This window comes from Gastrolobium bilobum, unplaced genomic scaffold (genome assembly GCF_033153095.1).
Source record: "Gastrolobium bilobum isolate Gb01-03AN ecotype WA unplaced genomic scaffold, APGP_CSIRO_Gbil_v1 utg23824, whole genome shotgun sequence".
Lineage (NCBI taxonomy): Eukaryota > Viridiplantae > Streptophyta > Magnoliopsida > Fabales > Fabaceae > Gastrolobium > Gastrolobium bilobum.
In genome coordinates this window covers 284,038-356,126 of record NW_026897584.1, presented here as the reverse complement: position 1 = coordinate 356,126, position 72,089 = coordinate 284,038, and the positions used below count along the sequence as shown (strand labels likewise).

General features: G+C 34.2%; 4 protein-coding genes across 4 annotated transcripts; 3 read left to right on the top strand and 1 right to left on the bottom strand.

Moving 5' to 3' along the window:
- The first annotated feature begins 13,944 nt into the window (after positions 1-13,944).
- On the top strand, positions 13,945-16,037 carry LOC133308312 (dynamin-related protein 4C-like). Its single transcript, XM_061508923.1, has one exon. It carries the CDS (start codon positions 13,945-13,947, stop codon positions 15,967-15,969), a length of 2,025 nt encoding a protein of 674 aa, XP_061364907.1. The 3' UTR covers positions 15,970-16,037.
- Positions 16,038-18,848: 2,811 nt separating this feature from the next.
- On the bottom strand, positions 18,849-36,936 carry LOC133308297 (probable LRR receptor-like serine/threonine-protein kinase RFK1). Its single transcript, XM_061508910.1, has 24 exons — positions 36,839-36,936; positions 36,356-36,530; positions 36,039-36,110; positions 35,819-35,887; positions 35,673-35,744; positions 35,300-35,371; positions 35,111-35,182; positions 34,961-35,032; positions 34,748-34,819; positions 34,555-34,626; positions 34,355-34,426; positions 31,799-31,867; positions 31,313-31,378; positions 30,885-30,947; positions 30,572-30,619; positions 30,425-30,468; positions 24,549-24,937; positions 24,280-24,478; positions 23,083-23,232; positions 21,121-21,239; positions 20,820-21,030; positions 19,642-19,876; positions 19,408-19,558; positions 18,849-19,282 (listed from the first exon to the last, which is right to left on the bottom strand). The coding sequence occupies exons 1-24, from the start codon at positions 36,930-36,932 to the stop codon at positions 18,911-18,913; spliced, it is 3,030 nt and encodes a 1,009-aa protein (XP_061364894.1). The 5' UTR covers positions 36,933-36,936; the 3' UTR covers positions 18,849-18,910.
- Positions 36,937-48,192: 11,256 nt separating this feature from the next.
- On the top strand, positions 48,193-60,235 carry LOC133308311 (ankyrin repeat-containing protein ITN1-like). Its single transcript, XM_061508922.1, has 3 exons — positions 48,193-48,691; positions 51,017-51,426; positions 59,417-60,235. The coding sequence occupies exons 1-3, from the start codon at positions 48,193-48,195 to the stop codon at positions 60,233-60,235; spliced, it is 1,728 nt and encodes a 575-aa protein (XP_061364906.1).
- A 3,254-nt stretch (positions 60,236-63,489) lies between these two features.
- Positions 63,490-66,174, top strand: LOC133308322 (seipin-2-like). Its single transcript, XM_061508931.1, has 2 exons — positions 63,490-64,589; positions 65,521-66,174. The coding sequence occupies exons 1-2, from the start codon at positions 63,534-63,536 to the stop codon at positions 66,004-66,006; spliced, it is 1,542 nt and encodes a 513-aa protein (XP_061364915.1). The 5' UTR covers positions 63,490-63,533; the 3' UTR covers positions 66,007-66,174.
- The last annotated feature ends 5,915 nt before the right edge of the window (positions 66,175-72,089 follow it).

The following is a 72,089-nucleotide window of genomic DNA, read 5'->3' as shown; positions in this document are numbered from 1 at the left end:
AGGAATTCATGAAAGAATAAAACCAGAGATAGAAGAAGATAAGGAAGAAATCTTGAATCTTCAACTTTTATGAGTATTGATCTTTAGCCTTTCAAATCCCAGAGCTCTCTCTCAAATTGTCTTTTTGTAATCTCCTACCTCGCAAAAGATCTCCCTTTTAGGGTTTTTGCTTCCTCTTTATATCCCGCTGCCCAATCAGGTCATAATCTTCTGAATTATTTGAATTAATTTTTGTTTTTAGCAAAATCCAAAAAATCAGAATTGCACACGCAAGGCCCGCGCGATCAGCGCCAGTTTCGCGCGATCCGCGCTGGCAATCAGTGAAGGATCTCTGTGTTTGGCGCGATCAGCGTGGCATCAACGCCAGTTGCGTGAAAAGGCAGTGGGTTTGGCCATTTCATCCTCATTCTTGGCGCGATCAGCGCCACTATGATGTGATTCGCGTGAAAAGGCCGTGATCATGACGTGATCCGCACCATTCTCACGTTGTTCATGTGCCGTGATCATGACGTGATCCGTGTTAAGGGACACGAACCCTTAAACGATCTCTCAGTTAACATAACAGAGAAAACAGAGAGAAGAACAAGGAAAAAGAACGAAAACAAACTTGTATATTTCTGAATTCGGTAGCTCTTTCTCTAAAACTGAATTCTTTTCCTTTGATTCAGCCATTTTTTTCTTGGCTTTTTCATTTTCTTTCGCCTTACTTTCTCCTCCCTTTGCATCCACCGTCAGCACCGCGAACGCCGAAACGCCCTCGCCGAAAGTCAACCACGGCAGATCCACCAAATTTAGAGAGTCCACAACATCAATCGACACCTTCTTAGGAGTATGGTGGATTTTCTTGAAGCAACTTTGCAGCACCACATTTTCCCTCGAACAATTTTCTCTACCCAATATTGCAGAGTTGTTGGGAGCATGGTGCATGGTTCTTTGATTCAACGAAGATTGTGTTGCTCTTGCTGTCAAGGCATCAGTACCCAGAAGTGCAGCGTGAATTTGATGCAATAAATTCTTGATATTGAAGAACAAAGCTTGATCTTCAACGAGACCTTGCTCCATTCGCGTTAGCATCTTGAACAAAGAGATTGGTGTGTTCAAAAATGAAAAGATTTAGGGATTGTGGAGATGCAGACTCCTACGGATCCATGATGTAGAATGAAAACACCAATGTTAAGGGACGCGAACCCTTAAACGATCTCTCAGTTAACAGAACAGAGAAAACAGAGAGAAGAACAAGGAAAAGAAACGAAAACAAACTTGTATATTTCTGAATGAATTGTATCAGTTACAATAGTTGTCATTTTATTATAAAGACAGAAAACTATGAATGTCCTAACCTCTGCCACGTCACATTTACAATAGCTATATCAGTGACTACAATATTAGTCTATTAACCTTCTATTCTTACTCTAATACACTCACTGTAAGTAACCCTTAGGCTTGACGTACAATTAATATCATGTACAATTAATAGCTACTTACACGTAACAATCCGCGCCATTCTCAAGTTGTTCACGTGAGGTGATTGTTTGCAACAATGACTTTTTCATGCTTTCTTCTTACAAAAACATAGAATCAAAGTGAGAACATGCCTGAAGATGGATTATCAATAATTCCTTTAAATTATCCACTTTTATTACTGAATTACGATCAAATCCTTGTTCTTTTTACTCTGAAATATCTATATGCTGAAGACATATCCTATACTACTGTATTTTTTGCTTTACTGATGTAAATATGTAATACAATGAAAACATAGTTATATTTTCTTTCTCTCTCTCTCTGTTTTCATGTCAGACACCTTCTGCATCTTATATAATATACTTATAATAATTGATTAATATAAAATAAAACGAATTAATTAAAGGGAAAACAATTTTTCCTTTTAAAGGAATTTTTTTTTTCATGTTAGTAACTTATAATATAAGTGAGGCCCACAAAATAGTGGAGGGAGAAAAAATTTCAAGGTGAGACCTACTTATGCTATGAGTCATTAACTTAAGAAAAAAATTTTACTTTAAAAAGAGAAAATGTTTTCCCTTAATTAAATATGTTTTTATTAAATGGGGAGGGATCTTTTGACTCTAGAGTAAGACTTACAACTCTTACTCCTCATTTCAACCGTTGATTTTCGTTCATCTATAACAATTAATTATTTATTTATTTCAACGGTTGAGACGGACGGAAATCAACGGTTGAAATGAGGAGTAAGAGTTGTAAGTCTTATTCTAGAGTCAAAAGATCCCTCCTCTTATTAAATATATATATGTGGGAGCAGGATCATTTTACACCGGTGTAAGAATAATAAATCTTACATCAAATCTTAACCATTGATTTTCTACATCTAACGGTTAAGATTTATTAGGTCTCACTCATTAATTAATTTTTAATTCTCAATAAATCTCAACCATTGGATGCACGAAAATCAACAGTTAAGATTTAATGTAAGATTTTTTATTATTACACCAGTGTAAGTTGATGTTATATGTGACTATCAAATGAGAATATCAGTTTCATAGGGACTCGCAAAAGTTTAACAGAGTGAGGCCTCAGCAGTGAGCTGCCCTCTGGGATTGTGTCATTGTTATCTTTTGTCATGACTCATGGTACGGCTTTGGCTTCCAAAGAGGAGGGAGCAATGGGTTGTGCTTAATTTTGGACGTGACTTAGCGACGAAGTCCCTTAACACGCCTCCTTTTAAGTGCGATCCAGTCTTATTTGCGCTTTTTTGTTGGGCGTGACTACTCCGTACAAAATGAGACAAAATTCTTCTTATTTTTTTTTTAATAAGAGTTAAAAATAAAATAAAAATCTTCTAACAACTTTTGACTTTTAACTTATTTTTCTCATTATAAAAACGAATTTTTTTTATTATAAGAATATTTTAAAAATTTATTTATCCTAATTTATTCTTATAAGTAATTTTTACTTAAAAAAATATCCAAATAGATACTTAATCGCACTTAAAAGAAAGCTTGTCTGTGTCATTTTGAGAAATAAATATTGGAAAAAACTATTCTAATATATGTGATAAGTTTTCTTTCCTACACACTTTTGAATAACTGTGTCATCTTTTTTTTTTTTTTTTCAAGTGATGGAGTCCACAAATTTGCCTATTTAAATTTAACATGAGATTAATAAAACAGATAAATCTTTAGTCCATTAGGTTAACCGAACTCAATGCAGTTACCTATTTATTTTATGACATATACATAAAAAACATTACATCATCTAAAAAAGAAAAGATAGATTATGTGATAATTTTTTATCTACATTTCGTAAAATAAATAAATAAATATATTGAATTTTTTATGTATTTAATACACTTAAAAATTTATTTCTTTTTAATAAATGATTTATTTATCTTATATTGCATGAAATAATTATTTTTTATTATGATATAACAGAGATAAAATAATAAGGTTCATTATTTTTTTTTAAATAATAATATAAATTTTATTACTTTATCTCTATTTCATAAGATAATTATATCATATAACATGATATGATTATTTTTTGACAATTGTTTGTGTTGATTTTGACGTCTACAAGCATAGCCTATACATGACCTACATAGCTAATCAAAAACACTCACCTTTCTCACTCCACAGGTGTCACACATACTCAGAACTTTATGTCACTCTTCATTCTTCTTCTTTCTACACACGTCTCCGCTTTGCTTTGTTCCTTTTTCCTAGGTTTTCTTGGAAAAAAAAAAAAAAGGTTGGTCTTTTTCCCGTACTGAGCACTGAGCAGCACTCTCCTCCAATTATGCTTTCAAATTATTGTTTACTTTAAGAGTTTTATTAATGTTGTTAAAGAAAATAGTTATCTCATATCATATAAATAAATTTGTGAATTCTACCACCAAAATAAAAATAAAAATAAATAATGACACGATTATTGAAGGGTATGTAGAAGAGAAAACTTATCTCATATAACATGAGAATAATTTTTCCCTATCTTTAATTGGTTGTCTTTAGTTAAAATGAGAGCATTCATATATTCAAAATAAAAAAAGAGCATAATTAATTTAAAAGAAGAAAAGTTAAAATTGATTTATATAATTTCTTTAAGAAAATAAACTAAAAAAGTAAATTACTCCGGAAAAAGTATAGTATAGTTTAAGGGAAATAATTATCTCATGTTGCATTAGATAATTATCTCATGCAACAAAGATAAAATAGTGGGGTTAACTATTTTTTTTCTTTTTTGAAAAAATAACGGACTCCACAATCTTATCTCTGTTGCATGAGATTAATAGATCCCATAGTTTAATTGAATATTTGAAATTTTGAATAAAAAACGAATTTCTTTAAAAATTGATCATTCATGTTAGTTATTCTTTAAAACACTATGAATTATTTCATGTACTTTACGGTTTTATTTTTTTTTCATTACCTTTTAAATTTTTTTGTTACCATTGTAAGGGTATTTTTTTTAACTGAGATCTAAAGATTAATCCCCTTCGAGAAATAATAATCGCCTAAATTTAGGTAAAATGTAATAAATATAAATTTTAAAAATAAGACATGAGATAACTTATCTCCTTTAACATGATATTAATAAAATCCTTTATAAATAGATTTCAAAATGCAAATTTTAAGGAAAAAGTTATAGTTACTACATCTTTTTTTTATTATATGTTATTATTAAATCGTAACTGTTGATTTTCGTCAATCTAACGGTTATAATTTATTGGGTCATACTTATTAATTAATTATTAATTTTCAATAAATTATAACCGATAGATTGACGGAAATCAACGGTTACCATTTCATAATAACAAGTAATAAGAAAAAGAAAGAGTAATTATAACCTTCTCCATAATTTAATATATTTTTTATTTAAAATATAATTTTTACATTTTTTTTGTCCGAAGAAATGACTTAATCGTGATGATTTATTAATTCGTGAATTTTCCGTTACTTTAGTTGTGATAATTTGGTTATTTGAACCAATATTTAAAAATTCAGTCCGGCTATCGACTCGGTCAAGGTCAAGAGTGAGGGGGTCACAGGTTTAACAGGGAGTCACACGATCACTTTGTTGATTCGGTTTTATACATTAAAAAATTAAATATATATTTTATATCGAAAATTCAAAAAAATCAAATTACCAATCATTAAAGATTCAAAATATCCTTAACATAATTTAATCAATTACATCTACAAATCAATTTTTACAAGCCAATCAAAGTATCAAATTATGAAAATATAAAACACATATTCCAATGGAGATAATAAAAAGTTATATTGTCAAACTCAGGTCCTTCTTATCCTTTTCATGTACCTACGACAATATATGAAAAGAGATCTCTTATCTAATAGAAAATAACAAAGGAGAGGCGACAACACGACAAATTAACGGTAGGGAAAGAAGAACCAGCACAGTGCAGGAGATCACCAGAACAGGGAGACTGAGTCTGAGTCTGGGAGAGAAGATCAAGAAGAACGATTTAGATCTTAAATCTAGTTCTAAATCTAGATAGCAACTATTTTTTTTTACACATCAAACACGTCATTTTCTGTATAATTTTTTATTAAAAAGAAAAAAGAAATACAGTGATCCCTTTGACCTGGGAGTCACGAGTTTAACCGAAAATTTCAGGAGTTAGAGGAGTCAACATGTGAAAAAGGTCTAACTACTAACTCAAATCCTCAAAGAGATGAGGTCAGTGACCCGGAGGGGTCAACCTCGAAATGGGTAGAGTTTTAAAACATTGATTTGAATTAGTTAAAACTTAGGGAAAATGTGTATCATTTTAAAAGATATAAAATTGTGTCACTTCAAGTAAGAGAAAGAGATAAATCATTGAATAGAGAATGAGTGTAAAAAGTTTTAAAAATATGAATTTAACCTCTTTATGATAATGAAAGAATATAAAATGTGTTATTTAAAATGACATTTCATTTTCCCTAACTCATCATGAACTTGACATTAATATGATAATATTAAATCTTTATTAAACAAGTGGTTTAGCCGTCACTTCCCTTAGAGTACTACATTAACTTGATGGTTTAAAATGGTTAAATTTATTAATTTTTCTGAACTATATCATTAAAAAAATACTAAACTAATAAATCCATGTATCATTTTCTGGCATCTATGATGCACGGATACGGACACGGGACACAAGATACGATATGACAGGCTGAAACGTTAATTCTAAAAAATGTCATATTTGGGGACACGTTGAGACACTTTTTGATATTAAATAATATTCTTAATATATATAATATAATTTATATTTAATACATATAAGAGTCCATAATAAGTCATATAACCAATTAAATATTTAAATTTCATAACAAATATAAATATAAATATTTTTTCGTACTTTGTTAATTTTTCATGTCAAATTTCATAACAGAAAAAAATTAATTTATAAATTATTTCTTTTTATATTTAGTTAACAAAATAAAATTAAGATTTAAAAAAAAAATTGTATCCTAGCGTTGACCGCGTGTCGGAAAAAATTGACCGCGTGTAGAAAAAATGTGTTGGAACGTGTCGAAGAGTTGACCGCGTGTCCGTGTCAGACACGTGTCCGACACACAAATTTTTCTTGGATAAGTGTGTCCGTGCTTTGAAGCCTAGCACCCTTCACTTTAACGGTGCGTTTAGAGGGGAAAAAAAAATTATTGAAAAAAATAATTTTTGGGAATACGGTAGGAAATTTTTTTTCTTGTATAAGTTACTAAAAGATATTTAGTAAGTCAAATATTTTCTGGGAATATTGAGTTAATTTTACAAATATTGTATGTTAATTTTTTCACCACATGAAATTTTTTTTTTTTTTTATCCCTTCAATGGTAATCAATGCTGTCAAACTCGAGTTTCTACGTAAAAATGAAAAGAGATGGTAGAAACGTAAAACGTAGAAACGACATGAAACGTAAAGTTTTTACTTTCTACTACTTAAGGTCAAGATACAAAATTATATATATATATATATATATATATATATATATATATATATATATATATATGCATGTAAAAAAAATATCACATAATGAACATGTGTGTTGAGCCACTTATCTATCGAAAAATGAAAGTTTTTTATAACCAAATATCAAAATTATAAACAGTGATAACTAACAAGTCACAAGTAATAAATAACCAATCTGCTCTTACTGCTTCATACACTCTGCAGATTTTGGATCATCACTCATCAGGATATAATTCCACTTCTTTCAATGCACACAATGATCCAAAAATAAAAAATGATTCTCATAGCATAACTTATAATAGAATTGCAGCTTTATAAGACATAATTATAAAAGACATATATCCAAACAAAAAAATATCAAGATATTGGGCATATGATTTGGGGAAAATGAAAAATTGAGTTTTTTTATTTTATTTTTTTAAATCGTTTTAAGTAAAAACGGTAAAAACGGTAAAAACGTAAGTTTTTGCCGTTTTTACACGACGTTTTTACCAAGAACGGTTTTTACTTTCGTTTTAATACGAACCACTCTAGTAAAAATGTAAGTTTTTACGTTTTTACACTAGTTTTTGACAACAATGATGGTAATCTTCCCAATCATTTTAGGATAAAACTAATTTTATGTTGCATAAGATAATATATCTCATATTGTGAAACAAAATCAAAGTGGGACCGACTAAAACAAAAAAAAAATAAAAAATAAAGATAGGACCCACCTTGATTTTTTTTTACAACATGAGATACACTATCATATGTAACATAAGATTAGTTTTACCCATCATTTTATATAGAAAAATGACGAGAATAAAAATTTCTCAACCATATTTTTACTTCACTTTCTATCAAATGTTGACAAATAATTTTTCTTCTCCCATTCTTTTAGTAATTATTTTTTTTTGTCTCTAACCAAATACTCCGTGAAGAACCGCATAACCTTGAATTTTTCATCATGCCTTAGACGTAACTGATTACATACTCGTAAATAAATTTCAGAGTACAATATTTTTGTATTTTTATTAAAAAAAAGTAATATTTAATTTCTTTTGGTCAGAGTTTGGAAGAGCTATGTTGTTATCGTGATTCTTTAGTTTTTTGAGTATAGTATGTTTGATTTTTTTATTTTTTGGTAAACATAATGAGGAAAGCCCCTAAGACCAACTCAAGTTAAAGCAATTTTACGAAAATTACAGACGAAAGAAAAATATGTCAAATACAGTGGCAAAATATTAGGGTGAGGGGAGCTAAAACTACACCGATTACCCTCTATTGCATGGTCCAGTGAATACTTAGATAGCCAATCTGCACATGTATTATTTTCTCTATAGATATGAAAAAGCTGAACATCCCAATCTTTTTTCTACCAAGCTTGAATGCGAGCTACCAATCTGGACTCTCGAGCTGCTCCCTCATTTTTTGTGAACAAAGTGATAACTGAACTAGAATCACTTTCTAATATTCAACGTCTCCAACCCCCAATCCAAGCAGTTTGAAGACCCTTGAGAACACCTCATAATTCAGCCACAAAAGCTGAATATTGGCCAATATGATATGTCAAACCATGAAGTCAGCGACCAGATTAATCTCTTAAAATAGCCCCACAAGCAGCCCCTCCACTATTACTTATAGCCGCCCCATCAGTATTTATTTTAATCCAATCAGACTCCGGAGGTTCCCATCTGACAGGAATAATCACCGTTGATTTTGTAGAACTCATACTGAAATGATTCCCCCAAGCTAAGGAGAACTATTTTAGCTTTGCTTCAATGAAATGAATTTTGTAAGCAAAAAAATTCAAGTATTTTCCATGAACAATTTCATCTCCACCAAGCATTTCAAATAGTAACAATAAAAATCATAGACCAGGAAGCATTAAATCTAACCTGGGAATCATTCTTCAAGTTCCTCATAAGCCAAAAATCGAGCTCTGCATCAAAAAATTCATTTGTTTCATCCTGCCCAAGCAACTCCACCCAAAGTTTTTTGATACTACTACAATCTCTAGCCGTATGCAAAATAGTTTAAAATATTTCGGAGCGTAATTTAATTTTTTACCAAAAAAAGTTAATTCATGGTTACTTTAAAATTTACAATAGATCCATATTAGTTTTTTTAAGGAATTAATATTAGTTTTTTTTTTTTAAATTTTAGAGGAATCACAATTTCTATTAACTGAATCTATTTTAAATTTTAGAAGTATCACAAGTTAATTTTTTTAAAATAAAAAATTAAAATGACTCCTTAAACTTTTATTAAGGAATCAAAAAATACTTTTCTCTAACTTTTTGAGTGCACTTTTTAAATATGACCATTTTGTCCTTTATCTAAAGATATGATTTTTTTTTTAGTATAATTTTTTTTTGTTTTTTTTGAATACAGAAGAGATATGATTTCTGTCATAGACTTTTTGCTTTTTAAGTATACTATTGGAATATGATACTTTGATTCTTTTACAGCTTTTGACGTCAAAAGGCGTGAAACTTGTTTGTTATTTTTTTTATTGGATTAATATTTCTTATAGGAAATTAATTTTATTTTTTATATTTATAAAAATATATATGGGATCTATGTAAATAGAAAAAAGATAAAAAGAAAATATTAATCCCATATATTTTTACGTTTGTATAAAAAATAAATTTATCTCCTATAATATAAGAAATATTAATATTTTTTTATTGTCATTAGTTTTATTTACATTGTCATATGAGCATTAAGAATGAGAGCACAGTGACCGAGTGTTTTTTTATGGTTACTAACATATTGCTTTATGAAATCAAAATTGGACCTAAATAAATCTGAAAGAGTAATTTAAAATTTAATTAACGGTTATTAGCAGGTATGGTTCCTTATAAGATAATTGACTTTGTTTAATTTAATAAGTCTTCATTATTTTTAGTCCTTGGGCGTGTGTTAATTGATAGGCCCATGACTTTTTTAGAATCATTTCGATTTTAACAGCCTGATAATTCTAAACCTTTTTGTTGATAGTAATTGAATAAACAAACAATTACGTTTTTATTTTAATTTATTGATTTTTAGTTAAGGCGTATAATGATTAGTTTAATATTATTTGGGAACATTTTAACTCTGATAGTTTAATGATTCAAAATTTATCTAAATTAATTGTAAAGCTTATAGAAAACGAAAGTAGTATATTTAAATGTTGTCCTCCTGTGGATTAGGTTAAGCTTAATGTTGATGGTGCATGTGATGCTAATGGTACTAGGACTGGGTGTGGAGGAGTTTTTCGCGATGCCTCAGGAACTTGGATCGTCGGATTCTGTAAAAATTTAGGCTCAGGTACAGTTTTACATGCTGAGTTATGGGCTTGCTTGGTTGGTTTGGAGCTAGCTTGGGATAGAGGTTTTAGGCAAGTATGGCTCGAAGGAGATTCTCTTTCAGCTCAACAGCTCATTACAAATGAGTGCCACCGTGATTACCCTGCGGCTAATTTGGTAAATCGTATTCGAAATTTGATGCAGCGAGATTGGCAGATTTATATGTCTCACATTCACCGTGAAGGAAATAGAGTAGCGGACTTTCTAGCCTCTTACTCTTATGGTTTCTCTTGGGTAATTCAGGAATTTGATTGTCCACCGTCAGGTTGTATTGATAGTCTGTATGGTGACACTATAGGTGTTCACTGGTCTAGGCTTTGTGCCTAGTTTCTTTTTGTTGTGTTTTTGTTTTAATTTCCTATTATTTTCAAAAAAAAATGTTACAGCTTGGTGATTTGAAGTTATTAAAACTTAGGATTATACATATATAATGTTATATGAAAAACACTATTTGATCCTACGTAAATATAAAAGAAGAGAGAGAAAATGAGTTGAGGAAAGAGAAAATAAAAAATTATGGATCCCGCATGTGTTTGTTTGAGTAGAAAAAAAAGCTTACATCATGTTACATAATAAATGTATTTTCCTAATACTTATCATAAATTTATATTAATATAATATTATTAAAATTATCTTTATTAAACGAGTGGTTTAGCTGTGATAACTTGCTAACTCGTGACTTCTACTAAAGTCATTTTAGCTGAAAGGGCTTGATAATTTAAAATAGTCAAATTTAATAAACCTTCTAAACTAAGATTATGAATATTTAAATTAATAAACCCATATACCTTTTAAGAACAATATTACTTTGAATTCCTTATAATATCAGGGAAAACGTTGGAGCGAGATTTTTCCGTCAAATTTATTTAAAATTTTAATAATTTATTTATATTTCTTTCCACATAAGTATATACCTCTTTTAAGAATAAAACAAATATTTTTAAAAATTATTAATAATTTGCACAACTAATATAAAATAATCGTTTTTAAATGAATGTATTAGAAATGTAGTGAGATTAAATTTCCATTATTCTCGGTATATAATTAGACTCCATATCTTTGATATACAAATTTAAAAACCAATTTATAAAATAAAAAGGATTTTTAAATTTTTATAATTTAAATAAATTTATAGCACTTTATATTTATTTATTTATTAAAATAATTTCGGATGGTTATATCTCACGGCCATTCATATATATATAATAGTGGACTGCGTTATAATCTTTTCAATGATAAGAAAACTTTAGTTTTTCGACAGATGATACTTTTTATGTAACATAATAAAAGAATTACTTCTTACACAAATAATAAATAGAAAAGAGAAAAGGATTGGAGGTAAGAAAAAAAAATTTTGTGGATCCATTTAAAATAAGGTTTTATATGAGTTATATTGTAGAAAAAGTAATTGTGTAATATTATAGAGATTCGTTTTGCTTGTCTTAATTTTTTATTTTTTTTGCTTTAAAAAATACGAGCCCCACAAAATATTTTGTGTGTAAAAAAAAATTCATGTGATTTTAAAGGATAAACTCCAACCCCTTTAAAATATATGAGCGTTGAACCGAAAAACACTCCTTTGGAATTGGGTTTTGTTGCTTGAATTAATTAGTGTAAGAATTTTGCTGAGATTTAGAGCAGTTACTTACTCTTACTTTGCATTTCACAAGGAACCGGGTGGGCCATGAAAACGCAAAAGGAATCAATCACTTTTAGCAAAGTTAGTGTTCTTAGTGCTAGCGAGACTTCGCTATGAAGATAGCAATAATGATACAAAATTGTGCCTTCAGTGGGTGACTTAGTTGGTAAAACAAAATAAAAAAAATACAGTTGCAAAGTGAACAAGTGACGAACACTTATCAAAATGTCACTATTTTCAATATTTTTTTAAATATTACGTCAACAATATTAATTTTTAATATGTCACGTGAGTAAGTTTGTTGAACACTGTAACGAATTTGGTTGCGATTAATGCACCTATATGTTAACATGCAATGAAGTTCGCTGCCCACCTTAGCAAACTTCGTTGCATGTTTGCCATGTGTCATCGTAGCCGTTACACGTAGTTCGTTACAGTGGGTAGCGAATTTCGTTGCATGTCTGCCACGTGGCGTGACAGGTGAAAACGTGCAGATGTATTAATTGCAACTAAGTTTGCTACCTGAAATAGCGAACTTGGTATCCACCAGGAACGTGACATATCAACAAATTGAGTTTGCTACAGTGCACAATAAATTTGCCCACGTGGCATATTGGGAATTAACATTGTTGGCATGATATTTAGGAAAAAAAAGTTAGGGAACAATGACATTTTTGTCACTGTTCCAATAAGTGAACCCTTCTAGTACCTAAACTTGGAAATTATGTAGCACCGATACCGACACATGACACGGGACACGAGACACGACACGACACTCCGACATTTTAATTTTAAAAAATGTTAAATTTTGACACGTTAGTATACCTTTTGATATTAAATATTATTTTTAATTTATGTAATGTAAATCATATTTAATACTCAATAATTTAACAAAAAAATGAAGTTAAACTTACAATATCTATTAATTTTGTAAAGAAACATAAGATATTCCAAATATTTATATTAAACTCACTAAAATGATAATCGTAATCAAACGAATCTAATAACTGAAACTAAAAACGTAACGCAATGCAACCTTTAAAACATTTTTTTGAATCTCTACAACATATGTTGATATGTCGAGAAATGTCAGAATGTCGAGGCTTTTTGACACTAGTAGTCTTATTTTTATAAGATTTGACCGGAATAATTTCTTGGTCAAATTTATTACCTATGTAATGCATAACAACATGGTACTATAGGGATCACTTTAAGACGTGACACCTAAACAACCGCGTCAATTGTATTTGTCACGGATCGATCAGTACACTGAGATGCGGTACGGTCAGAGCCGCGCCCTTTGCAAAAAAAATTACACGGCACGCGGTACAATACCAGCCGCTTAAGATGAGGTACCAAAAATGTGGTCTGACAGAGTTTTGTATTGCTTGATTTAATAACACAAATACCACTCAATTTTTAAGATGTGCTCAAATTTACGATTAATATGATAGTAAATCTTTTTAAGGAGAGAGAAAGCACAACAGTTTTTTTTTTTTTTAATTTGGGTCAACATATCATAGGTACAATAATATGGCTTTTTCTTCAAAAAAATGTATCGATTGATTTAAGGGTTTTATAATTCTCATTTAACATGAGAATTGAAATCTTTCTACACACCCTTCAATTTTTGTGCTGACGTGGATCCTACACATAATTTTTTCTAACATATAGGTCCCATATACTTTTTGTCTCTACAACATAAGATTTCAATTCTCATGTAACTTGAGAATTATAAAACCATTGATTTAATAGTTTAAAAGCCGAATTTCGAAGAATATCGAAAGATGTCACGATTTTTTTGAAAGCGTGGTGCTTCATAGTTTAAAAGACTCCAACTGTCAATGTGCCTTCTTTTCCTCTAGATACCAAACCACCCTATCTCTTCTTTTCATTTTCCGCTTTCTTTCTCTATAAGTATTCATTTAAGCTGAAGCTGAAGCTCCATTCATCAGAAGCGTACCAAAAGACTAAATATTCATTGTGCACCTTCTGAGTCTGATTGTTAAGTAAAAATGGTTGGAGGAAAGGCAACTATGGTTACTTCTAGTAACGGTGACAATTCACTTGCATTAGTTCATGCAGAACAGCCTCAGCCTCTTTCTGTTGCACCAATAGCTTTCTCCTATAATGAGAGAATACGTCCAATACTTGATGCTGTTGAGAATCTAAGGCGTCTTAACATTGCTAAAGAGGGAATACAGCTTCCAACCATTGTTGTTGTTGGTGACCAATCTTCTGGCAAGTCTAGTGTTCTTGAATCTCTTGCTGGTATTAGTTTACCACGTGGTCAGGGCATTTGCACCAGGGTGCCCTTGGTGATGAGGCTCCAAAACCACTTGCTTCCAAAGCCAGAGCTTGTGTTGGAGTTTAATGGTAAAAGCATTTCCACTGACGAGGAACATGTTTCTGATGCCATAAACATTGCCACAGAAGAGCTTGCAGGTCATGGGAAAGGGATTTCTAATGCCCCATTGACTTTGGTGGTGAAGAAGAATGGTGTTCCTGATCTAACAATGGTTGATCTTCCAGGTATAACTCGTGTGCCTGTTCATGGTCAACCTGAGAATATATATGACCAGATTAAGGATATCATCATGGAGTATATAAGGCCTGAAGAAAGCATTATCTTGAATGTTCTTTCTGCAACTGTTGATTTTACTACTTGTGAGTCCATCAGGATGTCACAGACTGTTGATAAAACTGGTTTGAGGACACTTGCTGTTGTTACAAAGGCTGATAAGTCTCCTGAAGGCTTGTTAGAGAAGGTCACTGCTGATGATGTGAACATTGGTCTTGGTTATGTTTGTGTTAGAAACCGAATTGGAGATGAATCTTATGAAGAAGCAAGAATGGAAGAAGAAAAGTTGTTTGAGTCTCATCCACTTCTTTCCAAAATAGACAAGTCTATTGTTGGTGTTCCTACTTTGGCTCAAAAGCTTGTCCAGGTGCAAGCTACTATTATATCTAAAACATTGCCAGAGATTGTCAAGAAAATCAATGAGAAGCTGACTCATAATTTGTCTGAGTTAGATAAATTGCCCGTTAACTTATCTTCAGTAGCTGATGCCATGACTGCTTTTATGCATGTTATTGGATTGTCAAAAGAGTCTCTCAGAAAAATTCTTCTAAGAGGAGAATTTGAAGAGTACCCTGAGGACAAGCACATGCATTGCACTGCTCGCTTGGTGGACATGCTTGATGCTTACTCAAGTGAATTTTGCAATTGTGATGAGAGTGATGCTACTGAGAATTTTCTAATGGAAGAGATACAGGTGCTGGAAGAAGCCAAATGGATTGGTCTTCCAAACTTCATGCCCCACACTGCTTTTGTTACTATACTGCAGAGGAAAGTGAATGGTATTGCAAAGATGCCAATATGTTTTGTTGATAAAGCATGGAACTATCTTGAAACTGTGGTGACTTCTGTTTTAATGCGTCATTGTGAACATTATTTTCAGCTTCAGGTGTCTGCTAGAAGAGCTGGGCAGATTCTTATTGCTAAGAAGAAGGAAAGTTCAATTAGGCATGTGATGGAAGCTGTTGAAATGGAAAAGCATACGGATTTCACTTGTAATCCTGAGTTTATGCAGGAATATAATAGGTTAATATCTCGTCAAGATGCTTTTTTGAATGATGTTTTGGATAACGAGGATGAGCCAGACAATGTAATGATTGAGGGTGTTGGGCAGGTTGATGTTTGTGATTTGAGGAAATACTCTCAAGTTGTCCTTAGTCAAGCATTTGATTTGAAGGTAAGGATGATTGCATACTGGAAGATTGTGCAGAGGAGGCTTATAGACAGCATGGCTTTGCATTTGATGTTAAGTATTAAAAACTTTGTTGACAAGGATTTTGAAAAGGAGATTGTTCATGATCTGTTATCTACAAGTGGAGGAGGAATTGAAAGGTTGTTAGAGGAATCTCCTTCTATTTCTGGGAAGCGAGAAAAGTTTAGTAGGAGCGTCAAAGTTCTGAGAGATAGTAAGGAAACGGTAGCTAATATAATGGACAGAATTGGAAGCTATGGTGATAATTAGAAGATTTGCTCTATGTTCCTCGCATTATCCAGTCTTATCAACAAGCTTTTTAATCTTTCTGGAACCTATCCCGTTAGTAGTATGAAGGTTTTCTTTTTTATTTTGATGAAATTAAGGAATGGTGTGGTTGTTTTGTTTTTTCTGATTGTGATTGTATTATGATCAACTTTTATATCAGTGGAATTAAGTTGGCTATTTTCAGTTTTGCAGGGTGTGGCATGTCTTACTAGTACTTAAGAATAAAAAAGTTTGCAACAAAAGTGTCTTATTAATCTATCCTTAAAATAAGTTAGATTCAAAATAAAAATGAGAATGCAATTTATGTTGGACTAGATGCTATCGTGAGAGTGAGCAGTGTCTGAACTATTCATTTAATCGTTGATGGTAAAAGACTAAGCAGGTGTAAAGGGTTTAACAATATCAAAAAGATATATTAACAAAGTTTTATTTTGTCATTGTTGGGTTGCGTAAATGCCAAGCTTTTCAAATAAGTAGAAGAAAAGTGATTCTTACACACTGTATACAAATGTAAAATAATTTTTTCTTTGAAAAATGGTTCTAAAATTATGTTGTATTCCTAAGAACATTGAGATGAGAAATTTTTTTCCTAGTTAAAATTTACCAAAGGCATATTTTCTAGTCAACATTCCAATGAAATCATTCCCAAGAACGGAGGTGGGTTGGTTGAGTTCCAAAGTTTATCTAGTTAAGCTAGAAGTTCACCATTGAAAACATATATGAATTTAACATAATTGTTATGAAGGTGTGCTAGGTCTCATATTCAAGCCTCACCAAACACCAAAGACAATTAATTCATTCCTTAAAGAAGATGATGTCTGGATGCTACATAGCTTAAGGAGAGAACTTTGTTTTGGCTGACGCAAAAATACTGTCACCTTAAAAACAGTTGCCTTAGAAGATTTTATTCTATAAGCTCTTTTTGAAGCTTTCATTCTCGAAGCTGCAACAAGAGGCATTTTGCTGCAACTCTTATCCTACACCTCCACCCCACACACGACACACAAGATAAAATTCATAAAATGACAAATCAAATTTTTAATAGTAAAGATGAATAACATATGCTTTACCCTAAAATTCACAAATTCAATCAACCTAAATTTCAAGGGAGGTGTTTACATTGTTTTCCCAAAACTATATGGTGGAAGGGAGTCCCCCCAGCCCCTCTCAAATACCCAAAGCAAAACAAAAAAACAAAAAACAAAAAACTAAAAACTAAAAACTAAAAACTAAAAACAAAAAAACAAAAACAAAAACAAAAAGGGACTCTTTTACTCACCCTCCTAGAACAGATACAGATTTACACAAGAGCATAGATTGTGAACTCACCATGTCATGTGAATTAAGTTGTCAAAAATGAAGCTAAAATCTGCTGTATGCTAAAATAATGATCATATTGGTTTGGTTTCTGATAACCTTTAGTTTATCTTATTTTATAGACAAAATTAATATAAAATATCAAGTTAAATAAGTCAAAAACTAGGGTTTAATATAATAATCATGAACATTATCTGAATTTTTGTTTAATGGAATCATCTTTGCTATTTTTTAGGGATTTGTTGACAAAAGGAGTCAAAGATGAAGATTGGATAAATAGAGATCACAACTAGAAAAGATGAGATCAAGAGATGATAGAAGAAGATCAAAAACAATAAGATTGAAGATCTTATCAAGTTGTTAGAAGTGGGAGCTTAAGCCCCCATTCAGAAGCTTAAGCTCCCTAAAAACGCAAATAGCTACTGCCTCTGGGCGCTTAAGCCCTCAACTCAGGGCTTAAGCGCGCCACAAGAAGAAAAAGTTGTCGCGAGGAGCGCGCTTAAGCGCCCTTCAAAGCGCTTCAGCGCGCAACGCGAATCAGAATTCACTGTCCTAGGGCGCTTAAGCGCGCTACAACAGGCTTAAGCGCCCAGACAGATCCAACTTAGGCCCATTCGAGTTTTCTACTAGGATACAAACTCTTGGCCAATAAAAACACCATTGGGGACCAGAAATACAGAACTTTTACATTGCTAAACAACTCTTGGGTGCTCGGAGGCTGAAGGAACGCGGAGAAACATCAGATTCATGTTCGTGAGCGGCGGAGACGGATCAACGTCAAGTGTTCACTGGAGATATTGAAGATCCACCAATCACTTATGGAGTTTGGGGGAGCTTTTATATTTTCTTTTGTTCTTGATTTTGCCATGTCCGGCTAGTTCTTTAAGTAGTTAGGGTTAGATGGATTTTAGTCGATTTATTATGCTTTGAATAATTCGTACGTTAATTTTCCTTTTTATCATGAATGAAGTTATCTGTTTTTAATGCTTTATATAGGCTTGAATCTTATATAATGATCATCGGTAAATGCATGACAATAGGGATGTTGGTGCGTGACCCATATCTGATAACTTCATCGTAAACGCTATGATTCTAGGGATAGACATAGAATTTGCGTAACCTTAAGATTCTTGAACTTAATGCTTGCATTCTTGGGGAATAACCGGGGAACTAGGGTTCTTTCAAGTTTGTAAAGGTTTTAGGGTAACAAGGGATTGAGCTCTAATAACACGCGAAAGAATAGTTAGATTGATATTAAGGACGGTTAACGTAAAGAAGGACTTCGAATCATAATAAGGAGATTAAAGGAAATCGAACCCCTAGCTACGTTTTTATTTTATTAGTTAAATCACATCTTTAATTTCTTGTCTTTAATTCTTGCAAGTAATTAGCTTAATATTTAATATTTTAATTTTGCAATTCAAATCCTGTTTCCAAATACACTTTCGATTGTCCAACTAAGTTTGCGATAGTGAATTAGTGCTTGAACCGTAATCCTCGTGGGAACGATCTCTTACTTAATCATATATTACTTGTACGATCGGTGCACTTGCCATGAGTAGCAACAAGTTTTTGCCCTAAAAGATTAAACCTCAGTTATGCTGAATTATGGTTCTGAGGATATCTCATTTATGTCATTGCCAAATATTGAGGGAGAGCTAAGTGTAGGGACTCCCGTTGAATTGTCTGTTCGGCTTGTGCTTAAACTGTGACTTTCCTTGTGTTGATGGATGTCCCTCATTGCTTTAAACCTTAAATCTTCACTGAAAACACTTGGTTCTGGGATAACATCTGGAATGCTTATTCTTCCTTCAAGCATGTTCACAACCTCAGACATTGTAGGCCTAAGTGATGGCGCTGCATTTGTGCACAGTAGAGCTACTTTCATCAAATTTTCGGCTTCAGTTGGGTTTACTTCTGATCCCAACCTTTCATCAACCAGCTTCATTAAGTTTTCAGTACGTTGCAGATGACATGCCTGCAATGTGAACTTTTGTTATCTTTCTTTTACAAAAATGACAGATGTTTGCATTGGATAACTACCAAGGTAAGGGGTTTTTATAATGCTAAACATGGATAAGGGACTGAAGCATAGTAGAATACCATATCTAAAAGGCAAACACAATTATCACTTGGCATGTAATCGTTATTGTTCTTTCCACTAACAACTTCCAAGACCACAACTCCAAAACTGTAAACATCAGCCTTGTAAGTCAGGTAACCCCATAATGCATATTCTGGTGCCATATATCCTCTGCAAAACAGAATTAGCAGATTCAGGTTGATGATCAAGAAAACATCAATAAGCGCTGTATTATCAAGGGAGAGATTACTGACATTGTCCCAGCCACTCGGGTGCTGATATGGGTCTTCCCCTCATCATCAAGCTTAGCCAACCCAAAGTCTGATATTTTAGGGTTTAAATTCCCATCCAGTAACACATTAGTAGCTTTGATGTCACGATGAACAATCTTGAGTCTTGATTCTTCATGAAGAAAAGCAAGACCTTTTGCTATGCCAATACAGATCCTAAGCCTTGTGGGCCAATCAAGTTTAAGCCGATTTTCTGAGCCTTTAGGATATGCAAAAAGAATTAATATGAATCATGATCGTCAATTTCAATTCCCCTCCAGCTAAAGTGATAGAATTGGGAAAACGAAAAAAGAAATCAAGAGTATAACATTCCAAGCACAGTAATTATTGAATTAATTTGTCTAGACAAATGTGGGGAAGATAAAACAACTAGCATCCACTACTTATTAAGTTGCTATTCAGAAACAGAAGAGGATAAACTTCTGTGAAGACACACTTAGCTCAGATTTCGTACTGATTTCTCATTGTTGAGAAATATAGTCTCACATTGGTTGTATGGGCAACTAATGTGAGGTTTATAAGGCTTTGGGCACTCCCACCCTTTGAGCTAGCTTTTGGGGTGGTGACCTCAAGGATCTTAACATGGTATCAGAGCGTTCGAAATCTCACCGCCTCCCACTTTCTTTGTAGTGGAATTTCCACATGTAGGTGGGCTTGTATGTTGTCCACCCTTCAAGCCCAGTGGACTCTCGTGTGAGGGGGCGTGTTGAGAAATATAGTCCCACATTGGTTGTACGGGCAACTAATGTGAGGTTTATAAGGCCTTGGGCACTCCCACCCTTTGAGCTAGCTTTTGGGGTGGTGAACTCAAGCTTCTTAACATGGTATTAGAGCCTCGCCGCCCCCCACTTTCTCTTGTGACGTTTCTTAGCACAGGTAGGCTGGGCCTGTTGCATTGTCCACTTTTCAAGCCCAATGGGCTCTTGTGTGAGGGGGCGTGTTGAGATATATAGTCCCACATTGGTTGTATGTGCAACTAATGTGGAGTTTATAAGGCCTTGGGCACTCCCACCCTTTGAGCTAACTTTTGGGGTGGTGTATCCCAAGGCTCTTTACACTCATAATGATCACTTTGCATGCTATTTTAAAGAACATATAATAAATGACAAGGCAAAAGGCAAATATAATGGGTAAAAACTCACCGGATAAAGCACTGGCCAGGCTATTATTTTGCATGTACTCATACACCAATATTAATTGATCCCCTTCAACACAACATCCATGAAGTTTCACAAGATTAGGGTGTTGCACACAAGATATCATGCCTATCTCATTTAAAAATTCACGGTTTCCCTGCCGGGACTTTGATGAGAGTTGTTTGACTGCTATCCATGTACCATCAGATAATTGACCCTGCAATCCAACTCTTACTTAGAATTTTACATACTAGATCTAAGCAGAATTTTTTAAGCTTGGAAGAAAGTTGTTGGTTCACTCTACTACCTTGTAGACAGGACCAAAACCACCTTCCCCAATCTTGTTAGCAGGATTGAAGTCATCAGTGGCAGCTCTAATTTGTTTTAATGTAAATGTCCCTGTCTGAGAATCTTGTTCTTCTATACCTATCAAATTAATCAACCATAAAATAAGTACTTCAGAGAACAATCAGTTTCATTCTAAGTAGTAAGTTAATTTGAGTTAAAAGAATACAGAACATATCTGCATTGATTGAGAGTATTTGATGTAAATACAAATATTTGTTATGTGCCAATATACATAGAAATGCTTGTTAATATAATGGCAATAAGTTGACACAAATTATTTATAAGCTTAAAAACACCACCCACAGAAAAGTAAAATAAATATTTATCTCCAATCCTGAAAGGCTATTATTGGATCCAAGAATAAGGCCATTAAACAAGAGATTATCAAAAGAAACCCAGATGTACAGAATTAAGAAGAACTTTTTCTTCTTGTGTTATTGAACTATCTGACACTTGCCAGTGAATTTATACAAGGTCGGAATAATTAGGTGCAACATACCATTCACTTATTACTATTATGATTATGACATTAATGATTACAATGATCCAGAGAACTTCAAAGTAATCAATAAGTTCATGATGTTGTATTGATTATACTTTCTCTCCTTAGTTAGGATATCTCAATGAGATGACACCTGTCTTCTTATTCCAGTATCTGCTTTCTTTTCTTTCCTATTTTCCACCTCAGTCTCCCTACTAGTACACCAAATTGTGGTAAAAAATCCAATTTCTCCATATGTTCCATTGACCATGCAAATGTGCAATAAATTCAAATAACATAGTTAGTAAAGCCCGAGTCACTAAGATGTATGTAAGTTAGGCGAAATAGGGGTGAAGATAGAGGAATAGGGCCTATGTCAGTCTCTTTAAGTGACAGTTAATTAGTTGGAGCCTCTAACTGAATTGGTTGGAGAAAGATCAAGACAATAATAGAATAAAAGGGAGTGGGAGTGGATTCCAGAATTAAGGAATTGAGAGAGAAGTGAGTAGGGCCAATATTCTCTACTCCTGTGATTAAGAGAGAGAGAGAGACTTCCATTGTAATCCCCATTGAAACTCTATCTCTTGGATCCTGCTTCAGATCCTGGATAAGAGAGAATACTAAATAAAAATTCCAATTCTTCCCTGTTTCTTCACAATTCTGATTCTAGAACCTATTACATTTCTAAGCAAAAGTTTCTAAAACATAAATTTTTCCAGCTGTATATCCATAGAATGAATTAAAATTATGCACATGTGAAATTCATTCCACATTTTTTCAGATCAATAAAATTATCTTGAAATTAAGCACAATCGCACAAACCACCAAAATAATAAGATGATTATTTGAAATTCCTCACGAAACTTGCACATGCTTGTGCGAGGCTTCCTTTTGTCCCATGAGGTGAAGTACAGCAACAGACGGCAAGTTGGTAACACTAGAAAAGTGTTATAGGAAGAGAACAAAGACAATGTAAGCAAACCTTAGCTAGATGGAGGAAAGGGGAGATAAATGAAGAAAATTTGAATGTTGGCTCTGCAGTGTGCAACCTGTCTCGTTGTTGGCTCGTGTGTTCTTCCTTCCTTGATTATTTTCCAAGAGACACATATAAAGGCTAGAGTTTGCCTAGGAGGTCTCTTGACCTCTTCCTTAAACTTATAGAAGTGGGGAACTTCTCTTTTATGTAAGGGAAGTGGCGCTGTCAATTAAAATGGGGCGAGTTCTTTGCACTCAACCTACTTTCTTAACCTTCTTACCCACTTTGGCCCTAGTGAGGTATCATAATGGACAGTCTTTATTCAATCTTTCCAAGCCACACCTCCTAGCTAACTTCCCAGATGCTAAGGCTGGTTGATTTTCCAGGAAGTTTGAACTTAAAAATCATTATGTAGCAAATTAAATAAACTGATTTCATAATGATATAAACATGATTGTATTCACCTTTTTCTCTCCTAATTATTCCTTTGATGTAGCCTTTCCACCAACAGATTCCTACTATGATAAGGAATAGGCATAGAGCTGCAACTCCAACTCCAACTCCAACCACTATATGATGCCTTCCAGCTTTTGGGTCTGAACAAGGTTTAGAATCTGGGAGAAATAAAATCATGAGAGAGGTGTTCACTATAAAGAGAATGGTGTCAAAATATTTAAATTGGAACTGCAACTTCAAAAATTGAAACTTTGTTCAAATGCAGAAGAAAGGAAGAGAAGTCTTCTTATCCATGTCACCATTAATAATTAACTTAATTAATGGATAGAGAAGCATGTTTATTTTAAGTCCCTTACAATAATACAATGCACCAAATTCCAGCAGAACAGAAAAATTTAGGAGTGCCAATTTATGATAGTGTGACTCCGTTTCATGGCTTTTGAATGTTTTTCATGAAAAAACATCCAGTGCTACTTGTCCATGTACCAAGGCCAGGATTAGTAATGCTTGTTTCTCATAGCTGTAAAATGGAAAAATTAAACCAACAAGTTATGATCCATCTGTATGGGTAAAGGAAGGAGGTGGAGAATGAGAGAGATGTCCTCAATACAATGCCTTTAATTATGCATACAAACTTATTCAAATCACAACGGTTACCGTGCAAAATACAGCATCATTCTGAAGTTGAAGGTTACCACTATGTACAACCATTGGAAATTAAGGACCCAACTAACCAATTACAAAGAATAGAAACAATGAAATTCCCACATTTTATAAAAAGACCTGTGTTTGCTACATCTAAATGACTCTCAAAATTCAGACAGGTTCATGAGAACAGAAAATAACTTTACAGGTAAAAGGGTCATTTTACTGAACTCGAGTATATAAAAACTGTAATCAGTCCCAGATAAGGCCCAAGTACAATTTGATACAAGGTGTTAGACATGATTAAATGTGTGCCACACAAGAGTGGCTGCTTTTGATCCACACTGCTTTGAGACAGCTGTAGTTGGAATACCTCCAGCTGTAGTTGTTAATGAAGGAACTTGCATTTTCAAAATGATAACTTTTGGTATATAGAATTATAACGAAGAATTGAGGAAATATGTCCTGGTAAAACTTGCCCATCTTTATATTATATGTATACCAAAAAGTCATCCCACAGTAATATTACAATGCACAAGCTAAATCTTCATATGACTCACCAGAAACAATAGAGAAAGCTGATATGAGAGGACCATAAATTCCACTAACAGGAATTCTTGTAGTCCCCTTGCCAGCCCAGTAGAATCGAATCTCCAGAATATTGTCTGTTACAGTGACATTATATGTTGATATTATACGTGGTTTCTGAGCAACATGTGTTTCATCTTCAATATTAAAATCCTTCCAAACTAATCTTTCCTGCAACATAGCAATCTTGTTAAATCCTGATTTGGCCAACAAAACATAATTTCTTTATTTTGACCAATACCTGAACATAGATATCAAATATGCGCTTCCCAAGACTTCTATATGTGTTATCATTTGTAAATAGTAATTCAGCAAAGTGAAGATTTACAGTATATTTCCCATTCTCCAAGCAATAGTGAAAATAAGTAAGCGAAATTGGAGAGACACGAGCCGTTGTGTATAATTCAGGCATACTGGAAGATGACAAAGACTTGGTGTAACGTGTATTTTGGAAATCACCATCATCCATGAAGTCTCCCGTGCTACTAAACCCCCAGTGATTTGTATAATCATTAAAATATTTAGCAGCACCTCCAAACACATCGCCATCTCCTATATAGAGGATATTTTCATCATTTTCCATCACCTTTATATCCTTTCCACCACAATTAACATGCAAACAACTTGAATCTGCAATAATAGAAATATGAAGTTACAAAAAATATCATACAACAGTTATGCATCAACCATAATGCAACATCGAAGATAATCATCATGTAATGTTCCTTTTTTGGCTGTTCAAATGTCAAATCAGTTGAGAGCTGTGATATATGGATCATAACCTATATATTATATACCAATAAAATATGCACACTTCCAATTAGAGTTGAACTTGTGGTATCACTAAATAAAAAAACAACTATTTTCTAGTGGAGAAGACAACTTCAGAGAACAAAACTTATATTTCTCTTCAACTTTTACTCTGTGTACTTTGCTTACAATATGGATTAGTTTATATAGGCAGTAGATTGCCTTTTCATGAACCTAACATTAAAATAGCCATAAACCACAAAATTAAACTTCCAACTCTTGGCCTCTCATTTTCTTCTAACTCTTGGCCTTTCACTTTCTCACAACTCTTGGCCTTTCACTTACCTAAAAACAAGACTGCTTAATTAAGACTATTAAATATAAAACTAACAAACCATTTAAAGTTTATTCAACAAAACTCCTTCATAAACTTAAATGTTTCTGCCATCTTTCATCCCAAGCATCTTCTTGCAATTGTTGAGCAGCACCGTCGGTAGTGGCTTTGTGAAGATGTCCCCGACTTGCTCTTGACTGGTCACGTGTGTTACCTCCACATTTCCTTCCTTTACTTGATCTCGGATGAAGTGAAATCGGATGTCAATATGCTTGCTTCTTTCATGATTTACCGGGTTCTTTGCTAGCTCTATAGCCGACTTATTGTCAATTCGGATCACAGTTTGGCCGACTTGTTTTTCCTCCAGCTTGCTTAGCAAATTCCTGAGCCACATTGCATGACAAACACACCAAGATGCAGCTACATATTCAGCTTCACATGTCGACAGTGTCACAATAGGTTGCTTCTTCGAAATCCAAGTGAATGCCGTGTTGCCCATGAAAAACACATAACCAGCCGTGCTCTTTCGACCATCTACGTCTCCACACCAATCATTGTCAGAATATCCAATCAACTTGTATTTTGCCGAGCTCGAGTAGTGTAACCCATGTGAAACTGTACCTTGAACATACCTCAGAATTCTCTTTACCGCCTTCCAATGTGTGTATCTTGGCTCCTCCATGAACCGACTTACTATGCCGACACTCAACGAGATATCCGGCCTCGTGCATGTGAGATAGCGTAGGCTTCCCACCAAACTTCTGTACTTGCTTGCATCAACATGGTCTCCTCCATCAAACTTAGAAAGTTTTGAACCGGGTTCCATTGGTGTTGAAACCGGGTTGCAATCTTCCATCTTGTACTTTTTCAAAATCTTTTTTTGCATAAGCCTCCTGTGACACGAAGATTCCCTTCTCATTTTGTTTTACTTCCAAACCGAGAAAGAACTTCATAAAACCGAGATCTGTCATTTCGAACTCTCTTGTCATTGTGCTCTTGAACTCTTGTATCATCTTGGCATTGTTTCCCATAAAAATGAGGTCGTCAACATAAAGAGCCACAATTAACAAGTCTCCTCCATTTTTCTTGACATACACAGCATGTTCATATGGACATTGTTCAAGTCCATTCTCCTTGAAATATTTGTCAATACGAGCATTCCATGCTCGTGGTGCTTGCTTCAACCCGTAAAGTGCTTTCTTCAATCTCAGCACCTTCTTCTCTTCTCCTGCCTTCATGTAGCCCGGCGGTTGTTCGACATAAACTTCTTCTTCAAGAACACCATTCAGGAATGCCGACTTTACATCCATTTGATGTATTGGCCATCTGTATTGAGCAGCCTGTGAGATGAGTAGCCGAATTGTCTCCATCCTTGTAACAGGGGCAAACACCTCGTCATAGTCAATTCCAGCCTTCTGCTTATAACCTTTTGCAACTAGCCGAGCTTTATATCGTTCTATCTCTCCTTGAGCATTCATTTTCTTCTTGAACACCCACTTCACTCCAATGGGCCGACTTCCTTTTGGTAGCTCGGCTAACTCCCATGTGTTATTTCGGTCAATGGCTTCTATCTCCTCATCCATGGCGTCTTTCCATTTCTTATCTCGGATGGCTTCTTCAAAACTTATGTTCTCAGAGTCTGCAAGAAGACAAACAAAATGTACCTCACTTGTTGACTCATATATGTCTTGTATGCTTCGCATCCTGGGTTGTCGTACCTCGTCTTCATCATCAGAAGCTTCAGGACTTGTCGGGTTGATAATTTGTGTTGTGATTCCGTCATCAAAGTTTATCTCAGATGAATTGCTCCAGTCCCACTCATTTGCTTCATTGAGCTTTACATCTCTGCTCACTATGACTTTCTTGTTGACGGGGTCAAACAGCTTATACCCCTTTGTTTTTTCATTATATCCAATAAAAACATATTTCTTGCTTTTATTCTCGAGCTTGGTTCTGAGCTGGTCCGGTATGTGTGCATAGGCCACACTACCAAAAACTCTGAGATGAGCCACTGAAGGCTTTTGACCGCTCCATGCTTCCTGTGGTGTTTTGTCATCCAAGCTTGAATGTGGACATCGGTTCTGCACATACACAGCACACTGCACAGCTTCCGCCCAAAACTCCTTCGGCATCCTTTTGTTCTTCAGCATTGACCGAACCATGTCAAGAATAGTCCGGTTCTTCCTTTCAGCCATGCCATTCTGTTGTGGTGAGTATGGTTCTGTTAGAAACCTCCTTATCCCCTGTTCCTCACAGAACGACATAAACGCTGTTGAGGTATATTCCCCACCTCTGTCAGACCGCACCGATTTGATATAGCTTCCTGTTGCTTTCTCAATCATCACCTTGAACTTTTTGAACACATCAAACACCTCGGACTTCTCCTTCAGAAAGTAAACCCAAGTTTTCCGTGAGAAATCATCAATAAAGGAAATAAAATACTTCTTACCGCTGAAGGAACCCGGATTGATGGGTCCACACAAGTCGGTATGTATTAGTTCCAGAGGTTGCTTAGCCCGGAATCTTGCCATCTTCTGAAACGTGGTCCTGGCATGCTTGCCAAGTACACAACTCTCACAAAACTTCCCTTCAAAATTTATGTCAGGTAACCCGTCCACCATCTTTTTCTCTGCCAACTTGGTTAGACCACCATAATGTAGGTGACCAAACCGGAGATGCCAAAGTGACGCCTTATCTTCTACCTCGGCTTGTAAACATTCAACCTGTACACATTTCAAATTCAGTTTATACATACGATTCTTACCCATTTGAACTCGGACTATCATCCGACCTTGCTCATCTTTCAAATACAATACCCGGTCTTTCATAATAACCGAGTAACCTTTCTCCATCAGTTGACCCATGCTTAAAATATTGCTTTTTAGGTCGGGTACATAGTACACATCTCGAATTAAGCCAATTAACCCGTCCTTTTGTAGGAAACAGATCGTACCTCGGCCTTTTACCTCAACCTTTGAGGCATCCCCGAACGAAACATGTCCGGTTTCCACTTTTATCATCTCCTTGAAGAAGTGTTTATGTCCGCACATGTGGTTGCTCGCACCCGTGTCAAGATACCACTCCATGTCATCGTCAGGACTTCCTTCACTGTGTGTCATTAACAAGACACCATCCTTCATCTCGCCTTCTGTGGCTAGGTTGGACGTCTCCTCCGCCTTTTTCTCCTCTCTGCATTCTCTTGCGAAATGTCCGACTTTGCCACAGTTGTAACACTTTTCCGAGTTACAATCTTTCGCATAGTGACCAAACTTTCCACATTTGTGACACTCGATGTTTGAATAATGTGACCGACCTCCTCGTCGACCTCGTCCTCGTCCTCTCCAGTTTTGTTGATTTGACTGTCCTACCTCATCACTATACACTTCTTGACTTCGGCCTCGACCTCTACCACCACGGCTAGTACCTCGTCCACTGCGGCCACGTCCTCTACCTCAGAAATTTTGAGAATAGAGCATCTTCTCATCTTTAATTGTTGTTTTGGTCTGAAGTGCCTGCTCAAGAGTTTCCTCCTTCTTCTTCTTTCTTTGTTCATGCGCTTCAAGGGAACCCGCCAACTCGTCAATGGTAAGTGTAGACAGATCCTTGGACTCCTCTATCGCACAAACCACGTTTCCGAACTGGTCTGTCAAAGATCTCAAGATTTTCTCCACCACTCTGGTGTCAGGTATATCTTCTCCATTCCGTTTCAACTGGTTCACAATTCCTTGAACCCGGGCAACGAACCTGGATACTCCTTCTGTGTCCTTCATCTTCATTCCCTCCAACTCGGCACGAAGGGTTTGAAGCCGGACTTGTTTAACCCGGTTAGCTCCTCTATAGACATTTGCCAAGATGTCCCAGGCTGCCTTTGAGGTCTCACAATTTGCTATCTTCTCGAACCCGGATTCGTCTATAGCTCGGAAGAGCATGAATAACGCCAGCTTGTCTTTTGCACGCGTCTCTTTCAACGCTTTAGTTTGAGCCGCCGAATAGCCTCCAGTATCCTGTGGTTCTACAAAACCTGCTTGAACATTCTCCCAAGCGTCCTGGGATCCGAGAAGAGCCTTCATCTGGATGCTCCAATTCTCGTAGTTCTCCTTCGTCAACTTAGGTAGTGCCATATCACTCCCCCTTTCCATAGCTCTGATACCAATTTGTGGTATCACTAAATAAAAAAACAACTATTTTCTAGTGGAGAAGACAACTTCAGAGAACAAAACTTGTATTTCTCTTCAACTTTTACTCTGTGTACTTTGCTTACAATATGGATTAGTTTATATAGGCAGTAGATTGCCTTTTCATGAACCTAACATTAAAATAGCCATAAACCACAAAATTAAACTTCCAACTCTTGGCCTCTCATTTTCTTCTAACTCTTGGCCTTTCACTTTCTCACAACTCTTGGCCTTTCACTTACCTAAAAACAAGACTGCTTAATTAAGACTATTAAATATAAAACTAACAAACCATTTAAAGTTTATTCAACAGAACTCTTCTAGCACGAATTTTAGTAGTTAAGAGTCAATTCAACAATACATTTATCCAATTCTGAATTCCTACTTTTCACATTCAGTTTAGGGTATCTTCTTCATCAAAATAACAAATCCATGAACAAAAAATTTATAAAAATTATAATTTAAGTCATCAAACTTATATTTTTGGCAAAATCCAGATTGGATACAGAAAAAGATATAATAAATAAATCAGATTAAGCAATTAACTTAAAAACAGGAAAAACCATTTAAATGATAAGAACAAAAAGAAAAGAAGATATGCATGAGAATAGATACATGCATGCTGAGCATGAGCATCTACTGCTTCACACCATGAAAAGACTCTAATGACTTTCAAAGCCCAAATGGATCAAACTTCAAATTGATCAGCCATTTGCGTAGGAAAGGGGATTTTATATGTATCTCAGTGTTTGTTATCAAAGAAGCCTAGGTTACTTAAGATCTTATGACAATTGGCATTTAAGTTCTTCGAGACTTGATAAAGTAGCAAAAAACTCCGAATAGAGAATATATAATTACATGTAGGACAGTTGAAAGTCTTTAAGCATGGAAGAATCCCCTGTCTGTCAAGAATCAAGAGAGACAGTGACATCATTAGAACTCCATTTTTCAACATAGTTTACTCGAATTATTAAAACGAAGAAAGAATAAAAGACAGGCACTTACAAAGCATTAATCCCTAAGGAGCTACGGAACAAGTTTAGGTTTAAATTCCTGACCAAGTTAAACAAGGTGAAACAATCATCAGTTTTACCATCCAATTTTATAACAATAATGCCATTTATACACCATTTTTATCACACCATTCTTAAAACACTTGCCTTTTAGATAATACAACAAAAACACACATTCCAACACACACACACTCTTCCCTTATTTTCCAAAACTAGAAAAAAGCGTGAGGAAAGTCTTAAGAATTATGGTGTATAAACAACAAAGTCCTAGGAATAATTATTGCAAAAAGACTCTGCATTCTGACAGGTAATTTCCACAAGCAGATTGCTCAGGTCCTTGCCACGTAAAGTTGTTGTAAGAAAGATCACTGCATACAAAATATCAGAAAGCAAGATTATCAGCAGTCAAATGATTATACCTATACCATCATATATACAATCATATTCTTCAACTGGTGCAGAATCCATCCAACATGCTATTTTAAAAGATTTGAGGCTAGAAGACTTATAATAGGTTTATCAGCTCGAAAACTCTGCATAAATAATATTTTATAGAGGAATAAAGAAATGTATGAACAGAACAGAAAGATATAGAGTAAGTATGCTTGAAATTTCAATTGTTTTCCCCTCATCCTACTGATAGCAAGAATAACAGCTCGGAATACACTTAAATTTGAGCAGTAAACAATACTTTGCAATATTGAAGTTAAAATGGCTGAGGAAAAAGACATACACATTGCTTCCATCCATCAAGATTGAGTCAGGTATATTGCCACTTAGCATGTTGCCAGTAAGGAAACTGAAAAAGGGCAGAGGAAAATTGTTTACCATTACAACACTTAAACTTCGAGGCAATAAAAGGGAACATATTTTTAAAGGGCACGAGCCTGCATTCATGGTTCTGTTGAAAAGAAAACATGACAGTAATTATTACTACTTCAACCCTTAGTTGCCAATATTGCATTTGTTTTTATGAGGTGTCTCACCTACTTTATGATAGTTGAGAGAGAGAAGGTAATTAATTATTCTACTTATAGTTCAATGCTTGCTTGCCGTGGTGTGTCAGGTCGCGGGTTCGAATCAGCCTCTCTGCAAAATGCAGGGGAAAGACTGCCTAGAGTATTCCCTTCCCCAGACACTCACGAAGTGGGTATTTGAACTGGGTCGGCCCTTCATAGTTCAATGCAGTATATTTTAAAATTTAGAGAAGTGTACTTACACAAATCTCAGATGCCCCACTTGTACAGTTGCTGGTATTTCCCCAACCAACTTATTGAAACTGACATCCCTATAAAAGTTGAAGAAATAGTATAAATTTCCGTAAGTATGGATTCTGAACTAGGTTTATGTGAATATACAGCTAAATTATGAATTAGTATTATTATGTCAAAATGAATCTGCATCATCTAAATTTCCCTGGGAAGAAAATTTTAATTTAATAAATATGCTATTCATTGCAGCATCCAGGAACCAGCTAAAAGATGCTCCCTACAATGATAGATGTTAAAAAGCAAAGGAAGCTGACAACAGATTAGTGCAATCTGTCTACAGACAATCAGGTCAGAGTAAAGTGCTAAGCATCCCAATTAGGTTAGCACCCTTAACACCTCACCCTTTTCTATTAAAATAAGAAAAAATAGAAACAGTTACTACAATAGGAAAAGTGGCATAAAGCCATAACGAATATCAAAAGAATAAACAATGCACTGAAAACCTTCCCATCTAGCCTCATTAGAACCTTTTCCGAGTAAAAACCCATATAGGATTTATTTTCAGTAACCAACAAAGGATTTATTTAGATTGTGCCACAGTCCAAGTGGTGACGAAACTTAACTAATTTTCATCCAAACAGTCTACAATTAGCATAGGATTTGTCCCATATGTGTGCTTGCGTTGAACTTCCATTTTAAGTAGTTGCATATATTGAACACCCAGGAATAAATAAATCTGCAGGTGATGATAAGTTCCATTTACAATAATATGATTGATTAAGTAGAGAACATCAGATGATTTAATTTGGCTTAAGCTTTTTTATTAGATTTGAAACTTCGAAGTCTCCTTTTATATTTTCCTTGGATGAATTTGTTCCATTGTCCCAAATACTATTTGTTTAGCAGAATGGCTCTCTTCAATTGACAGGATCTTCTATTTAAGGCTTGATGGTTTCAAAACATCACCTAGACTTCCATTATCAGTAACTGAATTGAAGCTTCATAAACACAAGCACAAAAATTGCTTCATTGTGTATATGCAGTTACAGAGACAAATGTTAAAATATACAGGGAAAACATTTAAAGAAATAACATTCTTAGTGTATCTGTTATTAGATAAACTTAAATGTACGGTTTTTAGATTAATGGGTCTCTAGAAGTTTTATGTTTAGGAATTAATGTTGGTTAAGTGTTATGGGGGTTTGGTTTTGATATTTGTTAAATGGCTGTAAGTTTTCTACGGTTTATGTTTTATTGCGTTTAATAGCTTTTAATAGGTGTTTAAGTTATTTTTAGCAAGCTACCATATAAGGAGATGTAATCGTCATAGAAAGAACAGAGCAAGAAAAGAGAGTTTGATAATAAAGAAAAACTTTCGTAGATTATTCGTTTGGTTGTCTCTTGCATCTGTGTGTTGATACCTTAACAGTATCATTCTAGCTTTTGTACCAAATTTTTATTCTGTTATCTCCTGAGGTTTGAATAGTAAGTTCAAAATATATTTACTTTCAGACATGAAAGTTTTCATAAAAACAAATATCAACAAATAAACTGAGAAAAATATATCCAAATGTCCATGAATTCTCTTCGGTGTGTGGCTGTGGACAATAGATCATGATCTTACTTCTGTTAGATAAATTTAAAAATATTAATATAACCTCACCTAAAAGCTTAAGCTTTTGGGTTGAATTAACGCTTTATATGGGATCAAAGCCGACATGAATAATTGGTCATGAGTTCGATCCTTATCGCCCTCATTCTATTCATAAAAATAATTAAATATTTTGGAGTTTCTTAGCATAGGTAGGCTGGGCCTAATACATCATATATCCTTCAAGCCCAATAGGCTCTCGTTTAAGGGGACGTATTACAAAAATATAAAATCATTAATATAGCCTCACCTAATAGCTTAAACTTTTGAGTTGAATTGGCGCTTTACAATTTCAATAACCTAAAATTACTATATTTTTATTATCTCTGTTCTCTACAATTAATAACATGAACAGGAAAAGAATTCTGTTTGAAACTTTGTTGAATAAGTTAATATAAGCTACAAGGTTATATATCATTTTATGTACATTTATCAATGAACATGTTTGGCAAGTTTCCCCAGTATCTATTCTAGCATACAGGAACATCAGCTTTTACTTCGGCATGACCACAGAATTCAGAACAATTAATCCAACTTCCCATATTACCTTGTACAACAAATTTAGATTCTCCTCAAAACTTTCACATTCTATTCGCTTTTAACTGCCTTTTTTCTTAATAAACATTTAGTCCCCTTGCTTGTGGACAAAATTTTCCATCTTCTATGATAAGTGCCTCACAAACTTGAATTAATAAAACTGAATGTTTTGTTAGATATCAGAAATCGAATAGGATGCCAGGAGTAATGTTTTTATGTACCAATATATGTGTGTATCTTGGTATGTATCTATGCATGTATAAGAAAAGAATGGTGTTTGTATTTAAGGAAAAAGAAATATGGTATTTGTATTTGCTCCAATAACAAAAGAATTGAAAAACAAGCTTATGCTTAAAAAAAAAAAAATGTTACTCACAACATTTCCAATTTCTTCATTGTCCAGAAGTAGCTAGGAAGCTCTCCAGTAATGTTACAATTTCTCAAAATCCTAAATTTAAAAGCCTGAATTACTTTAAATTAAACAATAGCAGATAATGTATATATAAAAAAAAAAAAAAAAAACCAATAGCAGATAAAATGTGCCAACTATTTTTTAACGTATAGAACTCAACATACAATCTTATCATTCCTGCCATGTTGCTTAAAATAGGAAAATCCTGACTTGGACTATTTATGTCACTAATCCTCCTGTATCACATTTGCCAGTTGCCACCATGAGCTAAACATAAATATAACAAGATGAGGGGGGGGGGGGGGGGGGGGGCATTAAAGAAACCAGTAAAAACAAATTAGTAGGGATTTTACTTACAGTTGAGATAAATTACTCAAAAGAGATATATTTGATGGGATAGGTCCCTCCAGCCCACTTGCATGCATCTCTCTTCAATGATTCATATTATAATGAGAATCTCTATCTTAAAATAAACATAATGTAGGCTTATCTATTGTCAAAAGTTAAAGCGCATTTGAAGCATTGTTAAAAACAAGGAAAACAAATAAAAGGTGCAAAATGCAGTCTCACAGTCTTTGAAGTAGTTTCCAACTCTGGATGAAGCTAGGTATTTTTCCATTGAAATTATTATCATTTATCCTACTGCAATGCACCATAAAATATCATCAGGGAAAAGTGCCAGTATTTATTTTCTATGGTAAACAGTTAATAAGAACTTACAAATCTGTCAAATTCTGTAACTGAGCAAATGTCACTGGTAAGTTCCCAGACAATTTATTGGATGATAAAATCCTGCAAGGATGATATTGCATATAAAAAGCATCAGATACAGAGTGTTTAATATTTAATATTTATTCCAACAAAATAACACATGAATCTTGGAAAATAAATAGAAATTCATTGTCTTACAAAGTCTGCAGGTCAAACAGACTTCCAAGTTGAGAGGGAACAATACCAGAAAATTGGTTTGCTTCAAGGTTCCTGATTTGAGGCCAAAGTAAAATGAAAAGTAAAAAGTAAAAATAAAAATAAAATAAGATTGTGAGATGTCCAATGAGAAAGTAAGATAAATGCACTATATCATGAATAACATATAACATTTCTGGCAAGGTATATGGTAAAAAATCACAATACACTGGCAGCCTAATACATGAATCTTTCAGAACCATATAGCAATATACATGTCACATGAAGTATAGAGATGGAAATTTAGTTTCACTATTAGACTTTAATCAACTTAAATCTTCAGAAAGTAATGAGAAAATTGTATTCATAAACTTACAGGTATGTTAGAGTGGTAATACTTCCCAACTCCTTAGGAATTTCTCCCGATAAACGATTAACAAGTAGAGAGCTGCATAATATGGTGTATTTAATCCAAAAGGCAAGTAACTGAATGAAAACTTTAGTTTGTTGATAAGAACTTACATTGAGGTGAGTTTCATTGAAGCCCATTCTTTTGGAATTGTACCATTTAGGTAGTTTAAAGCAAAATCACTACAGTGAGAGCAAATTTCATTTCAATTGGCAAGGGGACAAGTTCAACCGAAATGAGAACAAAAATTGGTTGAAGTGAGAAAACCACAAACCAAATTTGAACATTAAATACTAATGAAGCATTTTTAAGGTATGTGTTTATAGTTCTTACACTTCTCTGAGGTAAGGAAGCTTAACCAATTGAGGTGGAAGCATGCCAGGAAGGTTGTATCCCTTGATAATACTAAAACATGGAAAATTATTTTTTTTAAAAAGAAAAAAAGAAAATTAGACTCAGCCAACTATTATTAAGATGCAATAGTGGTGTTTCAAAATTCAAAGTCCGCAATGAACTTCTCATATCTAGGATTACATGGAAATTAAAGATTTAAATATATATATATATATATAAACAGCCAGACATATCAGAAAATGTAGCAAAGGATAAATTACTTCAAAGCACTCAGGATAAGATAAAGAGATTTTTACATCCTTACTACATGACAGGTGTTTTTATCAGAAGAGCAATCACAACCAATGCTGCATTCAGTGAATCCAAGAGGTGGCTCTGGTGTTAACCCCACCATTTTAATTTGACAAGAATCACTATCAAACTTCCAATAGGTGGCACCCATCGTGCTAGTGATTTCTTCAAGAGCAGTAACTGAAAAACATTTGAGGAATATATTATTAAGACATAACAAAGTAAAGTTGTATATGTAATAAGAAAAGGAAACAAAATAACAAAAAATATGTTAGAACTAAATAAAGCTTGATAAAGGTATCTCCATAATTAGGACAACTGACATTAGAATTCACTAGCTGACTTGACATTGATATTATGGTGTAAAAACAATTCAAATTAGTGATTAACTGCATTTAGTGGCCACACACTAAAAAAAGGGGGTGCACTCAACAAGTTCCTGCATCACTAGAATGGAAAAAATTTAAAATAAAAAAAATGATTCTTACCCTCCTCCTGGGGTAGTTTGGATTCTGCATATTGCAGCCATCTGAAACAACTCAATGCAATGATTAAAAAAGCAAAAAAGGTTCTAGATAACATGCTCAAAGACCCAGCACTCAGAAGATTAGTTTTTTTTGTCTTCAAAGCTTTGTTCCTTTTGGATTTGAGCTAAGAAAATCATCAGTTAGCAGTTTAGCACTTGGCAGAGACAAAGAACGAAAAACCAGAAGGAGAAAATCAAAGCAGAGAGAGAGAGAGAGAGAGAGAGAAAATGCACGTGCTGCTTATACACTACAAAATATTATTGGTGGAAACAAAGGACCCAGATAATATCTTATATCACTGTTTGAGAAAGCAGCGTAGCATACCTTCTTTTTTTTATTTTTATAAGCGTATCCTACATGAAATATAATTTTGTTTGGAGCGTTCTAAAATTAAGATTTGAAATCTCTTCAAGAGGAGGAACACATAGTCTCGTTTACATTTCTCAGCTTCTATGCGTCTATTTTTTAAATATTTTTTTGGGAAAAAGAACTATCATTTTGAATCACAGAAGCTTCTGTCCTCTTTTACACAAAGGATGAATGGTTATATTTTGTGTAAATCTGAAAAGTTATTCTTTTTTTTCTCTCTTCCCAGTCCCTAGTCACATGGCTGGCTGACGTGTAAAATGAAAAAAAAATAACTTTTCAGATTTACACAAAGTATGACCGGTCACAATTTATGTCTTTTTAAATGACACACACTAAAGTTCTAATTTTTTAGTTGACAATGTTTTTTTATCTCAAGATGAATTCTTACATAAATTTTATTAACAAAAAATAAACATGGGATTCATTTAAATTTTTTATTAAACAATTAAAAAAATTAAAATAAATAAATAAATTTATACAGAATAAACAAAGATAAATAGGGCAGATCTACTTACCAATTATCACCAAAAAAATTTACCACCTTTATAACCAAACTAATTACCATTGATTTTCGTCAATTTAACGGTTATAATTTCTTGGATTCATGGGAATTAATAATTAATTAATAAATACGACCCAATAATTTTCAATAAATTATAACCATTAGATTGATATAAATCAACGGTGATTAAGTTGGTTATAAAGGTAATAAACTTTTTTGATGATAACTATATTATTTCTCTTGTTTTATAACTAATAAACAAATTTTTAATCACTTAATATGTAAATAAATTCAATTTAATAAAATATATTTTATGTCACCGATATAAGTGCGCTGAACTTTTCTTCACATTAATAGTGACTCAGGTTTAATACTTAACTTTTTTTAGTAGGTAATATGTAATTCCATTTTAAATCCTCAATCACGATATTTTGCAATAGGCATGTCTTCCCTAGTTTAAATATTTATTTAAAAAAAAATCAATTTATCAACTTTCAATGCACCAGAATATATATATATATATATATATATATATATATATATATATATATATATAGAAAAGTGTTTCTCATTTTTAATAACATAAAGTTATGTCATTTTAAGAGAGATAGATACAAAATAATATTTTTTTATTTAAAATTTAAATTAAAAAACCACTCACTTTCTCTTCCATAATTTTTATTTTTTGTATCTATCTCTCTCCTAAAATGATATAACTTATATCATTTAAAATAACAAATATCAAACTCATATATATATATATATATATATATATATATATATATGGAAATGAAATCATTTCTTCGTTAAAAATAGGAAAATTTGTCATGGGTCGTAGAAACAAATTAATAGAAAGAGAAAACATAGAAGAATAAGAGAAAAAAACAGGGATGGAACCCACTCCGCTCCTTCTATCCCTCTAGCAGACAAGTTTTTCTGCAAACAGAAATTATTTCCCGGATATATATACACCTTTGAATGTTACAATACAACTTACTAAAAATCGCAAAAGTTTAATTATTTTTTATGACTGTTCAGGGGATGTTTGGTATTTCTATAAATTTTTTAGTACTTGAAAATCATGATTTCTAATAATATAATGAAGAATTGAGTTTATGGAAATGATATAAAAAAATTGTTTGGTAGACGTAAATATTATTAAGAATATTGAATAATTTTACTGAATATGTGTTTGGTTGATAGTAAAATATTACTCGTAATATATGATAAACTTACCAAACTAACCTTTAACTTTTCAAAACAACAAACCTAGGTTTTGATGTGAGTTAGGGTATTTTTGTCTCACAATTTACTTTTCAGCTTTCCCTGATGTTAGATTCCTCAATTACCACATATTTTTTTGGTAGTCTGAAATTTTTGGTAAGCGACCGAGAAAGACATAGCTTTATCAGTCATCTTCGAATAACCTGTACCAAACATATCCAAGGGAAGGAAGGAGTATGAGCATACTAGGAATTTTTCGTTCAAAAACGGTGGCGGAACAATTGTTGCGTTGGGACCCTTGTTTTATTTTTTTTTTGGTAAAAATTGGGACCCTTGTTTTATTACTTTTAATATCAACTTGTTTCCAAATGGATGAGCACGTGGGACCCTTTTCATTTTGGTGCGCATTGTCTATGAACTGATTATAAATTTATAGTATTTTGTTTAAAAGATATAAATTTTGTTCTATTTTTATACTTATTATTATTAACAAAAATAATGTCATGACAACTCACAAAATTAAAAGAATGCTTAAACAAGGGCTTTTTGACCCTTTTGCCCCTCATTAATTAATTAATAACCAATTTGCCCCTGATCAAGAACTATCCACCAACCTGCCCCCTTTTAGTCGACTACCTTGCTGTTTTAGTCGAGCAAATGGTCAATCTTCAGAAAGTGGACTACCGCAAATTTAGTCGACTAAAAAATCATCTTAATCGACTACATTTTTGGGATATTTAGTCGACTAAGTATCGATATTTAGTCGACTAAATGTCGACTGAAACCCTATATTTTCCATGTTTTCGGTCTCATTTCGATTGTTGTTGTTGTGTAAACCTAAATAGCTCCCTTTGTTCATGTGTAATCCTCTCAATCCGATTGTATTTCATCCCACCATCTCTACAGACCTAATATTGTGAAATCATTGTCATTGCCCAATTCCAAACCCCAAAATCCGAACCCAAACCCCCAATTTCAGAACCCAAGTCCCAATTTCGTGAGGAAGATGAGCACAAGTCCAAACATGTATGTGACAATGATCTACTATGATGGAAAGCATTATGAAGGCCCCAATGGTGTTCAATTTGAAGGAAAAACGAAAATGTTAAAAATCAAACGGGGCACTACATACAATGAGTTAAAGGAGAGAATTAAGCAAAAATTGGGTTTGCAAGGCAGCCAATGCGTTCAACGGATGATTGCCAGGGTAGAGACAACAGTTGGTAAGGATGCTATTTACTACATTGGTAACGATATATGTGATGATGAAGATGTCGAATGTGTCATAGATGCAATTGTTGACCGAAAATTTCAAAATTTTATTGAGATATATGTTGAATTAGATTGTGGTCAATCTTCATCTGCACCCATGCATACAAGAAGTGAACCGTATTTTGGTCATGAAGAAAGAGTAGTCGATTTATCTGCACCTGCACATGTCATAAGTCAGATAACACTGCGGGAAATAGATGAGGATGAACAGGATGCCGATATGGACAGCGATGAGGACGGTGAACCTGAGAGTGTTATTCCACTAGGTGACACGTCAGATACTGACGTAGAGGGTGATTTCGACGCTGACACAAGCTCACCATCCCCGGGTTCGCAGGTTACGAGACCACTTCGTGTTGACCCTGTTAGCAGTGGTAAGATTTGTTTTTTAAAGATTTAATTTAGCAATTATTTTTTTGTTATGAATGGTATTGACAGTGGCATTATAATGCATCCGTAGGTTCTGAGGTCGAGCCATTTTGGAATGAAAGCTCACATTATACCTTCATTAATTGGGCCCACCCTAATGATGAGACGGAGATATTGTATGGTGACGATGATGATCACGGTGGCTGGCAATTAGGGGATCCTTTATATTTGTATCAGGAGTTTCGTAGCAAATCTGAAATGCAACATGCAGTCAAATTATATTGTATGAAGGCTCACCGTACTGCCGTTGTGGCAAAAAGTGATGACCATAGATTTGTGATGAAGTGTCGACACCATAATGATGGATGTCCCTGGTATGTGAGGGCATTGTTGCCGAAGAATGGAAATACTTGGGTGGTTAGTAAATGGGTTAAAGAACACACCTGCCTAAACCAATGTCTTACCCGGGATCATAGACAGTTGGATTCTGATGTGATATGTGCAACCATTATCAGTATGTATTATTCGATATATCTAACTTCCTAAGGTATGTTAACGTTAATCAGTTTGTATTCTGACTGTTGGCCGGTGTTTTTTTTTATATAGGTATGTTAAAAGAAGATCCATCATTGAAGCCAGTTCTTATTCAAGAGAGGGTACAACGTTTGTATGGATACAACATATCTTACAGGAAAGCTTGGAAGGCTAAAATGAAAGCCATTGTCAAGTTATTTGGCGACTGGGATAAATCGTATGCATTCTTGCCTGGTTGGCTGACATACATGACGCAGGTTAATGTGGGTTCTGTGTTCAAGATTGATACAGACCAATGTGTTGATGAACGTCGAGTGTATACGGATAAGGCTGTCTTTCACCGAGTATTTTGGACCTTTCACCAGTGCATTGAGGCCTTCAAATATTGTAAACCCATAATCCAAATTGATGGCACGCATTTGTACGGTAAATACAAAGGAACTCTTTTGATTGCAACTTCACAAGATGGAGATGGTTACATTCTCCCTATTGCATTTGCTATTGTTCCTCCTGGTGAGAGATTGGATGATTGGTCGTGGTTTCTTAGCCTCATGCGTTTTCACGTCACGCATAAGCATGGCATTTGTCTAATATCCGATCGTCATCCCAGCATCATCAGGGCTGTAAGAGATCATGCCGGTTGGCAGCCACCATTTGCGTATCATGTGTTTTGTCTACGCCACATCGGAAGCAACTTTAACACTAAGTTCAGAGATGTGGAATTAAAGAAAACCCTGATGAAGCTAGGTACAATCTTCTTTTTAATATGTACAAATTGTATATAATTCATCCTTTTGTATCTAACGCATCATTTTGTATTTCAGGGTACTTGAGTTCAAAGATTAATTTTGATATCAGATTCCAGGATTTTATCGACAGTAACCCTCAAGTAGCTTCATGGATAGATCAGATTCCCAAAGAAAAATGGTGCAGGTCTTACGATGAGGACGGTCGGAGGTTTGGTCACATGACGACTAACTTATCTGAGTGTGTGAATAAGGTCCTGAGGGGTGCACGTAATTTGCCTATAACAGCATTGGTGAAGATGACTCAAAGTAGACTTGTTGAGTATTTCGTCAAGAGACGTGAAAAGATCCAAAAGGCAAAGGCAAAGGGTTGGAGAATTGCAAAAAAAGTTGAGGATATCATCCAAAAAAATGATCAATTAACAGTGAGCCTCCGTGTGCGGGTTTTTGATAGGGACCTGCAGCTATTTGAAGTTGAGGATGCCTACAATCAATCAACTCATGATGCAGGTGACATAATGAGGGTGGACTTGCTCAATCGCAAATGTCAATGTGGACGGTTCACATCTAGAAGATTCCCTTGCAGTCATGTCTTAGCGGTGTGCAAGGTAGAAAAGTTGAACCACTATGATTATGTTGATCCTGTGTTCTCAATTGCACAAATTGATAAGGTATATGCTGCTCATTGGTATCCAATGGGCAATGAGTTGTTGATTCCACAAATTGATGGCCCAACCATTATCCCAAATGCATCTTTGGTACGTGCACAAGGAAGACCCAAATCGTCAAGGATACAGAATGAGATGGATTGGGTTGAGTCTCAACCGACAAGCAGTCAGAGTAGATGTAGCCTGTGTAAGCAAATTGGTCACAACAAACGTACATGTCCTATGAGGATTCCCAATACAAGATGAATTGCGGAGGAAGCAGGGGAAGGGCTTAATGTTTTGATGGTTTAACATTATAGGCATTTATGGTTTTATATGCTTGTATTTGATGTCATGATGTTTGTATTTGAATGTAATGACGATGCTATGTTTGTATTTGATCTCATGATGTTTGTATTTGAATGTAATGACAGTGCTATGTATGTATTTGATGTCATGATATTTGTATTTGAATGTAATGACGGTGCTATGTTTGTATTTGATGTCATGATATTTGTATTTGACTCATCTTAGTTTTTTGACTCGGAAATTATGCTCCCTAAGTCACACTCCCTTAGTGGATCAGTGTAGAGTGGAAACCTAGGGCAAAAAACATGTGTAATTCGGATTTGGGGTCCTAAACCAACAATTTAGTCGATTAACCTGTACTTGTTGGTTTAGGACCCCAAATCCGAATTACACATGTTTTTTGCCCTAGGTTTCCACTCTACACTGATCCACTAAGGGAGTGTGACTTAGGGAGCATAATTTCCGAGTCAAAAAACCCATGTGGACATTAAATTCCTAAAACCAAGTCGTATGTTGTCATAACGTTTGTTTACAGTTAACAATACAAGATGTAGCCTTTTTGAACACATGTACTGATTTGCTGTGATGTGTTATGGACGAATGTGACCTGTTCAATATTGTTTTGTGCCGTGATGATCAAATTGCTAAAAAGGTTCCATTCATAAGTTATACAATATTGAAATGGAATTAAATTCATTACACAACATAACATAGATCCAAAAAACATAACAATTCTGCATTCATTAAAAAAAGTTACATTACATCAACGACTTAAAGGAAATACATGAACAAAACACAATAACATGATGTACACCCTAAATCTACTCGTCATCCCCGTCTGTGTCCGTCTCCGAGTCGTCCTCATCTGACACATGACCCCCATCCCTTGCTGCCTCAGCTACCTGACCACCTCTTGCAAGCTCCAGACGAGCAAGCCTGTCTTCCACACCCTTAAACCTTCCATGTATGTGTCTAAACCTTTCATTCCCTTTCTTTCTCCATTTTTTATGTGCCAGCGCCATCTTTCCTATCTTCTTTGTCATTGCATTTATGCCCTTCATGACATCACGCAGTGAAAATCCACCTTCAGGTTCAGCTATCTCCTCAACCTCAGCCACATCCTCCTCCTCCTCCTCCACATCTGGCTCAACAATATGGTCATCTGGGGCAACATAAGGAACCTCAACCTGGGGCATACCACTAAACTCCCACACACCCGATCTCGTGTTCTTAGTAATCTTGCACTGCTCCAATAGACGCTTTCCGAACTTGCAATTATAGCCCGTGGTCTTCTTCAACAGCTCAGTCTCCATGGGAACACCAAAGTGAACCAATATCCTCTGTACCAGACAGGCGTATGGAAGATGACCCTTATGTTTGGCCTTAAACATAAACCAACAGATATAGTGCCTCCAGTTCACCATCTGGGCATGTCGGATAGCCCACATAATGGGAATGTCATGTTCCAACACCCTGGAATGATTAAAAGATCGCGGAAACAGAACGTGGGTGAGGACATAGTGTAGTATACGGGACTCCACAGAAAGCAACCCCACCGTTTAGTGCAAGTGTTCCCCACGGACTCTTCTCTGCTCCTGCACGACATCCTCTCGTACATATCCTGGAAGTACTACACCACTATCAGCGTCATACACCACAGTCTGAGAAGAGTCAAAATCATAGCCGAGTATCTCCAACCATGCAGGTGCCGTCATGATGATCTCTATTCCACAGACCCTCGACCTCAGCTCGCCCTGTACGTAGCTGAGGTTATGGTAGAAGGCCCGCACCATAAGCTCTGAATACGGACATAGGGTCTCGGCCAACACCCTCAGATGTGCCGCCTCCAACACCCCCACAATTTCAAATCCCTCCTTATCAAAAAAGGCTGTATCCAAAGATTTTGGAGCACATAACGGCCGATTCAAATGGTCACGTACGAATGAAGCGTGGACGGCAGGGTCGTCCTCAAACAGATACCCATACGGGAGGTCAACAGTATCAGGCTCTTCGTCTTGTCGCCTTGACGAAGAAGGCCGCTCTTGCCTATGCTTGGTGCGTCTCTCAAGTGACTCATTGCCCTCATCGCTTGGTCTTCTGCGGCTCGTCATTTGTTTAGGGTACCTACAATGAAACATGTCAGCATTTAACTATATGAAACATGTCATGATGGTAATGAAAACTTGCAACATAAGCGCTGTAAACCAAAAGCAAACTTTTGCCCCATACAAACTTTTCAAACAAAAAAATTCACACAATGCAAAAAAATAAACCTTAGTAGATTAGGGTTACAAAACCTACAACAAACGCTTTGATTAGAGTTCACAAATTCGGACAACAAACAAATACAAAAAATTCCTAAACCTAAAACACAATGCAAGTTAAGAAACCTTACCTATCCTTCAGATTTCACGATTTGGACCAAATTTGGGGGCAATCCACACGCCTAAAGGAAGGGTTTGGGGCGTTCTTCAGCTGCTCCTGCGGATTTGGGGTTTGGGCCGCCTCCTTAGTCGATTAGGTCATCCTACTCCCCCTCTGCCGAATGGGGGGTTTTTAAAAAACAAATCTGTCGATATTTAGTCGACTAAATATCGATACTTAGTCGACTAAATATCCCAAAAATGTAGTCGATTAAGATGATTTTTTAGTCGACTAAATTTGCGGTAGTCCACTTTCTGAAGATTGACCATTTGCTCGACTAAAACAGCAAGGTAGTCGACTAAAAGGGGGCAGGTTGGTGGATAGTTCTTGATCAGGAGCAAATTGGTTATTAATTAATTAATGAGGGGCAAAAGGGTCAAAAAGCCCTTAAACAAGAATCAGTTGCAAAACTGACCTTAATTGGTGAAAAGAATAATGACATATGCACTCATATTTTTCTTGTAAAATTTAATTAGATATAATTTTGCTAAAATTATAATTTTGTCTCCAAGTTTGTGTGAAGTTTCAATTTGGTTCTTTCTAATAGTTATATTTCAATTGCATTATAATCAGTTTTAAATTAAAACTTTTAAAGTCGTCGTTTTCTCTATCATTTTCCAGTTTACTAATTGCGAAAGCCAGCGTAGCTCCTACGTATTTTTTTATTTTATTTTTTATGATATTGGGGATCTTATATATATTGTCATTTTTCACCCTAAAGTTTGGCCATAGCTTTAATTTAGCCTTAATTTTTTTGTAATTCCATTCCAGTTGTTCATCAACGTTGTGCCTAATTCACTTCCATTATTTCGTTGATTTTGATTGCTATAGTTAAGGAAGTTTCGAGGATAGTTTTATCATTATCACTGTAAACAAAGATGTAATTAATCATATAGCTCATATTTTATCTTTCAAAATCATTTTTTAACGACTTTTTTTGTTACCCTATTAAAAATTATATCATGTTAGTTGCAACATTAAAAAAAAAAATTAGCAATTTTAATAAGTTATTGCTAATTATATTAAGAGACATAATTTTTATAAATGTAAATTTTTAAAAACATTTTAAAATGCACACAGTGTTCATCGAAGAAGATATTAGTAAATTTAAAATTATACAATGGAACCGAATTATTAATTATAAACGAGCATTATATATGGTATGATTTGTAAATAAAATATTTATAAATATAAATATTATATATATATGGGTCAAGATTATTTTATACCAGTGTAAGTTACACTCTTAATCTTATCCGTTGATTCTATTTATATCTAACAGTTCAATTTTTTTAGTAATGTGAGTCGTTGGATGCAAGTGAATCAATAATCAATATTAAATGTAAAACTTCTAACTCTTATATCAGTGTAAGAATATCTTGCCTATATATATATATATTTATCATTTTACATGACACAAGAAAGTTTCCTACATACACAACATTTTGTGGGCTCACACTTTTTGAAGCAAAAAAAAAAAAAAAAACTTCAGCACGCAAAACGAATCTCTATAACATTACACAATCACTTTTCCTACAACATAACTATTATAAAACCCTTAATCTTAACTATTTATTATCTCAATTTTTCTTTACTTATTCAAATTTCCCTTGAATATAATCCTTGTTCAGATGAGTGTATTGGGCCCACTCTAGGCCCAATCCTTTTTTATTAAAATATTTTATTTATATTAATACGTATATATTAAAGAAAGAGATTATCACATAGATAAAAAGTTGATCTTCGAATAGAAAAAATAGTGAATCTGTAGAGAAGATCAGTCTGTTATCCCTAAAGTAACTTTTATCCTTATAGTGTACCGATACCGACAAGGGACGTATGATATGACACTCCGACACGTTAATTCTAAAAAATATTAGATTTCGATATGTTATGACACGTTTTGATATTAAATAATATTTTTAATTTATGTAATGTATATTATATTTAATATTCAATAATTTAACAAAAAAATAAAGCTAAACTTATAATACCCATTAATTTTGCAAAGAAATATAAAATATTCCAAATTTTTATATTAAACTCAATAAAATGGTAATCATAATCCAACGAATCTAATAGTAGGAACTAAAAACGCAATGTAACACAACCTTTAAACCCTTTTTTAATCTCTGTAACGCATGTCGGAGTGTAGGAAAGTGTCAAGTCGGAAAGTGTCGGATATGACACATCACGTCAGAGTTTTGAAATATCGGTGCATCATAGATATACTTACAACTTATTTTCTCTTAATTATAACTTATTATAAATATTTTTATTATTAGATCAAAAACAAATCAACAGTTATAAAATAACATTCTCTATGTAAAAATAAAAAATAAATTATTATAAGAAAAAAATAGATTGTAAGTATATAACCTTCCTCTATATTAAAATATAAAAGCATCTAGATTCATGAACTTAGAGTTTTCAGTAAAGGTTTTATTAGTCTCATTTAACATAAAGAGAGAAAATAAGTGGGTCCCATCATTACAAGGAAAAAAAGAAAAAGGTGGAATACGAAAATCGAAGTGAGAGAACATGAGAGAAGATATCTTATGTAAAAAGAGAGTAATATTTTCCTTTCAGTAAAGCTTCTTTATTTCATTTTTTTTCTGATATATATCTAAGATATTTATTCAAAATTTCAAAACAATATTCGAAAATTCAAAAACATAAAAAAAGAAGAAGTAAAAGAAGATTAATTTACTCAAAATCTAAATAAAATTAAACTTAATTTTTTTACTACATTGACAGGTGTAATATAATGACACAGCAAAACTAAAGCAACGCATTTCTTATTGGAACATGCTTCGGCTTATAGTGCGGATCAAAAGCTTGAGTCACTGCCTCATATATAATATATACATGGTTGTGAATAACAGCTTCATTAATTTTCTTATTCATTCATGCATGGACATGGACAAGATTGTTGTTAATGTTAATGGTTCTGAACCCAATACTCCAAGAAGACCAACTTTGGTTCTTTCCAGTTCCGGTAACCCTCTGCTTGTTTCTAACTCATCATCGGGCAAATCTCTGTCTTCATCAAAATCCAATAATGTGGGTAAGAAGAAGTATGTGAGGCAAGTCACAGGTCGCCACAATGACACCGACCTCCACTTGGCTGCGCAGCGTGGCGATGCTGTTGCTGTTAGGAAGATTCTCAATATGATTGATGCTCAGATGGTTGGAACTCTTAGCAGTGCTGATTTTGATGCAGAGGTTGCTGAGATAAGGTCTGCTATTGTCAATGATGTCAATGAGTTAGCAGAGACGGCTTTGTTCGTTGCATCTGATAAAGGGCACCTTGATGTTGTCAAGGAGCTCTTGAAATATGCTTCTCCAGAGGGTGTTTCGCTCAAAAATGATCTCGGTTTTGATCCTTTGCATATTGCTGCTAGCCGTGGTAACCAAGGTATATATATATATATATATATACATATAACGGGAAATGTTATATTTACATTTTACAAATTTTTTGTTTACAAGCTAGTACAAATAGGGGTGCTAAAGGAGCTACGGGCCTTACAGGGCCTTTGGCTCGACTCGTTTTACATGTTTAAAATTGATTGTTGGAACCAGGCTCGGAATTGTATAAAGCTCGTTTAATAAAAAAGCCTCAGGCTCCAATTCAAAAGCTCGACCTTAAAGCCTTTTAGGCTGGCCTAATATATTAATTTTTTTTATTTTATATTTTTTATACTACTTGTGATAGTTCTCTTTCTCTCCTCAATTCATTTCATCCTATTTTATTAATTAAACAGACTTTTTGAATGATTTTGGTTTATATTATGCTATTTGGATATACATTAAATTTAAGAATATTTATGGAATTACTAGTGTTGTTGATTGTATATTTTGTTTGGATAAATTTTTGTTGTCTTATTTTTTTTAAACAGGCTAACAGGTTAAACCAAGGCTTTTACTTTTTATAAATAAGACAGGCCACAGGCTGAAATTATATTCATAACAGGTAACAGGCTTGATCAAGCTGACACATTTAAAAATAGGCTTAGCCTTTTAAGATCAAAACTCGGCTCGGCTCGGCCCGTTAACACCCCTAATTACAAACTATTGAGATATATAGTCCCACATTGGTTGTATCAGCAATTAATGTGGCCTTTATAAGGCTTTGGACACTCCCACCCTTAGAGCTAGCTTTTGGGGTAGTGTATTCCAAAGTTCTTTACATGCTATCAAAGCTTGAGTGACTACAAAGTCACAAGTTCGATCCTCACAGCCCCTTTCTTTAAAGTGGAATTAAAATAAAAAGCACAAAAAGGTAAACCAAAAATTGAGCTTGTGCATAATCCACGCTTCAAGCCTAGTGGGCTCTCGTGTGAGGGGGCGTGTTGGGATATATAGTCCCACATTGGTTGTATGAGCAACTAGGCGTGTTGAGATATATAGTCCACATTGATTGTATGAGCAACTAGGCGTGTTGAGATATATAGTCCACATTGGTTGTACGAGCAACTAATGTGGCCTTTATAAGGCCTCGGGCACTTCCACCCTTTGAGTTAGTTTTTGGAGTGGTGTTTCCCAAGTTTCTTTACACAAACTACACTATGTCTAATTGGTCATACACTTACATTATGTCTAACCGGTCACACACTAATCATGAGTGTATGACCGATCATACTTAGTGTAATTTGTAAAAGAAATTTGTAAACGAATCCTTACCCTATATAATAACAGGTGCAAAATCTGTTTATCCATCTGGGGATACATCAATTTGTTTGTTTATCACTATCAGCACAGATCAGTTGGATCCGTAAACTATTGAGATTTATGGAGGAAACCATCGCGTGTAGTGGCAGATCACTGTGTACATAATAGAAGCTGTAAGCTAAGATCAAGGGCCGACAGCTAGAGAGATTAAAGTTTCAAGAATTATATTTATGAGACTTAACCCTTTATTTGTATAGAGATTTACATGAAGGTAGATAATGCCCATTTCATATAGCTAAATTGGGGTCCATTACATAGATTAGAACACTCCCGTTTTGTGTTAAAAGTTGTGGACTTCAATTTTTTAGGAATTACATCTGACTCGTAACTAATGTGCATTTGTGACTTTTAAGATGTATATGTAATGTATTTTTTATTTATTTTTTGAGAGTATCCCCCGATAATTTCATAAATTTTTTATGGAGTACTGAAGAGGATCGAATACATATTCTCATCCCACCTGTTTAGTTCTCATGTGTAAACTGACCTATTATATTATGTAATTTTGATTTGTTTTGATCCAGACTAATCTTGTACCTCATAAATTAAATAAGTTGAACACACATATTAAGAACCTTCAAAGTTTTCCTCCCTATATAACTTTTTGTTTCTAGTGCTTTTTCCTTTAAAAAAATTTCAAATTGATAAGGAGAATGGCGAATATCCATAGTTTGGATCTACTTGTTGGTATAAGTAAAACTGGGATGGTGAAAATTTTGCTGTTAAAACGCTTAGTATGAAAGTCGTTTCAGACTGCCACATCAAAAGGAAAAAATGAGAGATAGTTGAAAACTAAATACATCTTATTTTTTCACATCCCTTTATAAAAAAATACCAAGAAGCTCGCTCGAAGAATAGTTATCTTGAAATCGAGTGATAATATGCTGCAATATAGTGTCCTAATTGAGTTTTTCCTGCTTCATATATAAAATAACTATTCCAAATTAATTACTAAGTAGGAGTAATTATTATTTTTTGTATTAAAAGAATTTAAATTCCCTTTTTGCAGCCATTGTTCAGTTGCTACTAGATCATGATCCGGGGCTAATAAAGACATTTTCCCAATCAAATGCAACCCCTCTTATATCAGCAGCGACAAGAGGGCACACAAGTATTGTTGATCTTTTGTTGTCATATGATCCTAGTCAACTGGAATTATCTAAATCCAACGGAAAGAATGCACTCCATTTGTCTGGCCGCCAAGGACATGTTGATGTTGTAAGAATATTGCTTATGAAGGATCCACAACTTGCTAGAAGAACTGATAAGAAAGGACAAACTGCACTGCATATGGCTGTGAAGGGAGTGAGTCTTGAAGTGGTGAAGCTAATTCTTGATGCAGATGCAGCAATTGTCATGCTGCCAGATAAGTTTGGCAATACTGCGTTACATATAGCCACCAGGAAAAAGAGGGTAGAGGTATTGTTCAATAGAAGCATTACATATTTATTTGTAGCCCCCGTGTGAAAGGAAGAAATAGTAAGTCATATATGTAGGAAATCTTACATTTATGCGGAAGCGGTTTAGGACCTAGTACATTGGTATGCTTACCGAATCATCCTTGTTTCACAATTACCTCTCGGTGCGTAGGTCTCATGTAGAATCTTCCCTTGTAGGATTCCTCTTCACGAACAGCTCACCTCAGCGCCGCAGCACGAACAACCTCCTTGAAGCTGGACTGTGGCAGATCTTCCAAACTATCTCTCGAGGAGGAAGGGAAAGTGTGTGGGCACTGATTAGATTAAGAGCTTGCCTCTTTCTCACAAAAAGACCTTTTTTTAGGCTGATGACTTAAGAGGTACTATTTATATGGGTTCTAAGAAACCCTAGCTCATTGGGCTCTAGGTTCCTTGGGCTCTTCTCATACTAATAACCCATTTGGGCTTTAGTAAAAGAGCAAACCCAACAATCTCCCACTTGCTCTTTTGGATACAAACTTGAGTCGTAAAACCCAAGATCATGTAACCCATAAGTCATCATCTATCCGAAAAATACCCCATCCCTTGTCTCAAGCTAGCTTGGGGATCTACCATCTGTTATTAATCAAGGCTCCTGATAATCAACGAATGATTATCTAATTCGGTGCTACTCCACTAAAAGCCCGAACTTGAACTCCAAGATTAACAACACTTATAACATGAATATGCATCGCCCCTTTGTAGAATATCTATAATTGATTAACAAGTTTTCTGTAACTCAATCAATTATTTATTCCTTTGACTATGATAGTTTCTCTAATGGATTACATGCACTGGCCAGTGTCTTTAATATCCAAGTACCGAAACATATCAAGGGGACATATCCTACAAATTCCATGTTGTTTATCTCATAAATACCGATAATCAAATAATCTCACTCCCAAAATACCGAGTTATTGGCCGTCAATAGATCGAACCTCACCCGTTGGTAAATCAAAGAATGAAAACTATTTGATTACCTATTTATAATAAACTCAGGATTAAGAGCAATCACATAACTATAGTTAACTGGAGATTTGATACCTTATGACAGAAAAACAACCTTAATCAAATCTCTCCTTGATCCTTTCAATGTGAATGTTAAATTCACACCAATATTTTACAATGATTCGGACAAAATCATTTCATAAAATATTGCAGCCTGAATAAAGTGCCCAACTTTATTTAACGGCTGTGACTCCATTCATCAATTGTGAGATCCTATGATCATGTCCTCCATGAACGTATCCATATGATCATATACTCCACAATTTGATCCGGACCTTTATGTTTGTAAATAGTGCGCAAAATAAATAAATAAAACCTTATTTACGAAATTCAGAAAATTATTTTATTGTTTCATCGTCTTACTCCAAGAGCACAATGAAACCAATAACTCCCACTTGCTTAATGCAAGTCTGGGATCCTCCTAAGACCCAAAGAAATAACATGCCTCTTGAACACAAGTTCAGGCAAACTCTTAGTAACTGGGTCTACAAGATCCACCTCTAATGCTATCTGAGTTTAGTGAAAAACTCATAGCTCGAGGTTGATTTTCTTGAGTCAATATCCACTTGAAATAACTGAATTTTTGAAAACTCAGCTTTTCAAGACTCCCACTAGAATATACCAGCATATAATCTCTCGTTCTCCAAAGATACTTGAGTACATGCTTAACAGTAATCTAGTATTCCTCTAGATTCAAAATGGTACTATCTCACTACTCCCACTACGTGACAGATGTCTGGTTTAACGCCCAACATGATATGCGTGAGTCTACCTTTGCCAAAGCATAAGATATCTTGCTCATGCATTCTTCCTTCTTAGAAGTCTTTGGTCACTCCTTAGGAAGATGAATTCCACATCTGAGAATTATAATTCTTCTCTTAGAATTCTCATGTTGAATTTTGGATTTTGTCAATGTAAGTAGCCTGAGGTGATGCCAACAACTTATTCTTCCGGCCTCATAAGAGTTTTATACCAAGAATATAATTGGCTTCCCCAGTACTTCCATACCAAAACACTAACTTAGCCAACTCTTTATGCTTGATATTACCTCCACATTGTTTCTAATAAGGAGCATATCATCTACATAAAGTACTAGAAAAGCTACTGTCTTCCGTTGTATCCTTTACATACAAATACACATCATTCATCAAGGTTCTCTCAAAATCAAAATTTTGATAACCTGATCAAAACTGATGTTTCAAGACCTGGATGCTTGCTTAAGTCTATGAAATAGACTTTCACAACTTGCATACCGTGTGTTCCTACCCATTTGCTATAAACCCTTTTGGTTGATGTATGTAGATATCCTGACATTCAACTCCCAAAATGAAATCTCATAATTGAGACTTATAGCAACTAAGAGAATCTGGATAGACTCAAGCATGGCGTCTGGCAAAAATTGCCTCCAAGCTAGCTTTGAAGGTTTTCACCTTCCTGTCCATCCTCTCTTTGCCTTTTATGTCCACATGCACCTTGTGGGTTTTACCCCTCTTGGTGTTTTTACTAGGACCGAACGGAGTTGAAATACAAGTATTTCATCTCATTGTTCATAGCTTGAGCAACACTTGATCAACAACATCTTCTACTGCATTATCGTAACTAGTAGGATCAATGTCACTCAACAAGAGACAACTTGAGAGTTAACAAGGTTCTCTCCCACTACGAATGTACTGCATTAGACATTGTGTATTTATAGGTAAAACAAAGAATGGGTCAAATGATGGATCTTTAATTTCTTGAGGATCCGCTTATCCTTGATATTGTTCCTTTACATGTGATACTAATATTTCTACTAGTTTCACTTATATATTATCATGTTGAATTTTCTATCATGGTTCTCTTGTTTGTTCACTTAGAGATATATCTATCCCCTCTTGAACAATCAAGGGAACAGTGGATGAAGCTTCTAGAGATTCTGGAAATTCTTGAGCTGAGATAAATCTCACCAAGAATAACTGAACTTAAGAGCTTATAATTTCTCATCTAGTCCTCCTTTAAGAAAATCATGTGAGTGCTCACTTAGATTATCTTGTCCTTAAGACTAAATAAAAATCATCCCTAGTTCTCTTAGGGTAGCCAAAAGATATGCACTCTTCCATACAAGATTCCATCTCATTTGACTGCTGTTGTAGGACGTGTGCCGTAGCACCCTAAATCCGAATATGGTTTGATCTGGGCTTGCACCCTTTCCATAATTCTTTAGGTGTCTTTACAACAAACTTTGACGGAACCAAGTTAAGAAGGTACATTTCCTTTTCTTAGGCATCTCCCTTGAACAACATTGACAAAGATGAATAACTGAACATGATCTTCACCAAGTCTAGAAATGTTTGATTTTTGCATACTACAACTTCATTCAACTAATGCGTTCTTAGAGTTGACAGTTACAAAAATTATCCCCTCTTAAATCAGGTAAGACCTGAAATTACCAGACAGGTAGCCAAACACTTCAGTAGAGCAAAGTGTTTTGATTTGAACACCTACATGATTTTCTGCCTCAGACTTAAACCTCTTGGAAATTTCCAAAAGCTTTAGACTTATAGCGTACTTGGTTCATCTGTCCAAATCCAGAGTAAACATTCATATAATGAAGTACTCATCACCTCTTCTGGTCTGAACACTAATTGGTCCACATACATTAGTATGTACCAGTTCCAGTTGAATAGTTGCGCAAACCTTTTTGGCCCTTGTAGGATTGCTTGGCCACTTTACCTTCCAAATAGGACTAACATGTAGCTGTTAGTTAAAAGATTATTGAACTTTCAGTCCCTCTTTTAACTAAAATATGTTTCCTACTTGAGATAATATGACTCAATCACAAAGGCAAAAGTTATGTTTCATTTGAAACTTTTATTTCTTTGGTGAAAGTTCTTGTTCATCATCCTTTCCATTCAACATAACAAATTTAAAAAAGGGTATAGGACATAGGTAATAAAGACTATTTAAACAATGTACCAGAACAAAACAAGACGAAGATAAACTTCGAAATGTAACTGAGGAATCAATTGCATTGTCAAACCATGTTTTAACCAAAACAACTAACAAAAATTGAATTCCTCTTGAAATTCGGAACAAATAAACAGTCACTCAAAACCATAGTCGTATAAATAACTTGTCCTACTGCAAATGCAGACACAAGTTCCCATTTTCAAGCTTAAAATATCTATGTCCATTGCTGACAGGTATGCCATGTTTGAACTACTACAAAGAGTAACAAACATAATCAGTGATTCCTGAATCAATAATTCATTCACTGATCAGGCCTTGATATGCCCATGTCAGGTTTTTTTCATCACCTCTGGACAATTTTTCTTTCAGTATCCCTTCAGTCTGCACTTGAAGAACTTGCCTTGCGGCTTCTTCATAGCAACTGGTTTGACAACTGATAACCAAGTCATTTTGTTCTTGTTACCACCCTTGGGTTTCCCTTTGGATTTAACAAGACTCTTAGCAAAACATGCACCGACTGCATTCTGTCTAGCAAAGCTGCTAGACGCAGCAAACATGTCATTAAGAGTCTGAAGCATTTCTACTCCACTCTTAATCATGTACACTTGCTTCTGCAAGTATTTGGAAAGACTGACAATAATATAACAACGAACTACCATATCTGCCATTTCCTAATATGAGAAATGCATCTTAGTTTCCTTAGACGCATCCTCTGCAGGTTGCATGGCCCTCGCATTGTCAGGACAAATTTTAGCTTTCATGTTTTAGAACAATATCAAAAATTTGCTTTTCACTTATTCATAGTTGGTTCCATCTAGAGGTTTTCGACTCAAAATCATTTCTAAGATATTTTCTGAAAAACATATAAAGCACACAATTACAAACAAATAATGCAATAAACAATCGAAGCGCGAGTAGATTCTCATGACTACTCTTGTTTATTGTTAACAATCCTTCAGTTTATCTTTACAAGGCTTACGATGGGCAAGTCACTTGTAAAAATCAAAATTGTTATTTGGGCCTTCAGTGCCATTGCCAGAGCCTCGATGGGAGGGTTAACAATTTTACCAAAGTTGAATGTAATTAACCATTGTTTAATTTCAAAATTATCCTTAGTGTCTAAGCATTGCCGACGATGGGTCGAACAATACTTTACTAAAATTTTGAAATTATTAAGATTTAATCTAGTGAAATCTGATTATCCTTATCCGATGGGGCTTCAGCGATAACCATTTCACTAATAAACCCACAAATGGAGCCCGCAGGTTTTAAAATTAAATAATTTTTAAAACCTTCACCCATTCAACATTTTTGTTTGAGAATTTTCATAAGCCAGTCGAATTCATTGTTTAATTTCAAAAGTATCTTTAATAACTTAGTATTATCGACGATGGGTCGTACAATACTTTATTAAAATTTTGAAATTATTAAGGCCCAATAAAATCCAACCATGCTTATCCGTTGGGGCCTCACATGATTATTTTATTGATAGGCCCACAATGCGCCTGGAGGTTAAATTAATTTCTTAATTTAAATCTCCTCCCATAATTATTTAGGTCCAATCTAATAAAATCCAATCATGCTTATTCGATGGGACTTCAAATGATTATTTTATTAATGGTCCTTATAATGCGCTTGAAGGTTAAATTAATTTCTTAATTTAAATCTCCTTCCATTCAACATAAGCAACATTTTCTAATTTCCAAGAATTATTTAATTGAGAATATCCTTTGTTCGATTTCAAAAACTATATAAGTAAGAGCGCCGATAAACGTGCACTAAGCTTAACATAACTTTGAAAGCATTAAGGTCCTGAAATCCGGTCACTTTACGTCAGCGTGTGCTCCAAACAATCATGATACATGAAGGTTGTATGCAACGTGTGTTATTCCATGACCATTTCAGAAAATCACAAATTACTCGCAAAATAAAAGAATTCTCTTAGGAAATTATCTCTAATTATTTTTCTAGATTTAAATCATCCAAATAGCTGACTTAATTATTAATCTAGATTGCAACAATCATAATAATTATCATTTATGAGGATAATTTGAAATCAAAATAATTTCCATAATGATTATTTGTCTTGATGTTAATTATCCAAAATTAATTAATTCAATTATTAATCTACATTTTTAATAAAAATCATAATAATTATTAATTAATTTCTTAGGATGATTTAAAATCAAAATAATCCCATAATAACTATCATACTAGTCGCTGAAGACATAATAGCTATTATGCTCATGCAATCATACAAGTTATGCAACAATATGGCACCACCTATTCTATATGGCATGTTATCGCAATAAAGCATGTTATCGCAATAAAGCATGTTATCAATCATATAATTTATACCAATCAATAAAAGCATTAAATAATAAATCATAATTACTTTTTTTTTTTTGTAAATAATCATAATTACTTTAATCCATGGCCTTCCTATTTTAAAGAAAATAAAATAAAATAAAATTAAATAATACAACTTTGGAATTCGACTTTCGCCTAGCCCATAGTATCTGTCTCAAGCCCCTTCAGGGTTTCATGGGCCCAAAAGCCCAAAGACCCAATCCTTTGGCGAGAAACCCTAGGACGCGAAAGAGGAACCCTAGCCGTCAGGTCTGCCGTGCCGTCACCCGAAGTCAAATCAGGCTGAAACTCCAGGGGAAGGACCGCCACGTAGAGACGAGTGCACCGCCGCCGGAACCACCCAAAAAGGTGGCTGGAGGCTCCCTCACTCTCCCATTCTTTTCCAGAGAGTGGCGGCCACTCTCAGCCTCTTGTGGAGGCGCGTGGGCGAGCGTGTGATCTCCGATGGAGGCGATCCACCCACCGTTGCGTTCGTATTTCCGTCCTCTTTCCAACCATATATAGATCGCCCCATTCCAAGATCGGTAAGTCCTCGAAAAGTCTCTGACAGTACTGACTGCGCATCTTACTCGCGGTTTCTCGATCTTGAACTTTTACAAAATATTGAAAAAATACACAGAAATTCCGAAAATAAATAAAAACAGCAAGGAGGAAACCTAATCATATGGGATTAGCCTCCTTGTTACAAATCGAGAAATACACGAGAAACCCTAACCATGGAATAAAGCATTTTTACCGATTAAAATTTAAACTTTTATGAAATGAATTGTAAAATACACATGCTAGATTCATACCATAATCCTAGAACCCTAGGTGCCACATTTCAAGAAGCAAAACTAATTACATGAATAGTGAAACTAGATTCACATACCAATGTACAGTCAAGGCTCTGATACCAATTGTAGGAAATCTTAGATTTATGCGGAAGCGGTTTAGGACCTAGTACATTGGTATGCTTACCGAATCATCCTTGTTTCACAATTACCTCTCGGTGCGTAGGTCTCGTGTAGAATCTTCCCTTGTAGGATTCCTCTTCACGAACAACTCACCTCAGCGCTGCAGCACGAACAACCTCCTTGAAGCTGGACTGTGGCAGATCTTCCAAACTATATCTCAAGGAGGAAGGGGAAGTGTGTGGGCACTGATTAGATTCAGAGCTTGCCTCTTTCTCACAAAAAGGACCTTTTTTTAGGCTGATGACTTAAGAGGTACTATTTATATGGATTCCAAGAAACCCTAGCTCATTGGGCTCTAGGTTCCTTGGGCTCTTCTCATACTAATAACCCATTTGGGCTTTAGTAAAAGAGCAAACCCAACAATATATATATTATGACTTTCTATTTCTTTCATTCATACGGGGGTAGCAAATATATAATGCTATATACAGAGAGAGAGAGAGACAGAGTTTCTATTTCTTTCATTCATGTAGGATCAACAAAATATATAATGTTTCTATTCAATATAGTGGTTGTTGTTATTGCTTGGTTGATTTTTGATTTCCTATTCTTATACATGATTCTAGACCTATTACATAGCTATCTTAATTAGCCTATACATATACGTAGAATAATGTAGAGAATCTGTATCAATTTAATTAACAGTTATGATGCCATAATTTCATACAGATAGTGAATGAGCTATTGCTTCTTCCAGAAACCAATGTGAATGTCCTAACAAGGGACCAAAAAACAGCTCTTGATATTGCTGAAGCACTCCCACCATCTGAAGAAATCTTAGACATCAAAGATTCCCTTGTTCGTTATGGTGCAGTTAAAGCCAATGATCTCAACCAGCCAAGGGATGAGCTTAGGAACACTGTGACACAGATTAGAAAGGACGTTCGTACACAGCTTGAACAAACTCGGAAAACTAATAAAAATGTGAATGGGATTGCCATGGAGCTACGCGAGTTGCACAGGGCAGGTATCAACAATGCTACTAACTCAGTAACAGTGGTTGCAGTTCTCTTTGCCACAGTTGCATTTGCTTCTATTTTTAGTGTTCCTGGTGGTGATGATGATAATGGGGTGGCAGTGATGGTAGGCACATTAGCTTTTGATATCTTCTTTATCTCCAATGCTATTGCGCTTTTTACATCATTGGCTGTTGTGGTGGTTCAAATCACACTCGTAAGAGGGAGAACAAAGTCTGAGATGAGAGTTACCAAGGTAATCAATAAGATGATGTGGTTAGCATCTATTTGCACCACCATTGCATTCACATCAGCATCTTATATAGTAGTTGGTCCGCATCACAAGTGGGCTGCAATGTTTGTCACCATTTTGGGGGGTGTTATGATGGTAAGTGTTCTTGGTACTATGACATATTATGTGCTTAAGAGTAAACGTTATCAAAGAGCGAGGAAGAAAGAGAATAACTTAATGAGTGGATTAAACTCAGGGTCAGAAACTGAAATAGAAGCAAACCCAATTTATGCCATTTGATGATACATTGAGGTTTATAAGTCATGAAGTTTGATGCCTCCATGCTTGCTTTTTGGAGATTGACAAGCTGGACAACTCAACATTTTGAGCCCAAAGAAAGTTTCTATGAACACTCAAAAAGGCAGCCAAATTGGTTAGTGTTTATTAATCATTCTTAATTAGTTTGATGAAATCACATGAATTATTATATGCATTTTTTTCCTTTGCGTTCCCTTTAAGACTATATTGTTTATGACTTAGCAATACCTATTGAAGAACACACACTCCTTTCTGAATATAGTTTTATGCATTCTTTCAGGGACTCAGTTTTGCAACTTGAATTAGAGAACTGTTGTTCTAGATGAAAATTTATTTAATGGGTGGATTTCTGGTTACAGCATTTCTTGTACAAACTGGGTGTTTGTTTATATACTGGTTGGTTAATAATGGTTAGGGATATCTGTAGTCATGAATATATTGCAAATTGATAAAATCTGTCTTGTGATGGAGGTATAGATTAGGATCTGTATGGCTTTAGTGTTTTACCACCTTTATTATTTTCCATCACATGGGGGAACGGTTTTTTTTTTTTTTTTGAGTAAATACCCTTTTTCGGTCCTCAAGCAAATTTTACGATGTCCGCTTTAGTCCTATCAAATAAAAAGACTATTCGTGGTCCAAAAGAAATTCAAAGTGGACCCATTTTAGTCATTTTGAAGGACTAATATGGGTCTTTTTTTGAATTTGTAAGGGACTACGATTTCAATTAAATGTGTCAATTTTGAATTTCTTAGGTACCACGAATAGCTTTTTTATTTGGTAGAGACTAAAGTAGGGATTGTGAAATTTGTTGAGGACAAAAAGGATATTTACTTTTTTTTTTTCCCTCTTATTTCCTTTCCATCCAAGGATAATAATGAGTATATTACAAAATAAAAAAAGTGAATCTCTACAATAGTACATTATGAATTTATGATGTTTTAGTAGGAATATATTGTTGTGGGAAAACAAAGTGATATATACGAGACTAATTGACCATCTAGACATTGTTGATTTTGCAGGAACGAGGCTTAAAGATGGAGGCTTGGTTGAAATTCCCACATTGAAGGAAGGCTGAATTATAAAGTAATTGTTGTGTTAGGGATCTGATTCAAACCAAGACAAGAATAGAGTTAGGTCTTCTAATTAACATTCGGTATTGTTATCCCTTGTAATTGATATGTATAAGTGTTAGCAGTAGATCAGGTTTCCAACTATTCTTGTCATACTCTACTGTCTTGGAGGGATATATCCTAAGAAGCATCGATACTCTTTAAATTTTTTTTCCAACGTATCGGATACGCGTATCGAAAACGTATTGTTTGGTAATCTACATCCTGTATCATCGAATAACGTATCGAAAACGCGTATCGGTGCTTCATAGGATATATCTACATGATGGAATTGGGAGAAATTGAAATTAATAGAGTCATAAATCATCACCAAATTTTATGTAGTAGGTAAATTGTTTCCCAAAACTCCTTAGATAATTAAAAGAAAAATGGTTTCACATATATACTAAAAATCAGTGTTATTAAACCCGAACCGGGCATCGACTCGGTCGGGGTACTGAGTCACTGGTCGGACCGGTTGACCCGGATATATATAGATATATAAAAATATATTTAAATATGAACATATAAATTTCATTATATTATCCATATCTAAAATGAATTAAATAAGGTTCACTGAATAAGCTAAAAAACATGAAGCATAAATAAATAAAAGTGCATGCTATTACTATGTCAATTTAAATTGCAACTCAGAATCTCAATAAACATACCTCTCAATGACATTGAACTTATAGTTTTCAAATTCAACTATATTAAAATGACATATGTCACATTCTCTAATTTATTATTCCACAAATTACTTCAGTATTGAAAACTAAGAGGTCATTGTAGAAGAGTATACTAGTAAATAAAATTACAAAAAGTTTTTAAAATGAGATTTACATTTTTTTGATAAGATGAAACAATTTTGATTTTTTTTTTAAATGCATGACCCGACCAGGTCACCGGGTTTGGTCGAGTTTGTCCGAGTTTAACCGGGTCGATGCATGATTGGTTCAATGCTTAACCCGAACCGGTCTGATGATCGGTTCACCAGATTTTGGGTCGACTCAGCCAGGTCGGGCCGGGTTTTACAACAGTGCTAAAATTATAATCAAACTTTATATTGAGACTAATATTTATAACTTTGTTTTTAATCCTAAAATTATCTTGATGATGACGCATTTTTTTATTGTAAAGACTTTCACATAAAGTATTGTTGTGTGTAAGGAGGGTATTACTTTTCCTTATTAATTAAACTAAAGTTAAAAACTTCATATTTATCATAATATGATGCAAATCTAAGACATTATAACGCGAAATTTTCTAATTTTTTCTAACATTTATCAAATATATATGTATATTTATTGAAGAAATTACTCTGAAGAAAAATGAAAAAGAAACTTAAAATGCTAGCATAGGAGGTAACTCATCATAGAAAAACTTAATGAAAAATATCAAACCACAAATTAAAAAAGAGAACGTCAGAAAAAAGGAAGAGAGAATCGAAGACAGGTTAGTTACAACTTACAAGATCTTGTAAATGATACTTAAAACTTTTTTTGTAACAATATTACTAAAACTTCGTAATAAAAAAATAGAACACATATCTACTAAAAAAAATCTAATACATCATTGAATTGAAAACGGTAGTAGAAATACACATCACTTTTCTATTTTTTATATGATTATTTTAATTTTACCATATAAGCAAATATGAAAGATGTGAATGTATGAGTTTTGTGTAATCAACATTTTTTAAATTATAAATCTATCAACATATGTCCGTGTAAAGTACATAATAGAACACAAATTTGAAGCAATTGGTCTGGTGAGAAATTTGAATAATTTATATTAGGTAAGGTATTTAATTCTTAAAAAAAAAAAAAAAATTTGTCTACAATAAAGCTAGGCCTACAAACACTCATGCAATGAAAGGATGCCACGAATTGATTGTCGTATGTGACCAAAATGAATTCTTTTTCTTGAACTTTTATAAATGATAAGATCACTCGAAGGAAAAAAAAATGCAAACGTAAAAATCTTTAACAAAATTTATAAATTTTTAACAAAATCTCATTTTCTTTTTTTTTAAAAAAAAGGAGTGAAATGCAAATTTTGTTTTAAAAGAATATACTTTTCTTTTTCAGAAAGCAAATTCTCAATTTTGGGGCTTTGGAAATGAACAACTATCTGAAGTTCACAATCTGATCACATCACCATCTTCAATGGACCTGTCATTGCCAGGCCCAAACGACAAAGACGACGACGTTTTCTTCGATGCGATTCATCACTGCCCCTTTCACCATTGCTCCGACATCGCCGATAATTCGCCGGAATCTTCCGCCTCTGCTTCCATTGTTTGCGGCCCTGACACTCACCCTACAACCTCGGCGACCACAATCCGGCGCCGTTCAATTCGCCGTGTATCGCCTGTTAGGGAATCGACAGACGCCGATTCCGAGAGCGATTTGATCAACGGTGCCAGCACCAGCTCCCGAAGGAATCGAAATCTTGAAAAATTGAAGGAAAATGAGAATTTTGAGGAGATACGCGAGTCATATGAAGGGGAAGTGTGTTCCTTTCCATCTCCAAGTGTTGTGACCGTAGAATCGACGTTAACTACATCTGCAAACGAAGATGGACCCGGCGATTCCGCTGACTCGGCGGCGGAACTCGGTGATTCCCCTTCGAATTGGCTTGAATATGTTGTAGGGTTGTTGATTAGGGCAATTTTGTTTCAAATCAAAATTTTCTTTGTGTTGATAAGGTGCCCTATGTTGTTTATGTTTCATGCATGCATGTTTTTTGTGGACCCATTTGGAACATTGAGAAAGGGCAAGGGTTTTTTGTTGGGGATATTTGGTAGAGTGTTGTGTTGTGTTGGTCCTTCAGCTCAGAGATGGTTCAGGGAGCACAAGTCATTGTTGGATGTTGCCTTTAGGTGTGGATGGGGTTTCTTGTGGTCAATCTATGTTTGTTGCATTTTGTTTGCTCTTTTAGTTTCCTCAATTGTGGTTAGTGTGTTTTTGGTGAAGTTCTTGGTGGAGAAGCCATTTCAGATGAGGCAAGTTTTGAATTTTGACTACACCAAGCAGAGTCCTGTTGCATATGTTCCTATAATATCATGTGCTGGTGTTGGTGTCGGGCAAGCTTCGGAAAATGACATAGTAGTTAGTAAGTGGATGGGTGGAAGGATTATACCTGCTAAACAAAAGGTGCAGGTCACTGTTTCATTGCTGGTGCCAGAGTCAGATTACAACAAAAATCTTGGGGTGTTTCAGGTATCTATCTAATTCATTTCAATCTAAAGAAGCTTTGGCTTGACATGAACTTCTCTGCATATTTTCTTTTTAGCCTGTCATTGTGAAGTTTTACTAGTTCTGCATCTTCTCTTAATTCAAATGCGAATGGGAAAGTTCTATGTTGGTGTAGGGAACTGTGATGGAGAATAAGCTATTTGTTGTCAGTAGTGTATACTTTTGAAGATAGTTCTATATGGCAACATCAAAAGGTTTGAGTGGCAAGTTGGTGCTAGTTCCAACTCCCAACATCATCTTGTTTGCGTTATTTGAGTATTTTGTAGTGTTGTAAACATGATTTTAGAATTTCATGAATTAGTTTTATTTGAGATGGGTTCAAAAGCTTCTATGACGGCTGTGCTGCTGTGGCTCAAGCGCAGCCATTGAACTCATCTGGAAGGGATTCAACTGGCTAAGAGTCCAATTCTTGGCGCCCTTGTCTAATTGTTAAATTTTAATAGATAACGACAGGGTAGGGAGTTATCAGCACAATCCTCTTCCATGATAAAGGCCAAGTGGACTTTCCTGTGAAAGTTGTGTTGGAGACTAACGCATTTCTTTGGCCTTTCCATAATAGCTAAAACCTAAAACTTTTAGCTCAAGTTTTATTTTTATTTTTTATTTTTTTTGTTGGCATGTTATTTTGTGTATTTGCTATGTTTCCTATCATTATGGTGTGGGTGTTTTAAAATAACAGTTACATTTATTTGACAAAGAAGGGGATTAATTGTACTTGTGGACTGTTTGATCATAATTTCTTTAAGCATAAAATATAGGTGCATTCTATAAAAATTGTCTTTTCCTTGTTCTTGTATCTTCCTGCTTAAATAATTAGAACTATAATGATAATTACAGTTCATAGTTTCCCGTTGCTTGCTTTTGAGTTTCTTCTTTGACTTGTATCATTTTATAGATCAGGGTAGACTTCTTATCTTCTAATGGTAAAACAATTTCAAGTTCGAGCCAACCTTGCATTTTAAAATTCAGAAGTGAGCCTATCCGCCTAATAACGACTTTCCTCAAGATTGCTCCTCTTGTTACTGGTTATATATCAGAAACCCAGACCCTGAACATCAAGATGAGAGGCTTTGTTGAAGGGGATGTACCTATTTCATGCCTAAAAGTAACCCTTGAGCAGCGAGCAGAATATCTACCCGGTGCTGGCATTCCTCAAATATACGAGTCATCCATATTTATTGAAGCAGAACTTCCCCTATTCAAAAGGATTATATGGCATTGGAAGATAATCATATTTATATGGATCACAATGATGACATTCATGATGGAGTTACTCTTTGTTCTAGTGTGTTGTTGGCCTATAATTATTCCAAGAATCAGGCAAAGAAGTGGTTCTGATCGCGGTACTGGTACCCAAAACAATCTTCAGGCACCAAGTTGAGACTAATTATTTTCCCCGGCTTCGTGACAATGGTGAAAAAAGTTTTTCATTGTCCAACAGTATAACCTAGCATATTCTGACGTGTAGATCTCAGTTAGTGAGGCATCCTAACTTAAATTCTTTTTTTTCTTCCTACTTTTCTTTCTGTAATTTCCTTTCCGATCACAATGTACGTGTTTACTTGCATATATGTATAATATAATTTGTCAAATTCTACGTTCACTTGGCTGGCCATAAGTAAGCCATTTTGATTGTTTTCTATACGATGAATAATTTTAAATTTTCTTTCAAAAAAAAAATTAAGAGATTCTGAAAAACATGTTCTAACAAAAATTGAAAATGATAGTTGATTCATGTTCAAAAGAATGCTTTTTGATTAATCAAATAATTACTAAATTCACCGCTAACGACTGTTTTACTTGACATTTTTTTTCATGGAAAAGGAATAGAAATTTTCATTTCCTCTTTTTGATTGCATTCTAGTGATCTTCACAAGGAGAATTCAAGAATAGACTTTTTATATTGAGTGCAAATGAGATGTCCGGTCGAGTAACTTTATGAGATAGTTTAGTTTCTCAACCAATATTCTATATTATTCTGGATCTGAAAATAGTTTTCCCTGATTTGGCATAAACTTGATTTTTGGATGCGTAGACGGGCATAGCATTTAATGAGTTCTCTTCTCTCAAGAATGTCTATAGCATATTTCCTATAAAAACATTCACATAGCAGAGTCTATGACAGTAAAATTGAGTCCACAAAATCTCATTAACAATAACCTCATTAACATAGCATTAGTAAAATTAATCCAACATTTTCAAAAAAAAATTTGACCTACCAAACACCTTTTAGTAACTTATATGTGAAAAAAAAATTTCACCATATTTCAGGTTAAAAGTTCTACCAAATGAATTAAAAGTTCTAGTTCATTTTTTAAATAAGTCCAGTTTGAACTCTGGTATATTTAGCTTATTAGCTTGTGTGTGAATGAATATAAAAGAACATTCACATACACAATTAATTACAGAAGTTTGATTTCGACCCAATTCAACAAGTTTTGCTACATCTTCCGAAGATGGAACCATAGGAATATGGGAAGCAGGCTCCCACGTAAGCAATTACTTATACATCTTATTTTATTTCAGCATATTTATTTCATAAGTAACTCTAATTTGGTGTTTTAATATCATAGACGAATAGTATTTCTTTTGGGACTGTGCCTATATCTTCATTGGATTTCCACCTGATTGATCTCATTCTTTGCTTCTGTGATGATATGATTCGAGTGTGCAAAATTAACAACGGTGATTTGATCAAGAGCTTTGCTGTGAGTTTTGCATTTTTCTTCCGAATTTTTTTCCTAAGTTGAGCTTTGACAAAATGCAATGATCGGGGAGAATCATCAATCTATTGTAGTTTAAAATATATATATATATATATTTAAAATATACAAATTATTTACTAAATCACTTTTCACCTTATGAATCTTACAAATACGACAGCATGTTATTCTTACATGTTAAGTTTTTGAGACACACATAGTCAAAAATAACTAAAAAATATCAAATTAGATCTAAATAGTTTCCAAAAATGTATTATTTTAGTAATTTTTATCTAAGACTATACTTTATTCAGTGGCGGAGCCAGGTTTAATTTTAGCCAGGGCCAAAAAATTTGACATATCAAATTATCAAAATATTTTCGTAATTATACAAATCTATTATGAAAAAAATTTACATAAATTTTTTAAAGTAATAGGATTGATGTTACTTTAATAAATAATAAATATTTATTTAAAATTTAAAATATAATATAAAATTAAATTAGTAAAGAAAGTGCAAATTATATGTATATATACATATATGAAATTTTCATGTGATTTTTATGAACATTTTCATGTGATTTTTAAGAACATTATTTCATGTGATATTAATGAAAATTTATTTCATATGATGTTAATAAAAATTTATTTCATGTGATCTTTTTGAATAACTTTTTTTATCTTTTATATTTTAATTTGGTTTGGGCCTATAAACTTTAGTTTGCAACTTGGTAGGCCTTACAGGTCGAATTAGGTTTTTTAGTTTTTTATAATAGGTTAAGCTAGACCTATAAATCAAGTCTTTAACAGGCTAATAAACCAGTATATACTTTAAATATTTTACATAGGCTTAGGCTATCAAAGCCAAAGCTTGGTCTAACTTGGCTCATTTATACCCATAGTCGTGACCTGTGAAGAACATCAATGTAGAGGGACAACAAACTTCACAATTAAAAAGAAACATGAAATAATCAGCAACAAATGTCTAAATTCATTTAAATGACATTGGATCCAGATAAATCATTTAATCAGTGTTTAGATATTTTAAAATTTTTAAAAATACAAAAAAACAAAGAAGTTGTTAATGAATATGTACAAGAAATTTTCATACTCCATATATATACATATGTCTTCATTGATTTTTCTCTTTAACAATTTCCATTGATTAATCGTCCAAATTCTCATTCCTGTTGTGAAATCAAATACAAATAACACCAATAAACAATTCAATTCCATTATAAATAGCAATTGTAACTCTACATTAACAAATGTTTTTTTTTAAAAAAAGGTAAATGTAAAATAGCACTCCATTTTTCAAAAGAAATAAAATCAATAAATATAACTGTTTATAAATAAAAAACAGGGGAATGAATTTTACTCATGTTAAAAACACCCAATAAATAATTATGGTCAGCAAAAACAAAGAATTTCTCTTTTACAAGGTTCAAATATAAATCAATTTTTTTTCCGAGTGGACAATATAATTACCAATGCATATTTCAAGAATATGTATTCCTAAAATCTTAAGAAAGGAACAAAACATCGTACCTTGTCACATAATGGTTGGATTCTGGATGGTGAGTGCGAATAAGAAAAAAAAAGTTAGAAGAAAACCCTAATTGAAAAAAGATGAAAGAAGAAGAAGAATAAATTAAAAAGAAAGCAATTTGTTATATGATCATACAAGCAAAGCAACTCTAAATCTTCGTCTATTACCATTGTTACAATTTTAGCTAAGGCCAACTTACAATTTTAATTAGGGCCCAATTATAATTACTTATATAATTTATATATAACAAATAAAATTTATTGAAATATAGCTGAGTCCAGCCCTACCTAAATATAACGTGACTACGCCCACTGACTTTATTATTGATGAATCAGCCACAAAATTGTTTTCATCATAAATCTAAATTTGCTTACTGGAAAACACATTATGGAGAATGTCACACTATTCATTACAACCTCATCACACACTACAACAGTGGGAATCAACTTATATAATAATATATATTGCATGGAGGTACAACACAAGTTAGATTCCAACCTCCATTTGGGACGCTCTTGGCTGCAGCTTCAGGGAAGGTTATCAACATATTTAAAACCTGCGATTACCAACTCCAGAATAAATTAGTGGTAAGCTTCAATGTTAATTTATCATCTTTCCTACTTTCGCTTGATTGAAATGTTGGATTTGCTACTTATATAATATATAACATGATGAGTTTTATTTACTACTAGGGACATAACAAAGATGTTATTTCCATTTATTGGAATCAAATTCGATCACTTGCCTGTGTCAGTGAAAACGAGGCACACTTATGGCCTGCTTCAACATATGGGTGCAATAAACCGATATGTTCAATACCTTGTAAAGAAGGGAGGTTTTTGTCGTACATATTTCATCCTGGATATCCGCAGCTCCTGGTTATAGGTGGCAGTAAGGTAAACTCTTCATGCATCTAGTATGTAATTGTTATCTCCTAGTATGGTTACACTCACGAGTGCACCTTAACAAAAAAAGAGAGAGCTTAGGACTGGCTATGAGCATAAACTGTCTGAATCAATAGAATATACATATTCTGCCATGTGATGTCGGAATTTTAAGTCTGTTTTGAGAAGATAAATTTGTCTATAATTCATTGCAGTGCCTAGAATTTTGGATTCCTGGGAGCAAGCAAACAATAACCATTCCTCAGGATGAGATAATTTTTGGACTTGCAACTTCACCCTCAAATAAATCGGTTGCCTCAGTTAGCCCCGATTGCGTGAAACTATGGAAATGCACTAGTTTTAGTTAAAGTCTCTGTTTCTATGTGTAAATTTTCGTGAAAAATTTGTATCATTGGATTTCCTTTCCTACTACATTTTTTGGGATTGGTCAGATATTCCTTAGGTAAGAGTTACTTTCAATATTATGCATTTGTGTGGCTTGGAATGAAGTAATTCCAAATTCAAAATAGTTAGGCACCAAAAGAGGTAGCTTACTTGAAGACATAATGAAATTATATGAAATTAGAATACTAAAAGAGTTAGGTTTACTTGAAGACATGATTCTTGAAGGCATTCTTGCTTCTTGCTGATCTGGCGCTCCTGCAAGGTTGGAAAGATCAGAATTTTTCTCTGCAGTTCACATCACTCCCTATCACAGCTGTCGATGGAGCGAGTTGGGGAGTGACGGTTTTTTCAACACACTGTGAATGCAGAGGGGACCTAGTCAAACTTATTAACCCTAGTCCCCTTCCCATCATGGGCCTATGGGTTAGGTCGACACTGTTACCCACATCCAAACCGAAACCAAATGATCACTTAATTAAATGGGCTTTATACTGCACCCCATATGGATCATGTCTTAGTCCATTTTTATTAAAACAAGGAAAACTACAATTGATTGAAGCCCACAATAATTATAAAATTTCTAACATTCTCCCACTTGAGCAAGATCAATTATAAAATTTTAATTAAAATAAAAAAGAAAAAGGAAAATAAATTATTTGAAAACGACTTTCGGGCTAAGGACTAATTCTTATAATGTGGCCATATTTTTTAGAAAACACATGATCTAAAGGTGCGATATCTAATATGACTTCATCCAACTAAAATCAAATAACATTGAATCAGGCGGTGATTATACCCTTATCGATATAAGACCTTCTATGGTCACAAATGTTACTTGACTCCGTCGACTAGTCATTAGTGTGGAGTGTAGCAAGAAAATAGCATGTCAATGTGATCCAACAACAGCCAAACTGTTATTTTCTCTGCCAGTCCTCAGATTTTTTTCAAATGTCTTAAAGTCAGAGAAATTTCATGGTTTATCAAAAAACCATCATATAATCAAATATGGTGTCGACTACGGGCCCTGTAGTCCTAACAACACTATTATGTCTCAAACTCCCATATAGTGTCAACCACAAACATGATGGTTCCAACGACGCTGAGTTCCAAAATCATGCTTCAAACTCTAATAGTGTCAACCACATGCATGGTTGTCCTAACGACACTGAGTTCCAAAATATCTCATAATTGATAAACATAAATACATGTACTCAATATATACAATAATAAAACTCAAAGTATTATCAATTGCTCCAAAATAATTTATCTGTCAACCAAACATCAATTATATCCAAAATAAATGGTTCAACACTGTAAAATAATAAATAATTCAAACTCCCACTAATCAACTAAATCAAGGGAACTCACTATACCCATATTCTTCACATGCATTTTAAATATCATGTGCCTAAGTCCTTCGATTAGAGGGTCACCAATGTATTACTAATTAAGTTATCCACAAAACATGTAATTAAATAAAACTCATAACCAATGACATGAAAGTTTAACATTATTTTTCCATCACCAAAATTAAAATTAAAATTCAAGGTGATCCAAACAGGATAAAAATAAAAAAATCTTTATAAGAGGCCTTATAGATATTTTATTTCAAAACAAACTCGTATCCTGAAATAAAAAACTAAGCAAATATCTTCCGTTGACTCCATAATAACTTCAAGATCACCCAAAATAAATTATATCTCTCCCGCTAAAGAAAATATCAAGTGTACTCTCCACATTAACTATAGGATAACTTTAACGTAATACCTTATCAAGATCAAAATTCATAATAAAAATTCTAGATCTCATATCTATTCATTATAATTTAATCCAATCAATAATTCTATTATGACATTGTTATCATTCATATCATAAGTATATTTATTACAACAATGCAATTATGTTAATTATAGGCAATGAAATA

What these genes read in the sequence shown, in the direction of transcription:
- LOC133308312 (XM_061508923.1), top strand. Translation starts at nt 13,945, where the DNA reads ATGGTTGGAGGAAAGGCAACTATGGTTACTTCTAGTAACGGTGACAAT.
- LOC133308297 (XM_061508910.1), bottom strand. Translation starts at nt 36,932, where the DNA reads ATGTTATCTAGAACCTTTTTTGCTTTTTTAATCATTGCATTGAGTTGT. An exon ending in ACCTGTCATGTAGTAAGGAT is followed by an intron (nt 36,111 to 36,355) that starts GTAAAAATCTCT and finishes TCCATGTTTTAG; the next exon opens with TATTATCAAGGGATACAACC. An exon ending in CTTCCTTACCTCAGAGAAGT is followed by an intron (nt 35,888 to 36,038) that starts GTAAGAACTATA and finishes CTCTCACTGTAG; the next exon opens with TGATTTTGCTTTAAACTACC.
- LOC133308311 (XM_061508922.1), top strand. Translation starts at nt 48,193, where the DNA reads ATGGACAAGATTGTTGTTAATGTTAATGGTTCTGAACCCAATACTCCA. An exon ending in TGCTAGCCGTGGTAACCAAG is followed by an intron (nt 48,692 to 51,016) that starts GTATATATATAT and finishes CCCTTTTTGCAG; the next exon opens with CCATTGTTCAGTTGCTACTA. An exon ending in CCAGGAAAAAGAGGGTAGAG is followed by an intron (nt 51,427 to 59,416) that starts GTATTGTTCAAT and finishes AATTTCATACAG; the next exon opens with ATAGTGAATGAGCTATTGCT.
- LOC133308322 (XM_061508931.1), top strand. Translation starts at nt 63,534, where the DNA reads ATGGACCTGTCATTGCCAGGCCCAAACGACAAAGACGACGACGTTTTC. An exon ending in AAAATCTTGGGGTGTTTCAG is followed by an intron (nt 64,590 to 65,520) that starts GTATCTATCTAA and finishes ATCATTTTATAG; the next exon opens with ATCAGGGTAGACTTCTTATC.